The sequence below is a fragment of the Microchirus variegatus genome (genome assembly GCF_963457635.1).
Source record: "Microchirus variegatus genome assembly, chromosome: 16".
NCBI lineage: Eukaryota > Metazoa > Chordata > Actinopteri > Pleuronectiformes > Soleidae > Microchirus > Microchirus variegatus.
This window is the reverse complement of record NC_139817.1, coordinates 18,133,747-18,205,835: the sequence shown is the minus strand read 5'-3', so window position 1 is coordinate 18,205,835 and position 72,089 is coordinate 18,133,747.

Here is a 72,089-nt window from a genome sequence, read left to right as displayed (position 1 = left end):
ACTCTTGTTGTGTCCTTTAATGTATTCACCGTATCGGTGAAGTCATGATTATCAAATCTTGAATAAAAACAGTTTAACTCATCAGCCAACTGCTTATCAGAATTAAAACCAGTCAGGGCAATGTTCCTGTCACCTCTATCAGTACACCCAGTCATAAGTTTCATACCATTCCAGGCCTGTTTTAAGTTATTACTGCCAAGCTCAGCTTCAATTTTGTCCTTATACACAAGTTTGGACCTTTTAATTTCAGATCTAATCTCCTTCTTGATTTCTCTAACCTCAGTAACATTACCCTCCTTAAAAGCGTTTTTCCTTTTCTGAAACAAGCCTTTAAGGTCTGACGAGGTCCAAGGTTTATTATTAGGAAAAACCTTCACAACCTTGGTTGGAATGACATTGTCTCTGCAGAAGGAGATGTAGCTGCATACCACATCCGTCAGTTCATCTATATCGTCCGAAGAGTCTGTGAAAACCGACCAGTCGGTGCAATCAAAGCACCCCTGCAGGGCGAGAGAGGACTCCTCGTTCCAGAGCATCACCTGCCTACTGCGCACCTTCTCCCTCCTCAGCACAGTCTTATAGACAGGGTGAAGATGTACCGTATTGTGGTCAGAAGATCCGAGGGGCGGACCCGCCACGGACCTATATGCTCCCTTTATGGAGCCGTAACAGAGGTCCAGCGTTTTCTCATAACGCGTAGGGCAATTGACATACTGATAAAAACTGTTCAGTGTTTTCTTTAAGTTACAGCGATTAAAATCTCCCAAAATTATATTGGGAGCATCAGGAGAATTTGATTGGAGGGACTGAATCACTCTCGAGATGGTATTGGCTGCAACTTCCACGTTTGCCCTGGGATGTATGTAAACAATAGTGACGTAGACACGAGGGAATTCCCTCGGAAGATAAAAGGGTCTCAGAGACACTGACAGGAGCTCAATGTCCGGCAAGCACAACTTCTCACACACGGTGAAGTTGTTACACCATCTTCGGTTAATGTACAGGCACACACCCCCTCCCTGTTTTTTGTGTGTTACCTCGCTGTCCCGGTCCAGTCGAATTGGAGCTCCGAAGCCAGTAAGATCCAGTGAAGCGTCAGAATCCGAGGCGGAAAGCCACGTTTCAGTGAAGCCCAAAAGACAAGCATCCCGATATTCCCGCAGATGAGTGACATGCCCATGTAACCCATCAATTTTATTCCTTAGTGATTGGACGTTAGCGAGAATAATAGAAGGCAGGGGGATGCGGTTGTTATGAAGTTGCCTCCGTAGCCGCTGACGCACTCCGCCTTTCTTCCCTCTTTTCCTTTTGTTGACCACCTTCTGGGAGTTAGTCCTTGCGATCTCAGAATTATTATTCCATATCTCCGGACTGATATTGGAGATCTGAGTTGGGAAAAGTTTAGGATCCAGGGTCTGGTGAATCCATTTTTCATTCAAAAGAAACTCACGTGTGTATCGAATTGTTTGTGAATGCCCGTAACTCCACACAAAGTTCATGGACAAGATCACCAAAAACAGGCGAAATAAAATCTCCATCTCTCCAGACACCAACTCAACAGCAATTGGGACTAAAATCTAGCCCATGTGAGACGAACAGTACATAAAAAACACTCAACCACAGGAACAAAGGATCCTACTGCCGGTCGCCACATGAGCAGCCCCCCAGTGCTAAAGGGGCGCTGATCCCATTGATCTTATTGTGATGTATCAAGGTAAAAAGGTATCTATCTATCTATCTATCTATCTATCTATCTATCTATCTATCTATCTATCTATCTATCTATCTATCTATCTATCTATCTGTCTATCTATCTATCTGGGGTGTGTCCGATAAAGTGTCTATGACAAAATATGTTCTCCAGTTTGAACAGTGCAACAGCAATTGCACAACTGAGGATCGCAGAAGCTAATTTACTGACTCGAACTACATTGGTTTGCCACTTAAATACAATGTTTGTCAGTCTTTGAGTTCTCTATTGTACAAATCCAGAAAAAGTTAATTCAATCCAGTTGTGGTTGCCATCTATTTGATTTTTGTTGATCAAGATAAGGGTCAGCAAAATTTGTTTCATGGAGACTTTGAAAGTTTGCTTTTGAACACTACAGAACAGTACCTTGACAAGTGGTCGACTGGGGGATGCAGCCTTTACCAGTATCTACTGATTGTGATAGTCCTTTTCAAAAATCAGCTGCACTCCATTTGTCAACTTTGTTGATTTCTCTCCAGACTGTCGATGTCTGATTTCCGTTGATACCACATGTCTGGCTGACAAAGAGCTTCTGAAGGCTCTCTCCTTTGGCGTATTCCCCATCTGAATCAAGCTCAAGAGAGGAGGTCTTCAGTTATCTTTCAACAGCAGCTGAAATACTCTGAAATACGCTCTCATTGGGATCAGTTGCCATACACACATTTAAAGAATCCCGAAAGCTGTGGAAGAAAACTTGTTTCCGCTCGGTTTCGAGCCAAGGACCTTTCGCGTGTGAAGCGAACGTGATGACCACTACACTACGGAAACCTTGGGAAAGCACTACGGAAATCATCGTTGGAGACTTTCCCAAACTGAGCTGACGTGTGTTGCCACGCAAGGACATCCCGGAAATAACACATTTCGGTATGATGGTCCCGTGGGCATAGAAGAGGAAAGAGCTCCCCGTCTCCCTGTCTGTCTACTTCAGACATTGCAAGAGGTGCACTCATTCAGAGTGAATGTCTGAGTGAATACCTACCCTAGGGGGTCCTCACTCAGATAATGAAGAAGATCATACATTTCTTCCCGGGAAAGTTACATTCGGAAAGGCCCCATCAGGCCATCTGCAACAGGAACCTTCAGATGAGGCCATAAAAATAAAGAAAGACTATCCACTACAGGACAGGTCTCCCCCGCAAAGTGATGGCCTCAGGAAGACAAATGCTTTTACTGTGGTCTTTCAGCAAGGATGGGATAAGTCAGGCCAAATGACTATGCCAGACTATGGCTCCAGTTTGTAAAATGCAACAGCCAGAGGTTCGGAGAAGCTAATTTACTGACTGGTACAACAATGGTTTGCCACTTCAGTACACATTTTCTCAGTCTTTGAGTTATCTGTTTAACAAATACCGAAAAAGCAGTTTGAATCCAGTTCTGGTTGTCAAAGTCCATCCATCTGATTCTTTGTTGATCAAGGCAAGGGTCAGCAAAAAGTTTCCCCATGCACACTTTAGAAGTACTGCTGTTTCCGCTCGGCTTCGAGCCGAGGACCTTTCGCCTGTCAGGCGAACGTGATGACCACTACACTATGGAAACTTTGATGAAGTAACTGAGATGGGAGATTTTCCCGAAGTACAACGAGCCTGGTAGCAATAAATGTGTGTTTTGACAGGAGGGAGCAAAAGGTCACATTTTCATATGAAGGACCCATGGGCACAGAAAACGAAAGAGTGTCCAGAAAAATGAACGTTTGATTAGATTGTGGCGAATTTAGCTAACATTCACATTGATCTTATTGTGATGTATCAAGGTAAAAAGGTATCTATCTATCTATCTATCTATCTATCTATCTATCTATCTATCTATCTATCTATCTATCTATCTATCTGGGGTGTGTCCGATAAAGTGTCTATGACAAAATATGTTCTCCAGTTTGAACAGTGCAACAGCAATTGCACAACTGAGGATCGCAGAAGCTAATTTACTGACTCGAACTACATTGGTTTGCCACTTAAATACAATGTTTGTCAGTCTTTGAGTTCTCTATTGTACAAATCCAGAAAAAGTTAATTCAATCCAGTTGTGGTTGCCATCTATTTGATTTTTGTTGATCAAGATAAGGGTCAGCAAAATTTGTTTCATGGAGACTTTGAAAGTTTGCTTTTGAACACTACAGAACAGTACCTTGACAAGTGGTCGACTGGGGGATGCAGCCTTTACCAGTATCTACTGATTGTGATAGTCCTTTTCAAAAATCAGCTGCACTCCATTTGTCAACTTTGTTGATTTCTCTCCAGACTGTCGATGTCTGATTTCCGTTGATACCACATGTCTGGCTGACAAAGAGCTTCTGAAGGCTCTCTCCTTTGGCGTATTCCCCATCTGAATCAAACTCAAGAGAGGAGGTCTTCAGTTATCTTTCAACAGCAGCTGAAATACTCTGAAATACGCTCTCATTGGGATCAGTTGCCATACACACATTTAAAGAATCCCGAAAGCTGTGGAAGAAAACTTGTTTCCGCTCGGTTTCGAGCCGAGGACCTTTCGCGTGTGAAGCGAACGTGATGACCACTACACTACGGAAACCTTGGGAAAGCACGACGGAAATCATCGTTGGAGACTTTCCCAAACTGAGCTGACGTGTGTTGCCACGCGAGGACATCCCGGAAATAACACATTTCGGTATGATGGTCCCGTGGGCATAGAAGAGGAAAGAGCTCCCCGTAGGGGAATCGAACCCCTGTCTTCCACGTGACAGGCGGAGATACTGTCCATTATACTAACGAGGATTGCCCTGGCCTAATAGGAGGCATGGCACGGAAATATGGCACACTGTCTGTCTACTTCAGACATTGCAAGAGGTGCACTCATTCAGAGTGAATGTCTGAGTGAATACCTACCCTAGGGGGTCCTCACTCAGATAATGAAGAAGATCATACATTTCTTCCCGGAAAAGTTACATTCGGAAAGGCCCCATCAGGCCATCTGCAACAGGAACCTTCAGATGAGGCCATAAAAATAAAGAAAGACTATCCACTACAGGACAGGTCTCCCCCGCAAAGTGATGGCCTCAGGAAGACAAATGCTTTTACTGTGGTCTTTCAGCAAGGATGGGATAAGTCAGGCCAAATGACTATGCCAGACTATGGCTCCAGTTTGTAAAATGCAACAGCCAGAGGTTCGGAGAAGCTAATTTACTGACTGGTACAACAATGGTTTGCCACTTCAGTACACATTTTCTCAGTCTTTGAGTTATCTGTTTAACAAATACCGAAAAAGCAGTTTGAATCCAGTTCTGGTTGTCAAAGTCCATCCATCTGATTCTTTGTTGATCAAGGCAAGGGTCAGCAAAAAGTTTCCCCATGCACACTTTAGAAGTACTGCTGTTTCCGCTCGGCTTCGAGCCGAGGACCTTTCGCCTGTCAGGCGAACGTGATGACCACTACACTATGGAAACTTTGATGAAGTAACTGAGATGGGAGATTTTCCCGAAGTACAACGAGCCTGGTAGCAATAAATGTGTGTTTTGACAGGAGGGAGCAAAAGGTCACATTTTCATATGAAGGACCCATGGGCACAGAAAACGAAAGAGTGTCCAGAAACATGAACGTTTGATTAGATTGTGGCGAATTTAGCTAACATTCACATTGATCTTATTGTGATGTATCAAGGTAAAAAGGTATCTATCTATCTATCTATCTATCTATCTATCTATCTATCTATCTATCTATCTATCTATCTATCTATCTATCTATCTATCTATCTGGGGTGTGTCCGATAAAGTGTCTATGACAAAATATGTTCTCCAGTTTGAACAGTGCAACAGCAATTGCACAACTGAGGATCGCAGAAGCTAATTTACTGACTCGAACTACATTGGTTTGCCACTTAAATACAATGTTTGTCAGTCTTTGAGTTCTCTATTGTACAAATCCAGAAAAAGTTAATTCAATCCAGTTGTGGTTGCCATCTATTTGATTTTTGTTGATCAAGATAAGGGTCAGCAAAATTTGTTTCATGGAGACTTTGAAAGTTTGCTTTTGAACACTACAGAACAGTACCTTGACAAGTGGTCGACTGGGGGATGCAGCCTTTACCAGTATCTACTGATTGTGATAGTCCTTTTCAAAAATCAGCTGCACTCCATTTGTCAACTTTGTTGATTTCTCTCCAGACTGTCGATGTCTGATTTCCGTTGATACCACATGTCTGGCTGACAAAGAGCTTCTGAAGGCTCTCTCCTTTGGCGTATTCCCCATCTGAATCAAACTCAAGAGAGGAGGTCTTCAGTTATCTTTCAACAGCAGCTGAAATACTCTGAAATACGCTCTCATTGGGATCAGTTGCCATACACACATTTAAAGAATCCCGAAAGCTGTGGAAGAAAACTTGTTTCCGCTCGGTTTCGAGCCGAGGACCTTTCGCGTGTGAAGCGAACTTGATGACCACTACACTACGGAAACCTTGGGAAAGCACTACGGAAATCATCGTTGGAGACTTTCCCAAACTGAGCTGACGTGTGTTGCCACGCGAGGACATCCCGGAAATAACACATTTCGGTATGATGGTCCCGTGGGCATAGAAGAGGAAAGAACTCCCCGTTGGGGAATCGAACCCCGGTCTTCCGCGTGACAGGCGGAGATACTGTCCATTATACTAACGAGGATTGCCCTGGCCTAACAGGAGGCATGGCACCATAATATGGCACACTGTCTGTCTACTTCAGACATTGCAAGAGGTGCACTCATTCAGAGTGAATGTCTGAGTGAATACCTACCCTAGGGGGTCCTCACTCAGATAATGAAGAAGATCATACATTTCTTCCCGGGAAAGTTACATTCGGAAAGGCCCCATCAGGCCATCTGCAACAGGAACCTTCAGATGAGGCCATAAAAATAAAGAAAGACTATCCACTACAGGACAGGTCTCCCCCGCAAAGTGATGGCCTCAGGAAGACAAATGCTTTTACTGTGGTCTTTCAGCAAGGATGGGATAAGTCAGGCCAAATGACTATGCCAGACTATGGCTCCAGTTTGTAAAATGCAACAGCCAGAGGTTCGGAGAAGCTAATTTACTGACTGGTACAACAATGGTTTGCCACTTCAGTACACATTTTCTCAGTCTTTGAGTTATCTGTTTAACAAATACCGAAAAAGCAGTTTGAATCCAGTTCTGGTTGTCAAAGTCCATCCATCTGATTCTTTGTTGATCAAGGCAAGGGTCAGCAAAAAGTTTCCCCATGCACACTTTAGAAGTACTGCTGTTTCCGCTCGGCTTCGAGCCGAGGACCTTTCGCCTGTCAGGCGAACGTGATGACCACTACACTATGGAAACTTTGATGAAGTAACTGAGATGGGAGATTTTCCCGAAGTACAACGAGCCTGGTAGCAATAAATGTGTGTTTTGACAGGAGGGAGCAAAAGGTCACATTTTCATATGAAGGACCCATGGGCACAGAAAATGAAAGAGTGTCCAGAAACATGAACGTTTGATTAGATTGTGGCAAATTTAGCTAACATTCACATTGATCTTATTGTGATGTATCAAGGTAAAAAGGTATCTATCTATCTATCTATCTATCTATCTATCTATCTATCTATCTATCTATCTATCTATCTATCTATCTATCTATCTATCTATCTATCTATCTATCTATCTATCTGGGGTGTGTCCGATAAAGTGTCTATGACAAAATATGTTCTCCAGTTTGAACAGTGCAACAGCAATTGCACAACTGAGGATCGCAGAAGCTAATTTACTGACTCGAACTACATTGGTTTGCCACTTAAATACAATGTTTGTCAGTCTTTGAGTTCTCTATTGTACAAATCCAGAAAAAGTTAATTCAATCCAGTTGTGGTTGCCATCTATTTGATTTTTGTTGATCAAGATAAGGGTCAGCAAAATTTGTTTCATGGAGACTTTGAAAGTTTGCTTTTGAACACTACAGAACAGTACCTTGACAAGTGGTCGACTGGGGGATGCAGCCTTTACCAGTATCTACTGATTGTGATAGTCCTTTTCAAAAATCAGCTGCACTCCATTTGTCAACTTTGTTGATTTCTCTCCAGACTGTCGATGTCTGATTTCCGTTGATACCACATGTCTGGCTGACAAAGAGCTTCTGAAGGCTCTCTCCTTTGGCGTATTCCCCATCTGAATCAAACTCAAGAGAGGAGGTCTTCAGTTATCTTTCAACAGCAGCTGAAATACTCTGAAATACGCTCTCATTGGGATCAGTTGCCATACACACATTTAAAGAATCCCGAAAGCTGTGGAAGAAAACTTGCTTCCGCTCGGTTTCGAGCCGAGGACCTTTCGCGTGTGAAGCGAACGTGATGACCACTACACTACGGAAACCTTGGGAAAGCACTAAGGAAATCATCGTTGGAGACTTTCCCAAACTGAGCTGACGTGTGTTGCCATGCGAGGACATCCCGGAAATAACACATTTCGGTATGATGGTCCCGTGGGCATAGAAGAGGAAAGAGCTCCCCGTTGGGGAATCGAACCCCGGTCTTCCGCGTGACAGGCGGAGATACTGTCCATTATACTAACGAGGATTGCCCTGGCCTAACAGGAGGCATGGCACGGAAATATGGCACACTGTCTGTCTACTTCAGACATTGCAAGAGGTGCACTCATTCAGAGTGAATGTCTGAGTGAATACCTACCCTAGGGGGTCCTCACTCAGATAATGAAGAAGATCATACATTTCTTCCCGGAAAAGTTACATTCGGAAAGGCCCCATCAGGCCATCTGCAACAGGAACCTTCAGATGAGGCCATAAAAATAAAGAAAGACTATCCACTACAGGACAGGTCTCCCCCGCAAAGTGATGGCCTCAGGAAGACAAATGCTTTTACTGTGGTCTTTCAGCAAGGATGGGATAAGTCAGGCCAAATGACTATGCCAGACTATGGCTCCAGTTTGTAAAATGCAACAGCCAGAGGTTCGGAGAAGCTAATTTACTGACTGGTACAACAATGGTTTGCCACTTCAGTACACATTTTCTCAGTCTTTGAGTTATCTGTTTAACAAATACCGAAAAAGCAGTTTGAATCCAGTTCTGGTTGTCAAAGTCCATCCATCTGATTCTTTGTTGATCAAGGCAAGGGTCAGCAAAAAGTTTCCCCATGCACACTTTAGAAGTACTGCTGTTTCCGCTCGGCTTCGAGCCGAGGACCTTTCGCCTGTCAGGCGAACGTGATGACCACTACACTATGGAAACTTTGATGAAGTAACTGAGATGGGAGATTTTCCCGAAGTACAACGAGCCTGGTAGCAATAAATGTGTGTTTTGACAGGAGGGAGCAAAAGGTCACATTTTCATATGAAGGACCCATGGGCACAGAAAACGAAAGAGTGTCCAGAAACATGAACGTTTGATTAGATTGTGGCGAATTTAGCTAACATTCACATTGATCTTATTGTGATGTATCAAGGTAAAAAGGTATCTATCTATCTATCTATCTATCTATCTATCTATCTATCTATCTATCTATCTATCTATCTATCTATCTATCTATCTATCTATCTATCTATCTATCTATCTGGGGTGTGTCCGATAAAGTGTCTATGACAAAATATGTTCTCCAGTTTGAACAGTGCAACAGCAATTGCACAACTGAGGATCGCAGAAGCTAATTTACTGACTCGAACTACATTGGTTTGCCACTTAAATACAATGTTTGTCAGTCTTTGAGTTCTCTATTGTACAAATCCAGAAAAAGTTAATTCAATCCAGTTGTGGTTGCCATCTATTTGATTTTTGTTGATCAAGATAAGGGTCAGCAAAATTTGTTTCATGGAGACTTTGAAAGTTTGCTTTTGAACACTACAGAACAGTACCTTGACAAGTGGTCGACTGGGGGATGCAGCCTTTACCAGTATCTACTGATTGTGATAGTCCTTTTCAAAAATCAGCTGCACTCCATTTGTCAACTTTGTTGATTTCTCTCCAGACTGTCGATGTCTGATTTCCGTTGATACCACATGTCTGGCTGACAAAGAGCTTCTGAAGGCTCTCTCCTTTGGCGTATTCCCCATCTGAATCAAACTCAAGAGAGGAGGTCTTCAGTTATCTTTCAACAGCAGCTGAAATACTCTGAAATACGCTCTCATTGGGATCAGTTGCCATACACACATTTAAAGAATCCCGAAAGCTGTGGAAGAAAACTTGTTTCCGCTCGGTTTCGAGCCGAGGACCTTTCGCGTGTGAAGCGAACTTGATGACCACTACACTACGGAAACCTTGGGAAAGCACTACGGAAATCATCGTTGGAGACTTTCCCAAACTGAGCTGACGTGTGCTGCCACGCGAGGACATCCCGGAAATAACACATTTCGGTATGATGGTCCCGTGGGCATAGAAGAGGAAAGAACTCCCCGTCGGGGAATCGAACCCCGGTCTTCCGCGTGACAGGCGGAGATACTGTCCATTATACTAACGAGGATTGCCCTGGCCTAACAGGAGGCATGGCACGAAAATATGGCACACTGTCTGTCTACTTCAGACATTGCAAGAGGTGCACTCATTCAGAGTGAATGTCTGAGTGAATACCTACCCTAGGGGGTCCTCACTCAGATAATGAAGAAGATCATACATTTCTTCCCGGGAAAGTTACATTCGGAAAGGCCCCATCAGGCCATCTGCAACAGGAACCTTCAGATGAGGCCATAAAAATAAAGAAAGACTATCCACTACAGGACAGGTCTCCCCCGCAAAGTGATGGCCTCAGGAAGACAAATGCTTTTACTGTGGTCTTTCAGCAAGGATGGGATAAGTCAGGCCAAATGACTATGCCAGACTATGGCTCCAGTTTGTAAAATGCAACAGCCAGAGGTTCGGAGAAGCTAATTTACTGACTGGTACAACAATGGTTTGCCACTTCAGTACACATTTTCTCAGTCTTTGAGTTATCTGTTTAACAAATACCGAAAAAGCAGTTTGAATCCAGTTCTGGTTGTCAAAGTCCATCCATCTGATTCTTTGTTGATCAAGGCAAGGGTCAGCAAAAAGTTTCCCCATGCACACTTTAGAAGTACTGCTGTTTCCGCTCGGCTTCGAGCCGAGGACCTTTCGCCTGTCAGGCGAACGTGATGACCACTACACTATGGAAACTTTGATGAAGTAACTGAGATGGGAGATTTTCCCGAAGTACAACGAGCCTGGTAGCAATAAATGTGTGTTTTGACAGGAGGGAGCAAAAGGTCACATTTTCATATGAAGGACCCATGGGCACAGAAAACGAAAGAGTGTCCAGAAACATGAACGTTTGATTAGATTGTGGCAAATTTAGCTAACATTCACATTGATCTTATTGTGATGTATCAAGGTAAAAAGGTATCTATCTATCTATCTATCTATCTATCTATCTATCTATCTATCTATCTATCTATCTATCTATCTATCTATCTGGGGTGTGTCCGATAAAGTGTCTATGACAAAATATGTTCTCCAGTTTGAACAGTGCAACAGCAATTGCACAACTGAGGATCGCAGAAGCTAATTTACTGACTCGAACTACATTGGTTTGCCACTTAAATACAATGTTTGTCAGTCTTTGAGTTCTCTATTGTACAAATCCAGAAAAAGTTAATTCAATCCAGTTGTGGTTGCCATCTATTTGATTTTTGTTGATCAAGATAAGGGTCAGCAAAATTTGTTTCATGGAGACTTTGAAAGTTTGCTTTTGAACACTACAGAACAGTACCTTGACAAGTGGTCGACTGGGGGATGCAGCCTTTACCAGTATCTACTGATTGTGATAGTCCTTTTCAAAAATCAGCTGCACTCCATTTGTCAACTTTGTTGATTTCTCTCCAGACTGTCGATGTCTGATTTCCGTTGATACCACATGTCTGGCTGACAAAGAGCTTCTGAAGGCTCTCTCCTTTGGCGTATTCCCCATCTGAATCAAACTCAAGAGAGGAGGTCTTCAGTTATCTTTCAACAGCAGCTGAAATACTCTGAAATACGCTCTCATTGGGATCAGTTGCCATACACACATTTAAAGAATCCCGAAAGCTGTGGAAGAAAACTTGCTTCCGCTCGGTTTCGAGCCGAGGACCTTTCGCGTGTGAAGCGAACGTGATGACCACTACACTACGGAAACCTTGGGAAAGCACTAAGGAAATCATCGTTGGAGACTTTCCCAAACTGAGCTGACATGTGTTGCCACGCGAGGACATCCCGGAAATAACACATTTCGGTATGATGGTCCCGTGGGCATAGAAGAGGAAAGAGCTCCCCGTTGGGGAATCGAACCCCGGTCTTCCGCGTGACAGGCGGAGATACTGTCCATTATACTAACGAGGATTGCCCTGGCCTAACAGGAGGCATGGCACGAAAATATGGCACACTGTCTGTCTACTTCAGACATTGCAAGAGGTGCACTCATTCAGAGTGAATGTCTGAGTGAATACCTACCCTAGGGGGTCCTCACTCAGATAATGAAGAAGATCATACATTTCTTCCCGGGAAAGTTACATTCGGAAAGGCCCCATCAGGCCATCTGCAACAGGAACCTTCAGATGAGGCCATAAAAATAAAGAAAGACTATCCACTACAGGACAGGTCTCCCCCGCAAAGTGATGGCCTCAGGAAGACAAATGCTTTTACTGTGGTCTTTCAGCAAGGATGGGATAAGTCAGGCCAAATGACTATGCCAGACTATGGCTCCAGTTTGTAAAATGCAACAGCCAGAGGTTCGGAGAAGCTAATTTACTGACTGGTACAACAATGGTTTGCCACTTCAGTACACATTTTCTCAGTCTTTGAGTTATCTGTTTAACAAATACCGAAAAAGCAGTTTGAATCCAGTTCTGGTTGTCAAAGTCCATCCATCTGATTCTTTGTTGATCAAGGCAAGGGTCAGCAAAAAGTTTCCCCATGCACACTTTAGAAGTACTGCTGTTTCCGCTCGGCTTCGAGCCGAGGACCTTTCGCCTGTCAGGCGAACGTGATGACCACTACACTATGGAAACTTTGATGAAGTAACTGAGATGGGAGATTTTCCCGAAGTACAACGAGCCTGGTAGCAATAAATGTGTGTTTTGACAGGAGGGAGCAAAAGGTCACATTTTCATATGAAGGACCCATGGGCACAGAAAACGAAAGAGTGTCCAGAAACATGAACGTTTGATTAGATTGTGGCAAATTTAGCTAACATTCACATTGATCTTATTGTGATGTATCAAGGTAAAAAGGTATCTATCTATCTATCTATCTATCTATCTATCTATCTATCTATCTATCTATCTATCTATCTATCTATCTATCTGGGGTGTGTCCGATAAAGTGTCTATGACAAAATATGTTCTCCAGTTTGAACAGTGCAACAGCAATTGCACAACTGAGGATCGCAGAAGCTAATTTACTGACTCGAACTACATTGGTTTGCCACTTAAATACAATGTTTGTCAGTCTTTGAGTTCTCTATTGTACAAATCCAGAAAAAGTTAATTCAATCCAGTTGTGGTTGCCATCTATTTGATTTTTGTTGATCAAGATAAGGGTCAGCAAAATTTGTTTCATGGAGACTTTGAAAGTTTGCTTTTGAACACTACAGAACAGTACCTTGACAAGTGGTCGACTGGGGGATGCAGCCTTTACCAGTATCTACTGATTGTGATAGTCCTTTTCAAAAATCAGCTGCACTCCATTTGTCAACTTTGTTGATTTCTCTCCAGACTGTCGATGTCTGATTTCCGTTGATACCACATGTCTGGCTGACAAAGAGCTTCTGAAGGCTCTCTCCTTTGGCGTATTCCCCATCTGAATCAAACTCAAGAGAGGAGGTCTTCAGTTATCTTTCAACAGCAGCTGAAATACTCTGAAATACGCTCTCATTGGGATCAGTTGCCATACACACATTTAAAGAATCCCGAAAGCTGTGGAAGAAAACTTGTTTCCGCTCGGTTTCGAGCCGAGGACCTTTCGCGTGTGAAGCTAACGTGATGACCACTACACTACCGAAACCTTGGGAAAGCACTACGGAAATCATCATTGGAGACTTTCCCAAACTGAGCTGACGTGTGTTGCCACGCGAGGACATCCCGGAAATAACACATTTCGGTGATGCTCCCGTGGGCATAGAAGAGGAAAGAGCTCCCCGTCGGGGAATCGAACCCCGGTCTTCGTGACAGGCGGAGATACTGTCCATTATACTAACGAGGATTGCCCTGGCCTAACAGGAGGCATGACACGAAAATATGGCACACTGTCTGTCTACTTCAGACATTGCAAGAGGTGCACTCATTCAGAGTGAATGTCTGAGTGAATACCTACCCTAGGGGTTCCTCACTCAGATAATGAAGAAGATCATACATTTCTTCCCGGGAAAGTTACATTCGGAAAGGCCCCATCAGGCCATCTGCAACAGGAACCTTCAGATGAGGCCATAAAAATAAAGAAAGACTATCCACTACAGGACAGGTCTCCCCCGCAAAGTGATGGCCTCAGGAAGACAAATGCTTTTACTGTGGTCTTTCAGCAAGGATGGGATAAGTCAGGCCAAATGACTATGCCAGACTATGGCTCCAGTTTGTAAAATGCAACAGCCAGAGGTTCGGAGAAGCTAATTTACTGACTGGTACAACAATGGTTTGCCACTTCAGTACACATTTTCTCAGTCTTTGAGTTATCTGTTTAACAAATACCGAAAAAAGCAGTTTGAATCCAGTTCTGGTTGTCAAAGTCCATCCATCTGATTCTTTGTTGATCAAGGCAAGGGTCAGCAAAAAGTTTCCCCATGCACACTTTAGAAGTACTGCTGTTTCCGCTCGGCTTCGAGCCGAGGGCCTTTCGCCTGTCAGGCGAACGTGATGACCACTACACTATGGAAACTTTGATGAAGTAACTGAGATGGGAGATTTTCCCGAAGTACAACGAGCCTGGTAGCAATAAATGTGTGTTTTGACAGGAGGGAGCAAAAGGTCACATTTTCATATGAAGGACCCATGGGCACAGAAAACGAAAGAGTGTCCAGAAACATGAACGTTTGATTAGATTGTGGCGAATTTAGCTAACATTCACATTGATCTTATTGTGATGTATCAAGGTAAAAAGGTATCTATCTATCTATCTATCTATCTATCTATCTATCTATCTATCTATCTATCTATCTATCTATCTATCTATCTATCTATCTATCTATCTATCTATCTGGGGTGTGTCCGATAAAGTGTCTATGACAAAATATGTTCTCCAGTTTGAACAGTGCAACAGCAATTGCACAACTGAGGATCGCAGAAGCTAATTTACTGACTCGAACTACATTGGTTTGCCACTTAAATACAATGTTTGTCAGTCTTTGAGTTCTCTATTGTACAAATCCAGAAAAAGTTAATTCAATCCAGTTGTGGTTGCCATCTATTTGATTTTTGTTGATCAAGATAAGGGTCAGCAAAATTTGTTTCATGGAGACTTTGAAAGTTTGCTTTTGAACACTACAGAACAGTACCTTGACAAGTGGTCGACTGGGGGATGCAGCCTTTACCAGTATCTACTGATTGTGATAGTCCTTTTCAAAAATCAGCTGCACTCCATTTGTCAACTTTGTTGATTTCTCTCCAGACTGTCGATGTCTGATTTCCGTTGATACCACATGTCTGGCTGACAAAGAGCTTCTGAAGGCTCTCTCCTTTGGCGTATTCCCCATCTGAATCAAACTCAAGAGAGGAGGTCTTCAGTTATCTTTCAACAGCAGCTGAAATACTCTGAAATTCGCTCTCATTGGGATCAGTTGCCATACACACATTTAAAGAATCCCGAAAGCTGTGGAAGAAAACTTGTTTCCGCTCGGTTTCGAGCCGAGGACCTTTCGCGTGTGAAGCAAACGTGATGACCACTACACTACGGAAACCTTGGGAAAGCACTACGGAAATCATCGTTGGAGACTTTCCCAAACTGAGCTGACGTGTGTTGCCACGCCAGGACATCCCGGAAATAACACATTTCGGTGATGCTCCCGTGGGCATAGAAGAGGAAAGAGCTCCCCGTCGGGGAATCGAACCCCGGTCTTCGTGACAGGCGGAGATACTGTCCATTATACTAACGAGGATTGCCCTGGCCTAACAGGAGGCATGACACGAAAATATGGCACACTGTCTGTCTACTTCAGACATTGCAAGAGGTGCACTCATTCAGAGTGAATGTCTGAGTGAATACCTACCCTAGGGGGTCCTCACTCAGATAATGAAGAAGATCATACATTTCTTCCCGGGAAAGTTACATTCGGAAAGGCCCCATCAGGCCATCTGCAACAGGAACCTTCAGATGAGGCCATAAAAATAAAGAAAGACTATCCACTACAGGACAGGTCTCCCCCGCAAAGTGATGGCCTCAGGAAGACAAATGCTTTTACTGTGGTCTTTCAGCAAGGATGGGATAAGTCAGGCCAAATGACTATGCCAGACTATGGCTCCAGTTTGTAAAATGCAACAGCCAGAGGTTCGGAGAAGCTAATTTACTGACTGGTACAACAATGGTTTGCCACTTCAGTACACATTTTCTCAGTCTTTGAGTTATCTGTTTAACAAATACCGAAAAAGCAGTTTGAATCCAGTTCTGGTTGTCAAAGTCCATCCATCTGATTCTTTGTTGATCAAGGCAAGGGTCAGCAAAAAGTTTCCCCATGCACACTTTAGAAGTACTACTGTTTCCGCTCGGCTTCGAGCCGAGGACCTTTCGCCTGTCAGGCGAACGTGATGACCACTACACTATGGAAACTTGGATGAAGTAACTGAGATGGGAGATTTTCCCGAAGTACAACGAGCCTGGTAGCAATAAATGTGTGTTTTGACAGGAGGGAGCAAAAGGTCACATTTTCATATGAAGGACCCATGGGCACAGAAAACGAAAGAGTGTCCAGAAACATGAACGTTTGATTAGATTGTGGCGAATTTAGCTAACATTCACATTGATCTTATTGTGATGTATCAAGGTAAAAAGGTATCTATCTATCTATCTATCTATCTATCTATCTATCTATCTATCTATCTATCTATCTATCTATCTATCTATCTGGGGTGTGTCCGATAAAGTGTCTATGACAAAATATGTTCTCCAGTTTGAACAGTGCAACAGCAATTGCACAACTGAGGATCGCAGAAGCTAATTTACTGACTCGAACTACATTGGTTTGCCACTTAAATACAATGTTTGCCAGTCTTTGAGTTCTCTATTGTACAAATCCAGAAAAAGTTAATTCAATCCAGTTGTGGTTGCCATCTATTTGATTTTTGTTGATCAAGATAAGGGTCAGCAAAATTTGTTTCATGGAGACTTTGAAAGTTTGCTTTTGAACACTACAGAACAGTACCTTGACAAGTGGTCGACTGGGGGATGCAGCCTTTACCAGTATCTACTGATTGTGATAGTCCTTTTCAAAAATCAGCTGCACTCCATTTGTCAACTTTGTTGATTTCTCTCCAGACTGTCGATGTCTGATTTCCGTTGATACCACATGTCTGGCTGACAAAGAGCTTCTGAAGGCTCTCTCCTTTGGCGTATTCCCCATCTGAATCAAACTCAAGAGAGGAGGTCTTCAGTTATCTTTCAACAGCAGCTGAAATACTCTGAAATACGCTCTCATTGGGATCAGTTGCCATACACACATTTAAAGAATCCCGAAAGCTGTGGAAGAAAACTTGTTTCCGCTCGGTTTCGAGCCGAGGACCTTTCGTGTGTGAAGCGAACGTGATGACCACTACACTACGGAAACCTTGGGAAAGCACTACGGAAATCATCGTTGGAGACTTTCCCAAACTGAGCTGACGTGTGTTGCCACGCGAGGACATCCCGGAAAAAACACATTTCGGTGATGCTCCCGTGGGCATAGAAGAGGAAAGAGCTCCCCGTCGGGGAATCAACCCCGGTCTTCCGCGTGACAGGCGGAGATACTGTCCATTATACTAACGAGGATTGCCCTGGCCTAACAGGAGGCATGGCACGGAAATATGGCACACTGTCTGTCTACTTCAGACATTGCAAGAGGTGCACTCATTCAGAGTGAATGTCTGAGTGAATACCTACCCTAGGGGGTCCTCACTCAGATAATGAAGAAGATCATACATTTCTTCCCGGGAAAGTTACATTCGGAAAGGCCCCATCAGGCCATCTGCAACAGGAACCTTCAGATGAGGCCATAAAAATAAAGAAAGACTATCCACTACAGGACAGGTCTCCCCCGCAAAGTGATGGCCTCAGGAAGACAAATGCTTTTACTGTGGTCTTTCAGCAAGGATGGGATAAGTCAGGCCAAATGACTATGCCAGACTATGGCTCCAGTTTGTAAAATGCAACAGCCAGAGGTTCGGAGAAGCTAATTTACTGACTGGTACAACAATGGTTTGCCACTTCAGTACACATTTTCTCAGTCTTTGAGTTATCTGTTTAACAAATACCGAAAAAGCAGTTTGAATCCAGTTCTGGTTGTCAAAGTCCATCCATCTGATTCTTTGTTGATCAAGGCAAGGGTCAGCAAAAAGTTTCCCCATGCACACTTTAGAAGTACTGCTGTTTCCGCTCGGCTTCGAGCCGAGGACCTTTCGCCTGTCAGGCGAACGTGATGACCACTACACTATGGAAACTTTGATGAGGTAACTGAGATGGGAGATTTTCCCGAAGTACAACAAGCCTGGTAGCAATAAATGTGTGTTTTGACAGGAGGCAGCAAAAGGTCACATTTTCATATGAAGGACCCATGGGCACAGAAAACGAAAGAGTGTCCAGAAACATGAACGTTTGATTAGATTGTGGCGAATTTAGCTAACATTCACATTGATCTTATTGTGATGTATCAAGGTAAAAAGGTATCTATCTATCTATCTATCTATCTATCTATCTATCTATCTATCTATCTATCTATCTATCTATCTATCTATCTGGGGTGTGTCCGATAAAGTGTCTATGACAAAATATGTTCTCCAGTTTGAACAGTGCAACAGCAATTGCACAACTGAGGATCGCAGAAGCTAATTTACTGACTCGAACTACATTGGTTTGCCACTTAAATACAATGTTTGTCAGTCTTTGAGTTCTCTATTGTACAAATCCAGAAAAAGTTAATTCAATCCAGTTGTGGTTGCCATCTATTTGATTTTTGTTGATCAAGATAAGGGTCAGCAAAATTTGTTTCATGGAGACTTTGAAAGTTTGCTTTTGAACACTACAGAACAGTACCTTGACAAGTGGTCGACTGGGGGATGCAGCCTTTACCAGTATCTACTGATTGTGATAGTCCTTTTCAAAAATCAGCTGCACTCCATTTGTCAACTTTGTTGATTTCTCTCCAGACTGTCGATGTCTGATTTCCGTTGATACCACATGTCTGGCTGACAAAGAGCTTCTGTAGGATCTCTCCTTTGGCGTATTTCCCATCTGAATCAAACTCAAGAGAGGAGGTCTTCAGTTATCTTTCAACAGCAGCTGAAATACTCTGAAATACGCTCTCATTGGGATCAGTTGCCATACACACATTTAAAGAATCCCGAAAGCTGTGGAAGAAAACTTCTTTCCGCTCGGTTTCGAGCCGAGGACCTTTCGCGTGTGAAGCGAACGTGATGACCACTACACGACGGAAACCTTGGGAAAGCACTACGGAAATCATCGTTGGAGACTTTCCCAAACTGAGCTGACGTGTGTTGCCACGCGAGGACATCCCGGAAATAACACTTTTCGGTATGATGGTCCCGTGGGCATAGAAGAGGAAAGAGCTCCCCGTCGGGGAATCAACCCCGGTCTTCCGCGTGACAGGCGGAGATACTGTCCATTATACTAACGAGGATTGCCCTGGCCTAACAGGAGGCATGGCACCAAAATATGGCACACTGTCTGTCTACTTCAGACATTGCAAGAGGTGCACTCATTCAGAGTGAATGTCTGAGTGAATACCTACCCTAGGGGGTCCTCACTCAGATAATGAAGAAGATCATACATTTCTTCCCGGGAAAGTTACATTCGGAAAGGCCCCATCAGGCCATCTGCAACAGGAACCTTCAGATGAGGCCATAAAAATAAAGAAAGACTATCCACTACAGGACAGGTCTCCCCCGCAAAGTGATGGCCTCAGGAAGACAAATGCTTTTACTGTGGTCTTTCAGCAAGGATGGGATAAGTCAGGCCAAATGACTATGCCAGACTATGGCTCCAGTTTGTAAAATGCAACAGCCAGAGGTTCGGAGAAGCTAATTTACTGACTGGTACAACAATGGTTTGCCACTTCAGTACACATTTTCTCAGTCTTTGAGTTATCTGTTTAACAAATACCGAAAAAGCAGTTTGAATCCAGTTCTGGTTGTCAAAGTCCATCCATCTGATTCTTTGTTGATCAAGGCAAGGGTCAGCAAAAAGTTTCCCCATGCACACTTTAGAAGTACTGCTGTTTCCACTCGGCTTCGAGCCGAGGACCTTTAGCCTGTCAGGCGAACGTGATGACCACTACACTATGGAAACTTTGATGAAGTAACTGAGATGGGAGATTTTCCCGAAGTACAACGAGCCTGGTAGCAATAAATGTGTGTTTTGACAGGAGGGAGCAAAAGGTCACATTTTCATATGAAGGACCCATGGGCACAGAAAACGAAAGAGTGTCCAGAAACATGAACGTTTGATTAGATTGTGGCGAATTTAGCTAACATTCACATTGATCTTATTGTGATGTATCAAGGTAAAAAGGTATCTATCTATCTATCTATCTATCTATCTATCTATCTATCTATCTATCTATCTATCTGTCTATCTATCTGTCTATCTATCTGTCTATCTATCTATCTGGGGTGTGTCCGATAAAGTGTCTATGACAAAATATGTTCTCCAGTTTGAACAGTGCAACAGCAATTGCACAACTGAGGATCGCAGAAGCTAATTTACTGACTCGAACTACATTGGTTTGCCACTTAAATACAATGTTTGTCAGTCTTTGAGTTCTCTATTGTACAAATCCAGAAAAAGTTAATTCAATCCAGTTGTGGTTGCCATCTATTTGATTTTTGTTGATCAAGATAAGGGTCAGCAAAATTTGTTTCATGGAGACTTTGAAAGTTTGCTTTTGAACACTACAGAACAGTACCTTGACAAGTGGTCGACTGGGGGATGCAGCCTTTACCAGTATCTACTGATTGTGATAGTCCTTTTCAAAAATCAGCTGCACTCCATTTGTCAACTTTGTTGATTTCTCTCCAGACTGTCGATGTCTGATTTCCGTTGATACCACATGTCTGGCTGACAAAGAGCTTCTGAAGGCTCTCTCCTTTGGCGTATTCCCCATCTGAATCAAACTCAAGAGAGGAGGTCTTCAGTTATCTTTCAACAGCAGCTGAAATACTCTGAAATACGCTCTCATTGGGATCAGTTGCCATACACACATTTAAAGAATCCCGAAAGCTGTGGAAGAAAACTTGTTTCCGCTCGGTTTCGAGCCGAGGACCTTTCGCGTGTGAAGCGAACGTGATGACCACTACACTACGGAAACCTTGGGAAAGCACTACGGAAATCATCGTTGGAGACTTTCCCAAACTGAGCTGACGTGTGTTGCCACGCGAGGACATCCCGGAAATAACACATTTCGGTATGATGGTCCCGTGGGCATAGAAGAGGAAAGAGCTCCCCGTCGGGGAATCAACCCCGGTCTTCCGCGTGACAGGCGGAGATACTGTCCATTATACTAACGAGGATTGCCCTGGCCTAACAGGAGGCATGGCACCAAAATATGGCACACTGTCTGTCTACTTCAGACATTGCAAGAGGTGCACTCATTCAGAGTGAATGTCTGAGTGAATACCTACCCTAGGGGGTCCTCACTCAGATAATGAAGAAGATCATACATTTCTTCCCGGGAAAGTTACATTCGGAAAGGCCCCATCAGGCCATCTGCAACAGGAACCTTCAGATGAGGCCATAAAAATAAAGAAAGACTATCCACTACAGGACAGGTCTCCCCCGCAAAGTGATGGCCTCAGGAAGACAAATGCTTTTACTGTGGTCTTTCAGCAAGGATGGGATAAGTCAGGCTAAAATGACTATGCCAGACTATGGCTCCAGTTTGTAAAATGCAACAGCCAGAGGTTCGGAGAAGCTAATTTACTGACTGGTACAACAATGGTTTGCCACTTCAGTACACATTTTCTCAGTCTTTGAGTTATCTGTTTAACAAATACCGAAAAAGCAGTTTGAATCCAGTTCTGGTTGTCAAAGTCCATCCATCTGATTCTTTGTTGATCAAGGCAAGGGTCAGCAAAAAGTTTCCCCATGCACACTTTAGAAGTACTGCTGTTTCCACTCGGCTTCGAGCCGAGGACCTTTCGCCTGTCAGGCGAACGTGATGACCACTACACTATGGAAACTTTGATGAAGTAACTGAGATGGGAGATTTTCCCGAAGTACAACGAGCCTGGTAGCAATAAATGTGTGTTTTGACAGGAGGGAGCAAAAGGTCACATTTTCATATGAAGGACCCATGGGCACAGAAAACGAAAGAGTGTCCAGAAACATGAACGTTTGATTAGATTGTGGCGAATTTAGCTAACATTCACATTGATCTTATTGTGATGTATCAAGGTAAAAAGGTATCTATCTATCTATCTATCTATCTATCTATCTATCTATCTATCTATCTATCTATCTATCTGTCTATCTATCTATCTGGGGTGTGTCCGATAAAGTGTCTATGACAAAATATGTTCTCCAGTTTGAACAGTGCAACAGCAATTGCACAACTGAGGATCGCAGAAGCTAATTTACTGACTCGAACTACATTGGTTTGCCACTTAAATACAATGTTTGTCAGTCTTTGAGTTCTCTATTGTACAAATCCAGAAAAAGTTAATTCAATCCAGTTGTGGTTGCCATCTATTTGATTTTTGTTGATCAAGATAAGGGTCAGCAAAATTTGTTTCATGGAGACTTTGAAAGTTTGCTTTTGAACACTACAGAACAGTACCTTGACAAGTGGTCGACTGGGGGATGCAGCCTTTACCAGTATCTACTGATTGTGATAGTCCTTTTCAAAAATCAGCTGCACTCCATTTGTCAACTTTGTTGATTTCTCTCCAGACTGTCGATGTCTGATTTCCGTTGATACCACATGTCTGGCTGACAAAGAGCTTCTGAAGGCTCTCTCCTTTGGCGTATTCCCCATCTGAATCAAACTCAAGAGAGGAGGTCTTCAGTTATCTTTCAACAGCAGCTGAAATACTCTGAAATACGCTCTCATTGGGATCAGTTGCCATACACACATTTAAAGAATCCCGAAAGCTGTGGAAGAAAACTTGTTTCCGCTCGGTTTCGAGCCGAGGACCTTTCGCGTGTGAAGCGAACGTGATGACCACTACACTACGGAAACCTTGGGAAAGCACTACGGAAATCATCGTTGGAGACTTTCCCAAACTGAGCTGACGTGTGTTGCCACGCGTGGACATCCCGGAAATAACACATTTCGGTATGATGGTCCCGTGGGCATAGAAGAGGAAAGAGCTCCCCGTCGGGGAATCAACCCCGGTCTTCCGCGTGACAGGCGGAGATACTGTCCATTATACTAACGAGGATTGCCCTGGCCTAACAGGAGGCATGGCACGGAAATATGGCACACTGTCTGTCTACTTCAGACATTGCAAGAGGTGCACTCATTCAGAGTGAATGTCTGAGTGAATACCTACCCTAGGGGGTCCTCACTCAGATAATGAAGAAGATCATACATTTCTTCCCGGGAAAGTTACATTCGGAAAGGCCCCATCAGGCCATCTGCAACAGGAACCTTCAGATGAGGCCATAAAAATAAAGAAAGACTATCCACTACAGGACAGGTCTCCCCCGCAAAGTGATGGCCTCAGGAAGACAAATGCTTTTACTGTGGTCTTTCAGCAAGGATGGGATAAGTCAGGCCAAATGACTATGCCAGACTATGGCTCCAGTTTGTAAAATGCAACAGCCAGAGGTTCGGAGAAGCTAATTTACTGACTGGTACAACAATGGTTTGCCACTTCAGTACACATTTTCTCAGTCTTTGAGTTATCTGTTTAACAAATACCGAAAAAGCAGTTTGAATCCAGTTCTGGTTGTCAAAGTCCATCCATCTGATTCTTTGTTGATCAAGGCAAGGGTCAGCAAAAAGTTTCCCCATGCACACTTTAGAAGTACTGCTGTTTCCGCTCGGCTTCGAGCCGAGGACCTTTCGCCTGTCAGGCGAACGTGATGACCACTACACTATGGAAACTTTGATGAAGTAACTGAGATGGGAGACTTTCCCGAAGTACAACGAGCCTGGTAGCAATAAATGTGTGTTTTGACAGGAGGGAGCAAAAGGTCACATTTTCATATGAAGGACCCATGGGCACAGAAAACGAAAGAGTGTCCAGAAACATGAACGTTTGATTAGATTGTGGCGAATTTAGCTAACATTCACATTGATCTTATTGTGATGTATCAAGGTAAAAAGGTATCTATCTATCTATCTATCTATCTATCTATCTATCTATCTATCTATCTATCTATCTATCTATCTATCTATCTATCTATCTATCTATCTATCTATCTATCTATCTATCTATCTATCTGGGGTGTGTCCGATAAAGTGTCTATGACAATATGTTCTCCAGTTTGAACAGTGCAACAGCAATTGCACAACTGAGGATCGCAGAAGCTAATTTACTGACTCGAACTACATTGGTTTGCCACTTAAATACAATGTTTGTCAGTCTTTGAGTTCTCTATTGTACAAATCCAGAAAAAGTTAATTCAATCCAGTTGTGGTTGCCATCTATTTGATTTTTGTTGATCAAGATAAGGGTCAGCAAAATTTGTTTCATGGAGACTTTGAAAGTTTGCTTTTGAACACTACAGAACAGTACCTTGACAAGTGGTCGACTGGGGGATGCAGCCTTTACCAGTATCTACTGATTGTGATAGTCCTTTTCAAAAATCAGCTGCACTCCATTTGTCAACTTTGTTGATTTCTCTCCAGACTGTCGATGTCTGATTTCCGTTGATACCACATGTCTGGCTGACAAAGAGCTTCTGTAGGATCTCTCCTTTGGCGTATTTCCCATCTGAATCAAACTCAAGAGAGGAGGTCTTCAGTTATCTTTCAACAGCAGCTGAAATACTCTGAAATACGCTCTCATTGGGATCAGTTGCCATACACACATTTAAAGAATCCCGAAAGCTGTGGAAGAAAACTTGTTTCCGCTCGGTTTCGAGCCGAGGACCTTTCGCGTGTGAAGCGAACGTGATGACCACTACAAGACGGAAACCTTGGGAAAGCACTACGGAAATCATCGTTGGAGACTTTCCCAAACTGAGCTGACGTGTGTTGCCACGCGAGGACATCCCGGAAATAACACATTTCGGTATGATGGTCCCGTGGGCATAGAAGAGGAAAGAGCTCCCCGTCGGGGAATCGAACCCCGGTCTTCCGCGTGACAGGCGGAGATACTGTCCATTATACTAACGAGGATTGCCCTGGCCTAACAGGAGGCATGGCACCAAAATATGGCACACTGTCTGTCTACTTCAGACATTGCAAGAGGTGCACTCATTCAGAGTGAATGTCTGAGTGAATACCTACCCTAGGGGGTCCTCACTCAGATAATGAAGAAGATCATACATTTCTTCCCGGGAAAGTTACATTCGGAAAGGCCCCATCAGGCCATCTGCAACAGGAACCTTCAGATGAGGCCATAAAAATAAAGAAAGACTATCCACTACAGGACAGGTCTCCCCCGCAAAGTGATGGCCTCAGGAAGACAAATGCTTTTACTGTGGTCTTTCAGCAAGGATGGGATAAGTCAGGCCAAATGACTATGCCAGACTATGGCTCCAGTTTGTAAAATGCAACAGCCAGAGGTTCGGAGAAGCTAATTTACTGACTGGTACAACAATGGTTTGCCACTTCAGTACACATTTTCTCAGTCTTTGAGTTATCTGTTTAACAAATACCGAAAAAGCAGTTTGAATCCAGTTCTGGTTGTCAAAGTCCATCCATCTGATTCTTTGTTGATCAAGGCAAGGGTCAGCAAAAAGTTTCCCCATGCACACTTTAGAAGTACTGCTGTTTCCGCTCGTCTAGCCAAGGACCTTTCGCCTGTCAGGCGAACGTGATGACCACTACACTATGGAAACTTTGATGAAGTAACTGAGATGGGAGATTTTCCTGAAGTACAACGAGCCTGGTAGCAATAAATGTGTGTTTTGACAGGAGGGAGCAAAAGGTCACATTTTCATATGAAGGACCCATGGGCACAGAAAATGAAAGAGTGTCCAGAAACATGAACGTTTGATTAGATTGTGGCGAATTTAGCTAACATTCACATTGATCTTATTGTGATGTATCAAGGTAAAAAGGTATCTATCTATCTATCTATCTATCTATCTATCTATCTATCTATCTATCTATCTATCTATCTATCTGGGGTGTGTCCGATAAAGTGTCTATGACAAAATATGTTCTCCAGTTTGAACAGTGCAACAGCAATTGCACAACTGAGGATCGCAGAAGCTAATTTACTGACTCGAACTACATTGGTTTGCCACTTAAATACAATGTTTGTCAGTCTTTGAGTTCTCTATTGTACAAATCCAGAAAAAGTTAATTCAATCCAGTTGTGGTTGCCATCTATTTGATTTTTGTTGATCAAGATAAGGGTCAGCAAAATTTGTTTCATGGAGACTTTGAAAGTTTGCTTTTGAACACTACAGAACAGTACCTTGACAAGTGGTCGACTGGGGGATGCAGCCTTTACCAGTATCTACTGATTGTGATAGTCCTTTTCAAAAATCAGCTGCACTCCATTTGTCAACTTTGTTGATTTCTCTCCAGACTGTCGATGTCTGATTTCCGTTGATACCACATGTCTGGCTGACAAAGAGCTTCTGAAGGCTCTCTCCTTTGGCGTATTCCCCATCTGAATCAAACTCAAGAGAGGAGGTCTTCAGTTATCTTTCAACAGCAGCTGAAATACTCTGAAATACGCTCTCATTGGGATCAGTTGCCATACACACATTTAAAGAATCCCGAAAGCTGTGGAAGAAAACTTGTTTCCGCTCGGTTTCGAGCCGAGGACCTTTCGCGTGTGAAGCGAACGTGATGACCACTACACTACGGAAACCTTGGGAAAGCACTACGGAAATCATCGTTGGAGACTTTCCCAAACTGAGCTGACGTGTGTTGCCACGCGAGGACATCCCGGAAATAACACATTTCGGTATGATGGTCCCGTGGGCATAGAAGAGGAAAGAGCTCCCCGTCGGGGAATCGAAACCCGGTCTTCCGCGTGACAGGCGGAGATACTGTCCATTATACTAACGAGGATTGCCCTGGCCTAACAGGAGGCATGGCATGAAAATATGGCACACTGTCTGTCTACTTCAGACATTGCAAGAGGTGCACTCATTCAGAGTGAATGTCTGAGTGAATACCTACCCTAGGGGGTCCTCACTCAGATAATGAAGAAGATCATACATTTCTTCCCGGGAAAGTTACATTCGGAAAGGCCCCATCAGGCCATCTGCAACAGGAACCTTCAGATGAGGCCATAAAAATAAAGAAAGACTATCCACTACAGGACAGGTCTCCCCCGCAGAGTGATGGCCTCAGGAAGACAAATGCTTTTACTGTGGTCTTTCAGCAAGGATGGGATAAGTCAGGCCAAATGACTATGCCAGACTATGGCTCCAGTTTGTAAAATGCAACAGCCAGAGGTTCGGAGAAGCTAATTTACTGACTGGTACAACAATGGTTTGCCACTTCAGTACACATTTTCTCAGTCTTTGAGTTATCTGTTTAACAAATACCGAAAAAGCAGTTTGAATCCAGTTCTGGTTGTCAAAGTCCATCCATCTGATTCTTTGTTGATCAAGGCAAGGGTCAGCAAAAAGTTTCCCCATGCACACTTTAGAAGTACTGCTGTTTCCGCTCGGCTTCGAGCCGAGGACCTTTCGCCTGTCAGGCGAACGTGATGACCACTACACTATGGAAACTTTGATGAAGTAACTGAGATGGGAGATTTTCCCGAAGTACAACGAGCCTGGTAGCAATAAATGTGTGTTTTGACAGGAGGGAGCAAAAGGTCACATTTTCATATGAAGGACCCATGGGCACAGAAAACGAAAGAGTGTCCAGAAACATGAACGTTTGATTAGATTGTGGTGAATTTAGCTAACATTCACATTGATCTTATTGTGATGTATCAAGGTAAAAAGGTATCTATCTATCTATCTATCTATCTATCTATCTATCTATCTATCTATCTATCTATATATCTATATATCTATCTATCTATCTATCTGGGGTGTGTCCGATAAAGTGTCTATGACAAAATATGTTCTCCAGTTTGAACAGTGCAACAGCAATTGCACAACTGAGGATCGCAGAAGCTAATTTACTGACTCGAACTACATTGGTTTGCCACTTAAATACAATGTTTGTCAGTCTTTGAGTTCTCTATTGTACAAATCCAGAAAAAGTTAATTCAATCCAGTTGTGGTTGCCATCTATTTGATTTTTGTTGATCAAGATAAGGGTCAGCAAAATTTGTTTCATGGAGACTTTGAAAGTTTGCTTTTGAACACTACAGAACAGTACCTTGACAAGTGGTCGACTGGGGGATGCAGCCTTTACCAGTATCTACTGATTGTGATAGTCCTTTTCAAAAATCAGCTGCACTCCATTTGTCAACTTTGTTGATTTCTCTCCAGACTGTCGATGTCTGATTTCCGTTGATACCACATGTCTGGCTGACAAAGAGCTTCTGAAGGCTCTCTCCTTTGGCGTATTCCCCATCTGAATCAAACTCAAGAGAGGAGGTCTTCAGTTATCTTTCAACAGCAGCTGAAATACTCTGAAATACGCTCTCATTGGGATCAGTTGCCATACACACATTTAAAGAATCCCGAAAGCTGTGGAAGAAAACTTGTTTCCGCTCGGTTTCGAGCCGAGGACCTTTCGCGTGTGAAGCGAACGTGATGACCACTACACTACGGAAACCTTGGGAAAGCACTACGGAAATCATCGTTGGAGACTTTCCCAAACTGAGCTGACGTGTGTTGCCACGCGAGGACATCCCGGAAATAACACATTTCGGTATGATGGTCCCGTGGGCATAGAAGAGGAAAGAGCTCCCCGTCGGGGAATCGAAACCCGGTCTTCCGCGTGACAGGCGGAGATACTGTCCATTATACTAACGAGGATTGCCCTGGCCTAACAGGAGGCATGGCACGAAAATATGGCACACTGTCTGTCTACTTCAGACATTGCAAGAGGTGCACTCATTCAGAGTGAATGTCTGAGTGAATACCTACCCTAGGGGGTCCTCACTCAGATAATGAAGAAGATCATACATTTCTTCCCGGGAAAGTTACATTCGGAAAGGCCCCATCAGGCCATCTGCAACAGGAACCTTCAGATGAGGCCATAAAAATAAAGAAAGACTATCCACTACAGGACAGGTCTCCCCCGCAGAGTGATGGCCTCAGGAAGACAAATGCTTTTACTGTGGTCTTTCAGCAAGGATGGGATAAGTCAGGCCAAATGACTATGCCAGACTATGGCTCCAGTTTGTAAAATGCAACAGCCAGAGGTTCGGAGAAGCTAATTTACTGACTGGTACAACAATGGTTTGCCACTTCAGTACACATTTTCTCAGTCTTTGAGTTATCTGTTTAACAAATACCGAAAAAGCAGTTTGAATCCAGTTCTGGTTGTCAAAGTCCATCCATCTGATTCTTTGTTGATCAAGGCAAGGGTCAGCAAAAAGTTTCCCCATGCACACTTTAGAAGTACTGCTGTTTCCGCTCGGCTTCGAGCCGAGGACCTTTCGCCTGTCAGGCGAACGTGATGACCACTACACTATGGAAACTTTGATGAAGTAACTGAGATGGGAGATTTTCCCGAAGTACAACGAGCCTGGTAGCAATAAATGTGTGTTTTGACAGGAGGGAGCAAAAGGTCACATTTTCATATGAAGGACCCATGGGCACAGAAAACGAAAGAGTGTCCAGAAAAATGAACGTTTGATTAGATTGTGGCGAATTTAGCTAACATTCACATTGATCTTATTGTGATGTATCAAGGTAAAAAGGTATCTATCTATCTATCTATCTATCTATCTATCTATCTATCTATCTATCTATCTATCTATCTATCTGGGGTGTGTCCGATAAAGTGTCTATGACAAAATATGTTCTCCAGTTTGAACAGTGCAACAGCAATTGCACAACTGAGGATCGCAGAAGCTAATTTACTGACTCGAACTACATTGGTTTGCCACTTAAATACAATGTTTGTCAGTCTTTGAGTTCTCTATTGTACAAATCCAGAAAAAGTTAATTCAATCCAGTTGTGGTTGCCATCTATTTGATTTTTGTTGATCAAGATAAGGGTCAGCAAAATTTGTTTCATGGAGACTTTGAAAGTTTGCTTTTGAACACTACAGAACAGTACCTTGACAAGTGGTCGACTGGGGGATGCAGCCTTTACCAGTATCTACTGATTGTGATAGTCCTTTTCAAAAATCAGCTGCACTCCATTTGTCAACTTTGTTGATTTCTCTCCAGACTGTCGATGTCTGATTTCCGTTGATACCACATGTCTGGCTGACAAAGAGCTTCTGAAGGCTCTCTCCTTTGGCGTATTCCCCATCTGAATCAAACTCAAGAGAGGAGGTCTTCAGTTATCTTTCAACAGCAGCTGAAATACTCTGAAATACGCTCTCATTGGGATCAGTTGCCATACACACATTTAAAGAATCCCGAAAGCTGTGGAAGAAAACTTGTTTCCGCTCGGTTTCGAGCCAAGGACCTTTCGCGTGTGAAGCGAACGTGATGACCACTACACTACGGAAACCTTGGGAAAGCACTACGGAAATCATCGTTGGAGACTTTCCCAAACTGAGCTGACGTGTGTTGCCACGCGAGGACATCCCGGAAATAACACATTTCGGTGATGCTCCCGTGGGCATAGAAGAGGAAAGAGCTCCCCGTCGGGGAATCGAACCCCGGTCTTCCACGTGACAGGCTAAGATACTGTCCATTATACTAACGAGGATTGCCCTGGCCTAATAGGAGGCATGGCAAGAAAATATGCCACACTGTCTGTCTACTTCAGACATTGCAAGAGGTGCACTCATTCAGAGTGAATGTCTGAGTGAATACCTACCCTAGGGGGTCCTCACTCAGATAATGAAGAAGATCATACATTTCTTCCCGGGAAAGTTACATTCGGAAAGGCCCCATCAGGCCATCTGCAACAGGAACCTTCAGATGAGGCCATAAAAATAAAGAAAGACTATCCACTACAGGACAGGTCTCCCCCGCAAAGTGATGGCCTCAGGAAGACAAATGCTTTTACTGTGGTCTTTCAGCAAGGATGGGATAAGTCAGGCCAAATGACTATGCCAGACTATGGCTCCAGTTTGTAAAATGCAACAGCCAGAGGTTCGGAGAAGCTAATTTACTGACTGGTACAACAATGGTTTGCCACTTCAGTACACATTTTCTCAGTATTTGAGTTATCTGTTTAACAAATACCGAAAAAGCAGTTTGAATCCAGTTCTGGTTGTCAAAGTCCATCCATCTGATTCTTTGTTGATCAAGGCAAGGGTCAGCAAAAAGTTTCCCCATGCACACTTTAGAAGTACTGCTGTTTCCGCTCGGCTTCGAGCCGAGGACCTTTCGCCTGTCAGGCGAACGTGATGACCACTATACTATGGAAACTTTGATGAAGTAACTGAGATGGGAGATTTTCCCGAAGTACAACGAGCCTGGTAGCAATAAATGTGTGTTTTGACAGGAGGGAGCAAAAGGTCACATTTTCATATGAAGGACCCATGGGCACAGAAAACGAAAGAGTGTCCAGAAACATGAACGTTTGATTAGATTGTGGTGAATTTAGCTAACATTCACATTGATCTTATTGTGATGTATCAAGGTAAAAAGGTATCTATCTATCTATCTATCTATCTATCTATCTATCTATCTATCTATCTATCTATCTATCTATCTATCTATCTATCTATCTATCTGGGGTGTGTCCGATAAAGTGTCTATGACAAAATATGTTCTCCAGTTTGAACAGTGCAACAGCAATTGCACAACTGAGGATCGCAGAAGCTAATTTACTGACTCGAACTACATTGGTTTGCCACTTAAATACAATGTTTGTCAGTCTTTGAGTTCTCTATTGTACAAATCCAGAAAAAGTTAATTCAATCCAGTTGTGGTTGCCATCTATTTGATTTTTGTTGATCAAGATAAGGGTCAGCAAAATTTGTTTCATGGAGACTTTGAAAGTTTGCTTTTGAACACTACAGAACAGTACCTTGACAAGTGGTCGACTGGGGGATGCAGCCTTTACCAGTATCTACTGATTGTGATAGTCCTTTTCAAAAATCAGCTGCACTCCATTTGTCAACTTTGTTGATTTCTCTCCAGACTGTCGATGTCTGATTTCCGTTGATACCACATGTCTGGCTGACAAAGAGCTTCTGAAGGCTCTCTCCTTTGGCGTATTCCCCATCTGAATCAAACTCAAGAGAGGAGGTCTTCAGTTATCTTTCAACAGCAGCTGAAATACTCTGAAATACACTCTCATTGGGATCAGTTGCCATACACACATTTAAAGAATCCCGAAAGCTGTGGAAGAAAACTTGTTTCCGCTCGGTTTCGAGCCGAGGACCTTTCGCGTGTGAAGCGAACGTGATGACCACTAGACTACGGAAACCTTGGGAAAGCACTACGGAAATCATCGTTGGAGACTTTCCCAAACTGAGCTGACGTGTGTTGCCACGCGAGGACATCCCGGAAATAACACATTTCGGTATGATGCTCCCGTGGGCATAGAAGAGGAAAGAGCTCCCCGTCGGGGAATCGAACCCCCGTGTTCCACGTGACAGGCGGAGATACTGTCCATTATACTAACGAGGATTGCCCTGGCCTAACAGGAGGCATGGCACGAAAATATGGCACACTGTCTGTCTACTTCAGACATTGCAAGAGGTGCACTCATTCAGACTGAATGTCTGAGTGAATACCTACCCTAGGGGGTCCTCACTCAGATAATGAAGAAGATCATACATTTCTTCCCGGGAAAGTTACATTCGGAAAGGCCCCATCAGGCCATCTGCAACAGGAACCTTCAGATGAGGCCATAAAAATAAAGAAAGACTATCCACTACAGGACAGGTCTCCCCCGCAAAGTGATGGCCTCAGGAAGACAAATGCTTTTACTGTGGTCTTTCAGCAAGGATGGGATAAGTCAGGCCAAATGACTATGCCAGACTATGGCTCCAGTTTGTAAAATGCAACAGCCAGAGGTTCGGAGAAGCTAATTTACTGACTGGTACAACAATGGTTTGCCACTTCAGTACACATTTTCTCAGTCTTTGAGTTATCTGTTTAACAAATACCGAAAAAGCAGTTTGAATCCAGTTCTGGTTGTCAAAGTCCATCCATCTGATTCTTTGTTGATCAAGGCAAGGGTCAGCAAAAAGTTTCCCCATGCACACTTTAGAAGTACTGCTGTTTCCTCTCGGCTTCGAGCCGAGGACCTTTCGCCTGTCAGGCGAACGTGATGACCACTACACTATGGAAACTTTGATGAAGTAACTGAGATGGGAGATTTTCCCGAAGTACAACGAGCCTGGTAGCAATAAATGTGTGTTTTGACAGGAGGGAGCAAAAGGTCACATTTTCATATGAAGGACCCATGGGCACAGAAAACGAAAGAGTGTCCAGAAACATGAACGTTTGATTAGATTGTGGCGAATTTAGCTAACATTCACATTGATCTTATTGTGATGTATCAAGGTAAAAAGGTATCTATCTATCTATCTATCTATCTATCTATCTATCTATCTATCTATCTATCTATCTATCTATCTATCTATCTGGGGTGTGTCCGATAAAGTGTCTATGACAAAATATGTTCTCCAGTTTGAACAGTGCAACAGCAATTGCACAACTGAGGATCGCAGTAGCTAATTTACTGACTCGAACTACATTGGTTTGCCACTTAAATACAATGTTTGTCAGTCTTTGAGTTCTCTATTGTACAAATCCAGAAAAAGTTAATTCAATCCAGTTGTGGTTGCCATCTATTTGATTTTTGTTGATCAAGATAAGGGTCAGCAAAATTTGTTTCATGGAGACTTTGAAAGTTTGCTTTTGAACACTACAGAACAGTACCTTGACAAGTGGTCGACTGGGGGATGCAGCCTTTACCAGTATCTACTGATTGTGATAGTCCTTTTCAAAAATCAGCTGCACTCCATTTGTCAACTTTGTTGATTTCTCTCCAGACTGTCGATGTCTGATTTCCGTTGATACCACATGTCTGGCTGACAAAGAGCTTCTGAAGGCTCTCTCCTTTGGCGTATTCCCCATCTGAATCAAACTCAAGAGAGGAGGTCTTCAGTTATCTTTCAACAGCAGCTGAAATACTCTGAAATACACTCTCATTGGGATCAGTTGCCATACACACATTTAAAGAATCCCGAAAGCTGTGGAAGAAAACTTCTTTCCGCTCGGTTTCGAGCCGAGGACCTTTCGCGTGTGAAGCGAACGTGATGACCACTACACTACGGAAACCTTGGGAAAGCACTACGGAAATCATCGTTGGAGACTTTCCCAAACTGAGCTGACGTGTGTTGCCACGCGAGGACATCCCGGAAATAACACATTTCGGTATGATGCTCCCGTGGGCATAGAAGAGGAAAGAGCTCCCCGTCGGGGAATCGAACCCCCGTGTTCCACGTGACAGGCGGAGATACTGTCCATTATACTAACGAGGATTGCCCTGGCCTAACAGGAGGCATGGCACGAAAATATGGCACACTGTCTGTCTACTTCAGACATTGCAAGAGGTGCACTCATTCAGAGTGAATGTCTGAGTGAATACCTACCCTAGGGGGTCCTCACTCAGATAATGAAGAAGATCATACATTTCTTCCCGGGAAAGTTACATTCGGAAAGGCCCCATCAGGCCATCTGCAACAGGAACCTTCAGATGAGGCCATAAAAATAAAGAAAGACTATCCACTACAGGACAGGTCTCCCCCGCAAAGTGATGGCCTCAGGAAGACAAATGCTTTTACTGTGGTCTTTCAGCAAGGATGGGATAAGTCAGGCCAAATGACTATGCCAGACTATGGCTCCAGTTTGTAAAATGCAACAGCCAGAGGTTCGGAGAAGCTAATTTACTGACTGGTACAACAATGGTTTGCCACTTCAGTACACATTTTCTCAGTCTTTGAGTTATCTGTTTAACAAATACCGAAAAAGCAGTTTGAATCCAGTTCTGGTTGTCAAAGTCCATCCATCTGATTCTTTGTTGATCAAGGCAAGGGTCAGCAAAAAGTTTCCCCATGCACACTTTAGAAGTACTGCTGTTTCCGCTCGGCTTCGAGCCGAGGACCTTTCGCCTGTCAGGCGAACGTGATGACCACTACACTATGGAAACTTTGATGAAGTAACTGAGATGGGAGATTTTCCCGAAGTACAACGAGCCTGGTAGCAATAAATGTGTGTTTTGACAGGAGGGAGCAAAAGGTCACATTTTCATATGAAGGACCCATGGGCACAGAAAACGAAAGAGTGTCCAGAAAAATGAACGTTTGATTAGATTGTGGCGAATTTAGCTAACATTCACATTAAGGTATCTATCTATCTATCTATCTATCTATCTATCTATCTATCTATCTATCTATCTATCTATCTATCTATCTGGGGTGTGTCCGATAAAGTGTCTATGACAAAATATGTTCTCCAGTTTGAACAGTGCAACAGCAATTGCACAACTGAGGATCGCAGAAGCTAATTTACTGACTCGAACTACATTGGTTTGCCACTTAAATACAATGTTTGTCAGTCTTTGAGTTCTCTATTGTACAAATCCAGAAAAAGTTAATTCAATCCAGTTGTGGTTGCCATCTATTTGATTTTTGTTGATCAAGATAAGGGTCAGCAAAATTTGTTTCATGGAGACTTTGAAAGTTTGCTTTTGAACACTACAGAACAGTACCTTGACAAGTGGTCGACTGGGGGATGCAGCCTTTACCAGTATCTACTGATTGTGAAAGTCCTTTTCAAAATTCAGCTGCACTCCATTTGTCAACTTTGTTGATTTCTCTCCAGACTGTCGATGTCTGATTTCCGTTGATACCACATGTCTGGCTGACAAAGAGCTTCTGAAGGCTCTCTCCTTTGGCGTATTCCCCATCTGAATCAAACTCAAGAGAGGAGGTCTTCAGTTATCTTTCAACAGCAGCTGAAATACTCTGAAATACGCTCTCATTGGGATCAGTTGCCATACACACATTTAAAGAATCCCGAAAGCTGTGGAAGAAAACTTGTTTCCGCTCGGTTTCGAGCCGAGGACCTTTCGCGTGTGAAGCGAACGTGATGACCACTACACTACGGAAACCTTGGGAAAGCACTACGGAAATCATCGTTGGAGACTTTCCCAAACTGAGCTGACGTGTGTTGCCACGCGAGGACATCCCGGAAATAACACATTTCGGTATGATGGTCCCGTGGGCATAGAAGAGGAAAGAGCTCCCCGTCGGGGAATCGAACCTCGGTCTACCGCGTGACAGGCGGAGATACTGTCCATTATACTAACGAGGATTGCCCTGGCCTAACAGGAGGCATGGCACGAAAATATGGCACACTGTCTGTCTACTTCAGACATTGCAAGAGGTGCACTCATTCAGAGTGAATGTCTGAGTGAATACCTACCCTAGGGGGTCCTCACTCAGATAATGAAGAAGATCATACATTTCTTCCCGGGAAAGTTACATTCGGAAAGGCCCCATCAGGCCATCTGCAACAGGAACCTTCAGATGAGGCCATAAAAATAAAGAAAGACTATCCACTACAGGACAGGTCTCCCCCGCAAAGTGATGGCCTCAGGAAGACAAATGCTTTTACTGTGGTCTTTCAGCAAGGATGGGATAAGTCAGGCCAAATGACTATGCCAGACTATGGCTCCAGTTTGTAAAATGCAACAGCCAGAGGTTCGGAGAAGCTAATTTACTGACTGGTACAACAATGGTTTGCCACTTCAGTACACATTTTCTCAGTCTTTGAGTTATCTGTTTAACAAATACCGAAAAAGCAGTTTGAATCCAGTTCTGGTTGTCAAAGTCCATCCATCTGATTCTTTGTTGATCAAGGCAAGGGTCAGCAAAAAGTTTCCCCATGCACACTTTAGAAGTACTGCTGTTTCCGCTCGGCTTCGAGCCGAGGACCTTTCGCCTGTCAGGCGAACGTGATGACCACTACACTATGGAAACTTTGATGAAGTAACTGAGATGGGAGATTTTCCCGAAGTACAACGAGCCTGGTAGCAATAAATGTGTGTTTTGACAGGAGGGAGCAAAAGGTCACATTTTCATATGAAGGACCCATGGGCACAGAAAACGAAAGAGTGTCCAGAAACATGAACGTTTGATTAGATTGTGGCGAATTTAGCTAACATTCACATTGATCTTATTGTGATGTATCAAGGTAAAAAGGTATCTATCTATCTATCTATCTATCTATCTATCTATCTATCTATCTATCTATCTATCTATCTATCTGGGGTGTGTCCGATAAAGTGTCTATGACAAAATATGTTCTCCAGTTTGAACAGTGCAACAGCAATTGCACAACTGAGGATCGCAGAAGCTAATTTACTGACTCGAACTACATTGGTTTGCCACTTAAATACAATGTTTGTCAGTCTTTGAGTTCTCTATTGTACAAATCCAGAAAAAGTTAATTCAATCCAGTTGTGGTTGCCATCTATTTGATTTTTGTTGATCAAGATAAGGGTCAGCAAAATTTGTTTCATGGAGACTTTGAAAGTTTGCTTTTGAACACTACAGAACAGTACCTTGACAAGTGGTCGACTGGGGGATGCAGCCTTTACCAGTATCTACTGATTGTGATAGTCCTTTTCAAAAATCAGCTGCACTCCATTTGTCAACTTTGTTGATTTCTCTCCAGACTGTCGATGTCTGATTTCCGTTGATACCACATGTCTGGCTGACAAAGAGCTTCTGAAGGCTCTCTCCTTTGGCGTATTCCCCATCTGAATCAAACTCAAGAGAGGAGGTCTTCAGTTATCTTTCAACAGCAGCTGAAATACTCTGAAATACACTCTCATTGGGATCAGTTGCCATACACACATTTAAAGAATCCCGAAAGCTGTGGAAGAAAACTCGTTTCCGCTCGGTTTCGAGCCGAAGACCTTTCGCGTGTGAAGCAAACGTGATGACCACTACACTACGGAAACCTTGGGAAAGCACTACGGAAATCATCGTTGGAGACTTTCCCAAACTGAGCTGACGTGTGTTGCCACGCGAGGACATCCCGGAAATAACACATTTCGGTGATGCTCCCGTGGGCATAGAAGAGGAAAGAGCTCCCCGTCGGGGAATCGAACCCCGGTCTTCCGCGTGACAGGCAGAGATACTGTCCATTATACTAACGAGGATTGCCCTGGCCTAACAGGAGGCATGGCACCAAAATATGGCACACTGTCTGTCTACTTCAGACATTGCAAGAGGTGCACTCATTCAGAGTGAATGTCTGAGTGAATACCTACCCTAGGGGGTCCTCACTCAGATAATGAAGAAGATCATACATTTCTTCCCGGGAAAGTTACATTCGGAAAGGCCCCATCAGGCCATGTGCAACAGGAACCTTCAGATGAGGCCATAAAAATAAAGAAAGACTATCCACTACAGGACAGGTCTCCCCCGCAAAGTGATGGCCTCAGGAAGACAAATGCTTTTACTGTGGTCTTTCAGCAAGGATGGGATAAGTCAGGCCAAATGACTATGCCAGACTATGGCTCCAGTTTGTAAAATGCAACAGCCAGAGGTTCGGAGAAGCTAATTTACTGACTGGTACAACAATGGTTTGCCACTTCAGTACACATTTTCTCAGTCTTTGAGTTATCTGTTTAACAAATACCGAAAAAGCAGTTTGAATCCAGTTCTGGTTGTCAAAGTCCATCCATCTGATTCTTTGTTGATCAAGGCAAGGGTCAGCAAAAAGTTTCCCCATGCACACTTTAGAAGTACTGCTGTTTCCGCTCGGCTTCGAGCCGAGGACCTTTCGCCTGTCAGGCGAACGTGATGACCACTATACTATGGAAACTTTGATGAAGTAACTGAGATGGGAGATTTTCCCGAAGTACAACGAGCCTGGTAGCAATAAATGTGTGTTTTGACAGGAGGGAGCAAAAGGTCACATTTTCATATGAAGGACCCATGGGCACAGAAAACGAAAGAGTGTCCAGAAACATGAACGTTTGATTAGATTGTGGCGAATTTAGCTAACATTCACATTGATCTTATTGTGATGTATCAAGGTAAAAAGGTATCTATCTATCTATCTATCTATCTATCTATCTATCTATCTATCTATCTATCTATCTATCTGGGGTGTGTCCGATAAAGTGTCTATGACAAAATATGTTCTCCAGTTTGAACAGTGCAACAGCAATTGCACAACTGAGGATCGCAGAAGCTAATTTACTGACTCGAACTACATTGGTTTGCCACTTAAATACAATGTTTGTCAGTCTTTGAGTTCTCTATTGTACAAATCCAGAAAAAGTTAATTCAATCCAGTTGTGGTTGCCATCTATTTGATTTTTGTTGATCAAGATAAGGGTCAGCAAAATTTGTTTCATGGAGACTTTGAAAGTTTGCTTTTGAACACTACAGAACAGTACCTTGACAAGTGGTCGACTGGGGGATGCAGCCTTTACCAGTATCTACTGATTGTGAAAGTCCTTTTCAAAATTCAGCTGCACTCCATTTGTCAACTTTGTTGATTTCTCTCCAGACTGTCGATGTCTGATTTCCGTTGATACCACATGTCTGGCTGACAAAGAGCTTCTGAAGGCTCTCTCCTTTGGCGTATTCCCCATCTGAATCAAACTCAAGAGAGGAGGTCTTCAGTTATCTTTCAACAGCAGCTGAAATACTCTGAAATACGCTCTCATTGGGATCAGTTGCCATACACACATTTAAAGAATCCCGAAAGCTGTGGAAGAAAACTTGTTTCCGCTCGGTTTCGAGCCGAGGACCTTTCGCGTGTGAAGCGAACGTGATGACCACTACACTACGGAAACCTTGGGAAAGCACTACGGAAATCATCGTTGGAGACTTTCCCAAACTGAGCTGACGTGTGTTGCCACGCGAGGACATCCCGGAAATAACACATTTCGGTATGATGGTCCCGTGGGCATAGAAGAGGAAAGAGCTCCCCGTCGGGGAATCGAACCCCGGTCTTCCGCGTGACAGGCGGAGATACTGTCCATTATACTAACGAGGATTGCCCTGGCCTAACAGGAGGCATGGCACGAAAATATGGCACACTGTCTGTCTACTTCAGACATTGCAAGAGGTGCACTCATTCAGAGTGAATGTCTGAGTGAATACCTACCCTAGGGGGTCCTCACTCAGATAATGAAGAAGATCATACATTTCTTCCCGGGAAAGTTACATTCGGAAAGGCCCCATCAGGCCATCTGCAACAGGAACCTTCAGATGAGGCCATAAAAATAAAGAAAGACTATCCACTACAGGACAGGTCTCCCCCGCAAAGTGATGGCCTCAGGAAGACAAATGCTTTTACTGTGGTCTTTCAGCAAGGATGGGATAAGTCAGGCCAAATGACTATGCCAGACTATGGCTCCAGTTTGTAAAATGCAACAGCCAGAGGTTCGGAGAAGCTAATTTACTGACTGGTACAACAATGGTTTGCCACTTCAGTACACATTTTCTCAGTCTTTGAGTTATCTGTTTAACAAATACCGAAAAAGCAGTTTGAATCCAGTTCTGGTTGTCAAAGTCCATCCATCTGATTCTTTGTTGATCAAGGCAAGGGTCAGCAAAAAGCTTCCCCATGCACACTTTAGAAGTACTGCTGTTTCCGCTCGGCTTCGAGCCGAGGACCTTTCGCCTGTCAGGCGAACGTGATGACCACTACACTATGGAAACTTTGATGAAGTAACTGAGATGGGAGATTTTCCCGAAGTACAACGAGCCTGGTAGCAATAAATGTGTGTTTTGACAGGAGGAAGCAAAAGGTCACATTTTCATATGAAGGACCCATGGGCACAGAAAACGAAAGAGTGTCCAGAAAAATGAACGTTTGATTAGATTGTGGCGAATTTAGCTAACATTCACATTGATCTTATTGTGATGTATCAAGGTAAAAAGGTATCTATCTATCTATCTATCTATCTATCTATCTATCTATCTATCTATCTATCTATCTATCTGGGGTGTGTCCGATAAAGTGTCTATGACAAAATATGTTCTCCAGTTTGAACAGTGCAACAGCAATTGCACAACTGAGGATCGCAGAAGCTAATTTACTGACTCGAACTACATTGGTTTGCCACTTAAATACAATGTTTGTCAGTCTTTGAGTTCTCTATTGTACAAATCCAGAAAAAGTTAATTCAATCCAGTTGTGGTTGCCATCTATTTGATTTTTGTTGATCAAGATAAGGGTCAGCAAAATGTGTTTCATGGAGACTTTGAAAGTTTGCTTTTGAACACTACAGAACAGTACCTTGACAAGTGGTCGACTGGGGGATGCAGCCTTTACCAGTATCTACTGATTGTGAAAGTCCTTTTCAAAATTCAGCTGCACTCCATTTGTCAACTTTGTTGATTTCTCTCCAGACTGTCGATGTCTGATTTCCGTTGATACCACATGTCTGGCTGACAAAGAGCTTCTGAAGGCTCTCTCCTTTGGCGTATTCCCCATCTGAATCAAACTCAAGAGAGGAGGTCTTCAGTTATCTTTCAACAGCAGCTGAAATACTCTGAAATACGCTCTCATTGGGATCAGTTGCCATACACACATTTAAAGAATCCCGAAAGCTGTGGAAGAAAACTTGTTTCCGCTCGGTTTCGAGCCGAGGACCTTTCGCGTGTGAAGCGAACGTGATGACCACTACACTACGGAAACCTTGGGAAAGCACTACGGAAATCATCGTTGGAGACTTTCCCAAACTGAGCTGACGTGTGTTGCCACGCGAGGACATCCCGGAAATAACACATTTCGGTATGATGGTCCCGTGGGCATAGAAGAGGAAAGAGCTTCCCGTCGGGGAATCGAACCCCGGTCTTCCGCGTGACAGGCGGAGATACTGTCCATTATACTAACGAGGATTGCCCTGGCCTAACAGGAGGCATGGCACGAAAATATGGCACACTGTCTGTCTACTTCAGACATTGCAAGAGGTGCACTCATTCAGAGTGAATGTCTGAGTGAATACCTACCCTAGGGGGTCCTCACTCAGATAATGAAGAAGATCATACATTTCTTCCCGGGAAAGTTACATTCGGAAAGGCCCCATCAGGCCATCTGCAACAGGAACCTTCAGATGAGGCCATAAAAATAAAGAAAGACTATCCACTACAGGACAGGTCTCCCCCGCAAAGTGATGGCCTCAGGAAGACAAATGCTTTTACTGTGGTCTTTCAGCAAGGATGGGATAAGTCAGGCCAAATGACTATGCCAGACTATGGCTCCAGTTTGTAAAATGCAACAGCCAGAGGTTCGGAGAAGCTAATTTACTGACTGGTACAACAATGGTTTGCCACTTCAGTACACATTTTCTCAGTCTTTGAGTTATCTGTTTAACAAATACCGAAAAAGCAGTTTGAATCCAGTTCTGGTTGTCAAAGTCCATCCATCTGATTCTTTGTTGATCAAGGCAAGGGTCAGCAAAAAGTTTCCCCATGCACACTTTAGAAGTACTGCTGTTTCCGCTCGGCTTCGAGCCGAGGACCTTTCGCCTGTCAGGCGAACGTGATGACCACTACACTATGGAAACTTTGATGAAGTAACTGAGATGGGAGATTTTCCCGAAGTACAACGAGCCTGGTAGCAATAAATGTGTGTTTTGACAGGAGGGAGCAAAAGGTCACATTTTCATATGAAGGACCCATGGGCACAGAAAACGAAAGAGTGTCCAGAAAAATGAACGTTTGATTAGATTGTGGCGAATTTAGCTAACATTCACATTGATCTTATTGTGATGTATCAAGGTAAAAAGGTATCTATCTATCTATCTATCTATCTATCTATCTATCTATCTATCTATCTATCTATCTATCTATCTATCTGGGGTGTGTCCGATAAAGTGTCTATGACAAAATATGTTCTCCAGTTTGAACAGTGCAACAGCAATTGCACAACTGAGGATCGCAGAAGCTAATTTACTGACTCGAACTACATTGGTTTGCCACTTAAATACAATGTTTGTCAGTCTTTGAGTTCTCTATTGTACAAATCCAGAAAAAGTTAATTCAATCCAGTTGTGGTTGCCATCTATTTGATTTTTGTTGATCAAGATAAGGGTCAGCAAAATTTGTTTCATGGAGACTTTGAAAGTTTGCTTTTGAACACTACAGAACAGTACCTTGACAAGTGGTCGACTGGGGGATGCAGCCTTTACCAGTATCTACTGATTGTGATAGTCCTTTTCAAAAATCAGCTGCACTCCATTTGTCAACTTTGTTGATTTCTCTCCAGACTGTCGATGTCTGATTTCCGTTGATACCACATGTCTGGCTGACAAAGAGCTTCTGAAGGCTCTCTCCTTTGGCGTATTCCCCATCTGAATCAAACTCAAGAGAGGAGGTCTTCAGTTATCTTTCAACAGCAGCTGAAATACTCTGAAATACACTCTCATTGGGATCAGTTGCCATACACACATTTAAAGAATCCCGAAAGCTGTGGAAGAAAACTTGTTTCCGCTCGGTTTCGAGCCGAAGACCTTTCGCGTGTGAAGCGAACGTGATGACCACTACACTACGGAAACCTTGGGAAAGCACTACGGAAATCATCGTTGGAGACTTTCCCAAACTGAGCTGACGTGTGTTGCCACGCGAGGACATCCCGGAAATAACACATTTCGGTGATCCTCCCGTGGGCATAGAAGAGGAAAGAGCTCCCCGTCGGGGAATCGAACCCCGGTCTTCCAGGCCTGTGACAGGCTTCCAGGCCTGTGACAGGCGGAGATACTGTCCATTATACTAACGAGGATTGCCCTGGCCTAACAGGAGGCATGGCACGGAAATATGGCACACTGTCTGTCTACTTCAGACATTGCAAGAGGTGCACTCATTCAGAGTGAATGTCTGAGTGAATACCTACCCTAGGGGGTCCTCACTCAGATAATGAAGAAGATCATACATTTCTTCCCGGGAAAGTTACATTCGGAAAGGCCCCATCAGGCCATGTGCAACAGGAACCTTCAGATGAGGCCATAAAAATAAAGAAAGACTATCCACTACAGGACAGGTCTCCCCCGCAAAGTGATGGCCTCAGGAAGACAAATGCTTTTACTGTGGTCTTTCAGCAAGGATGGGATAAGTCAGGCCAAATGACTATGCCAGACTATGGCTCCAGTTTGTAAAATGCAACAGCCAGAGGTTCGGAGAAGCTAATTTACTGACTGGTACAACAATGGTTTGCCACTTCAGTACACATTTTCTCAGTCTTTGAGTTATCTGTTTAACAAATACCGAAAAAGCAGTTTGAATCCAGTTCTGGTTGTCAAAGTCCATCCATCTGATTCTTTGTTGATCAAGGCAAGGGTCAGCAAAAAGTTTCCCCATGCACACTTTAGAAGTACTGCTGTTTCCGCTCGGCTTCGAGCCGAGGACCTTTCGCCTGTCAGGCGAACGTGATGACCACTATACTATGGAAACTTTGATGAAGTAACTGAGATGGGAGATTTTCCCGAAGTACAACGAGCCTGGTAGCAATAAATGTGTGTTTTGACAGGAGGGAGCAAAAGGTCACATTTTCATATGAAGGACCCATGGGCACAGAAAACGAAAGAGTGTCCAGAAACATGAACGTTTGATTAGATTGTGGCGAATTTAGCTAACATTCACATTGATCTTATTGTGATGTATCAAGGTAAAAAGGTATCTATCTATCTATCTATCTATCTATCTATCTATCTATCTATCTATCTATCTATCTATCTATCTATCTATCTATCTATCTATCTATCTATCTGGGGTGTGTCCGATAAAGTGTCTATGACAAAATATGTTCTCCAGTTTGAACAGTGCAACAGCAATTGCACAACTGAGGATCGCAGAAGCTAATTTACTGACTCGAACTACATTGGTTTGCCACTTAAATACAATGTTTGTCAGTCTTTGAGTTCTCTATTGTACAAATCCAGAAAAAGTTAATTCAATCCAGTTGTGGTTGCCATCTATTTGATTTTTGTTGATCAAGATAAGGGTCAGCAAAATTTGTTTCATGGAGACTTTGAAAGTTTGCTTTTGAACACTACAGAACAGTACCTTGACAAGTGGTCGACTGGGGGATGCAGCCTTTACCAGTATCTACTGATTGTGAAAGTCCTTTTCAAAATTCAGCTGCACTCCATTTGTCAACTTTGTTGATTTCTCTCCAGACTGTCGATGTCTGATTTCCGTTGATACCACATGTCTGGCTGACAAAGAGCTTCTGAAGGCTCTCTCCTTTGGCGTATTCCCCATCTGAATCAAACTCAAGAGAGGAGGTCTTCAGTTATCTTTCAACAGCAGCTGAAATACTCTGAAATACGCTCTCATTGGGATCAGTTGCCATACACACATTTAAAGAATCCCAAAAGCTGTGGAAGAAAACTTGTTTCCGCTCGGTTTCGAGCCGAGGACCTTTCGAGTGTGAAGCGAACGTGATGACCACTACACTACGGAAACCTTGGGAAAGCACTACGGAAATCATCGTTGGAGACTTTCCCAAACTGAGCTGACGTGTGTTGCCACGCGAGGACATCCCGGAAATAACACATTTCGGTATGATGGTCCCGTGGGCATAGAAGAGGAAAGAGCTCCCCGTCGGGGAATCGAACCCCGGTCTTCCGCGTGACAGGCGGAGATACTGTCCATTATACTAACGAGGATTGCCCTGGCCTAACAGGAGGCATGGCACCAAAATATGGCACACTGTCTGTCTACTTCAGACATTGCAAGAGGTGCACTCATTCAGAGTGAATGTCTGAGTGAATACCTACCCTAGGGGGTCCTCACTCAGATAATGAAGAAGATCATACATTTCTTCCCGGGAAAGTTACATTCGGAAAGGCCCCATCAGGCCATCTGCAACAGGAACCTTCAGATGAGGCCATAAAAATAAAGAAAGACTATCCACTACAGGACAGGTCTCCCCCGCAAAGTGATGGCCTCAGGAAGACAAATGCTTTTACTGTGGTCTTTCAGCAAGGATGGGATAAGTCAGGCCAAATGACTATGCCAGACTATGGCTCCAGTTTGTAAAATGCAACAGCCAGAGGTTCGGAGAAGCTAATTTACTGACTGGTACAACAATGGTTTGCCACTTCAGTACACATTTTCTCAGTCTTTGAGTTATCTGTTTAACAAATACCGAAAAAGCAGTTTGAATCCAGTTCTGGTTGTCAAAGTCCATCCATCTGATTCTTTGTTGATCAAGGCAAGGGTCAGCAAAAAGTTTCCCCATGCACACTTTAGAAGTACTGCTGTTTCCGCTCGGCTTCGAGCCGAGGACCTTTCGCCTGTCAGGCGAACGTGATGACCACTACACTATGGAAACTTTGATGAAATAACTGAGATGGGAGATTTTCCCGAAGTACAACGAGCCTGGTAGCAATAAATGTGTGTTTTGACAGGAGGGAGCAAAAGGTCACATTTTCATATGAAGGACCCATGGGCACAGAAAACGAAAGAGTGTCCAGAAAAATGAACGTTTGATTAGATTGTGGCGAATTTAGCTAACATTCACATTGATCTTATTGTGATGTATCAAGGTAAAAAGGTATCTATCTATCTATCTATCTATCTATCTATCTATCTATCTATCTATCTATCTATCTATCTATCTATCTATCTATCTGGGGTGTGTCCGATAAAGTGTCTATGACAAAATATGTTCTCCAGTTTGAACAGTGCAACAGCAATTGCACAACTGAGGATCGCAGAAGCTAATTTACTGACTCGAACTACATTGGTTTGCCACTTAAATACAATGTTTGTCAGTCTTTGAGTTCTCTATTGTACAAATCCAGAAAAAGTTAATTCAATCCAGTTGTGGTTGCCATCTATTTGATTTTTGTTGATCAAGATAAGGGTCAGCAAAATTTGTTTCATGGAGACTTTGAAAGTTTGCTTTTGAACACTACAGAACAGTACCTTGACAAGTGGTCGACTGGGGGATGCAGCCTTTACCAGTATCTACTGATTGTGATAGTCCTTTTCAAAAATCAGCTGCCCTCCATTTGTCAACTTTGTTGATTTCTCTCCAGACTGTCGATGTCTGATTTCCGTTGATACCACATGTCTGGCTGACAAAGAGCTTCTGAAGGCTCTCTCCTTTGGCGTATTCCCCATCTGAATCAAACTCAAGAGAGGAGGTCTTCAGTTATCTTTCAACAGCAGCTGAAATACTCTGAAATACGCTCTCATTGGGATCAGTTGCCATACACACATTTAAAGAATCCCGAAAGCTGTGGAAGAAAACTTGTTTCCGCTCGGTTTCGAGCCGAGGACCTTTCGCGTGTGAAGCGAACGTGATGACCACTACACTACGGAAACCTTGGGAAAGCACTACGGAAATCATCGTTGGAGACTTTCCCAAACTGAGCTGACGTGTGTTGCCACGCGAGGACATCCCGGAAATAACACATTTCGGTATGATGGTCCCGTGGGCATAGAAGAGGAAAGAGCTCCCCGTCGGGGAATCGAACCCCGGTCTTCCGCGTGACAGGCGGAGATACTGTCCATTATACTAACGAGGATTGCCCTGGCCTAACAGGAGGCATGGCACGAAAATATGGCACACTGTCTGTCTACTTCAGACATTGCAAGAGGTGCACTCATTCAGAGTGAATGTCTGAGTGAATACCTACCCTAGGGGGTCCTCACTCAGATAATGAAGAAGATCATACATTTCTTCCCGGGAAAGTTACATTCGGAAAGGCCCCATCAGGCCATCTGCAACAGGAACCTTCAGATGAGGCCATAAAAATAAAGAAAGACTATCCACTACAGGACAGGTCTCCCCCGCAAAGTGATGGCCTCAGGAAGACAAATGCTTTTACTGTGGTCTTTCAGCAAGGATGGGATAAGTCAGGCCAAATGACTATGCCAGACTATGGCTCCAGTTTGTAAAATGCAACAGCCAGAGGTTCGGAGAAGCTAATTTACTGACTGGTACAACAATGGTTTGCCACTTCAGTACACATTTTCTCAGTCTTTGAGTTATCTGTTTAACAAATACCGAAAAAGCAGTTTGAATCCAGTTCTGGTTGTCAAAGTCCATCCATCTGATTCTTTGTTGATCAAGGCAAGGGTCAGCAAAAAGTTTCCCCATGCACACTTTAGAAGTACTGCTGTTTCCGCTCGGCTTCGAGCCGAGGACCTTTCGCCTGTCAGGCGAACGTGATGACCACTATACTATGGAAACTTTGATGAAGTAACTGAGATGGGAGATTTTCCCGAAGTACAACGAGCCTGGTAGCAATAAATGTGTGTTTTGACAGGAGGGAGCAAAAGGTCACATTTTCATATGAAGGACCCATGGGCACAGAAAACGAAAGAGTGTCCAGAAACATGAACGTTTGATTAGATTGTGGCGAATTTAGCTAACATTCACATTGATCTTATTGTGATGTATCAAGGTAAAAAGGTATCTATCTATCTATCTATCTATCTATCTATCTATCTATCTATCTATCTATCTATCTATCTATCTATCTATCTATCTATCTATCTATCTATCTGGGGTGTGTCCGATAAAGTGTCTATGACAAAATATGTTCTCCAGTTTGAACAGTGCAACAGCAATTGCACAACTGAGGATCGCAGAAGCTAATTTACTGACTCGAACTACATTGGTTTGCCACTTAAATACAATGTTTGTCAGTCTTTGAGTTCTCTATTGTACAAATCCAGAAAAAGTTAATTCAATCCAGTTGTGGTTGCCATCTATTTGATTTTTGTTGATCAAGATAAGGGTCAGCAAAATTTGTTTCATGGAGACTTTGAAAGTTTGCTTTTGAACACTACAGAACAGTACCTTGACAAGTGGTCGACTGGGGGATGCAGCCTTTACCAGTATCTACTGATTGTGATAGTCCTTTTCAAAAATCAGCTGCACTCCATTTGTCAACTTTGTTGATTTCTCTCCAGACTGTCGATGTCTGATTTCCGTTGATACCACATGTCTGGCTGACAAAGAGCTTCTGAAGGCTCTCTCCTTTGGCGTATTCCCCATCTGAATCAAACTCAAGAGAGGAGGTCTTCAGTTATCTTTCAACAGCAGCTGAAATACTCTGAAATACACTCTCATTGGGATCAGTTGCCATACACACATTTAAAGAATCCCGAAAGCTGTGGAAGAAAACTTGTTTCCGCTCGGTTTCGAGCCGAAGACCTTTCGCGTGTGAAGCGAACGTGATGACCACTACACTACGGAAACCTTGGGAAAGCACTACGGAAATCATCGTTGGAGACTTTCCCAAACTGAGCTGACGTGTGTTGCCACGCGAGGACATCCCGGAAATAACACATTTCGGTGATGCTCCCGTGGGCATAGAAGAGGAAAGAGCTCCCCGTCGGGGAATCGAACCCCGGTCTTCCGCGTGACAGGCGGAGATACTGTCCATTATACTAACGAGGATTGCCCTGGCCTAACAGGAGGCATGGCACGAAAATATGGCACACTGTCTGTCTACTTCAGACATTGCAAGAGGTGCACTCATTCAGAGTGAATGTCTGAGTGAATACCTACCCTAGGGGGTCCTCACTCAGATAATGAAGAAGATCATACATTTCTTCCCGGGAAAGTTACATTCGGAAAGGCCCCATCAGGCCATCTGCAACAGGAACCTTCAGATGAGGCCATAAAAATAAAGAAAGACTATCCACTACAGGACAGGTCTCCCCCGCAAAGTGATGGCCTCAGGAAGACAAATGCTTTTACTGTGGTCTTTCAGCAAGGATGGGATAAGTCAGGCAAAATGACTATGCCAGACTATGGCTCCAGTTTGTAAAATGCAACAGCCAGAGGTTCGGAGAAGCTAATTTACTGACTGGTACAACAATGGTTTGCCACTTCAGTACACATTTTCTCAGTCTTTGAGTTATCTGTTTAACAAATACCGAAAAAGCAGTTTGAATCCAGTTCTGGTTGTCAAAGTCCATCCATCTGATTCTTTGTTGATCAAGGCAAGGGTCAGCAAAAAGTTTCCCCATGCACACTTTAGAAGTACTGCTGTTTCCGCTCGGCTTCGAGCCGAGGACCTTTCGCCTGTCAGGCGAACGTGATGACCACTATACTATGGAAACTTTGATGAAGTAACTGATATGGGAGATTTTCCCGAAGTACAACGAGCCTGGTAGCAATAAATGTGTGTTTTGACAGGAGGGAGCAAAAGGTCACATTTTCATATGAAGGACCCATGGGCACAGAAAACGAAAGAGTGTCCAGAAACATGAACGTTTGATTAGATTGTGGCGAATTTAGCTAACATTCACATTGATCTTATTGTGATGTATCAAGGTAAAAAGGTATCTATCTATCTATCTATCTATCTATCTATCTATCTATCTATCTATCTATCTATCTATCTATCTATCTATCTATCTGGGGTGTGTCCGATAAAGTGTCTATGACAAAATATGTTCTCCAGTTTGAACAGTGCAACAGCAATTGCACAACTGAGGATCGCAGAAGCTAATTTACTGACTCGAACTACATTGGTTTGCCACTTAAATACAATGTTTGTCAGTCTTTGAGTTCTCTATTGTACAAATCCAGAAAAAGTTAATTCAATCCAGTTGTGGTTGCCATCTATTTGATTTTTGTTGATCAAGATAAGGGTCAGCAAAATTTGTTTCATGGAGACTTTGAAAGTTTGCTTTTGAACACTACAGAACAGTACCTTGACAAGTGGTCGACTGGGGGATGCAGCCTTTACCAGTATCTACTGATTGTGATAGTCCTTTTCAAAAATCAGCTGCACTCCATTTGTCAACTTTGTTGATTTCTCTCCAGACTGTCGATGTCTGATTTCCGTTGATACCACATGTCTGGCTGACAAAGAGCTTCTGTAGGATCTCTCCTTTGGCGTATTTCCCATCTGAATCAAACTCAAGAGAGGAGGTCTTCAGTTATCTTTCAACAGCAGCTGAAATACTCTGAAATACGCTCTCATTGGGATCAGTTGCCATACACACATTTAAAGAATCCCGAAAGCTGTGGAAGAAAACTTCTTTCCGCTCGGTTTCGAGCCGAGGACCTTTCGCGTGTGAAGCGAACGTGATGACCACTACACGACGGAAACCTTGGGAAAGCACTACGGAAATCATCGTTGGAGACTTTCCCAAACTGAGCTGACGTGTGTTGCCACGCGAGGACATCCCGGAAATAACACATTTCGGTATGATGGTCCCGTGGGCATAGAAGAGGAAAGAGCTCCCCGTCGGGGAATCAACCCCGGTCTTCCGCGTGACAGGCGGAGATACTGTCCATTATACTAACGAGGATTGCCCTGGCCTAACAGGAGGCATGGCACGAAAATATGGCACACTGTCTGTCTACTTCAGACATTGCAAGAGGTGCACTCATTCAGAGTGAATGTCTGAGTGAATACCTACCCTAGGGGGTCCTCACTCAGATAATGAAGAAGATCATACATTTCTTCCCGGGAAAGTTACATTCGGAAAGGCCCCATCAGGCCATCTGCAACAGGAACCTTCAGATGAGGCCATAAAAATAAAGAAAGACTATCCACTACAGGACAGGTCTCCCCCGCAAAGTGATGGCCTCAGGAAGACAAATGCTTTTACTGTGGTCTTTCAGCAAGGATGGGATAAGTCAGGCAAAATGACTATGCCAGACTATGGCTCCAGTTTGTAAAATGCAACAGCCAGAGGTTCGGAGAAGCTAATTTACTGACTGGTACAACAATGGTTTGCCACTTCAGTACACATTTTCTCAGTCTTTGAGTTATCTGTTTAACAAATACCGAAAAAGCAGTTTGAATCCAGTTCTGGTTGTCAAAGTCCATCCATCTGATTCTTTGTTGATCAAGGCAAGGGTCAGCAAAAAGTTTCCCCATGCACACTTTAGAAGTACTGCTGTTTCCGCTCGGCTTCGAGCCGAGGACCTTTCGCCTGTCAGGCGAACGTGATGACCACTATACTATGGAAACTTTGATGAAGTAACTGATATGGGAGATTTTCCCGAAGTACAACGAGCCTGGTAGCAATAAATGTGTGTTTTGACAGGAGGGAGCAAAAGGTCACATTTTCATATGAAGGACCCATGGGCACAGAAAACGAAAGAGTGTCCAGAAACATGAACGTTTGATTAGATTGTGGCGAATTTAGCTAACATTCACATTGATCTTATTGTGATGTATCAAGGTAAAAAGGTATCTATCTATCTATCTATCTATCTATCTATCTATCTATCTATCTATCTATCTATCTATCTATCTATCTATCTGGGGTGTGTCCGATAAAGTGTCTATGACAAAATATGTTCTCCAGTTTGAACAGTGCAACAGCAATTGCACAACTGAGGATCGCAGAAGCTAATTTACTGACTCGAACTACATTGGTTTGCCACTTAAATACAATGTTTGTCAGTCTTTGAGTTCTCTATTGTACAAATCCAGAAAAAGTTAATTCAATCCAGTTGTGGTTGCCATCTATTTGATTTTTGTTGATCAAGATAAGATTCAGCAAAATTTGTTTCATGGAGACTTTGAAAGTTTGCTTTTTACACTACAGAACAGTACCTTGACAAGTGGTCGACTGGGGGATGCAGCCTTTACCAGTATCTACTGATTGTGAAAGTCCTTTTCAAAATTCAGCTGCACTCCATTTGTCAACTTTGTTGATTTCTCTCCAGACTGTCGATGTCTGATTTCCGTTGATACCACATGTCTGGCTGACAAAGAGCTTCTGAAGGCTCTCTCCTTTGGCGTATTCCCCATCTGAATCAAACTCAAGAGAGGAGGTCTTCAGTTATCTTTCAACAGCAGCTGAAATACTCTGAAATACGCTCTCATTGGGATCAGTTGCCATACACACATTTAAAGAATCCCGAAAGCTGTGGAAGAAAACTTCTTTCCGCTCGGTTTCGAGCCGAGGACCTTTCGCGTGTGAAGCGAAGGTGATGACCACTACACTACGGAAACCTTGGGAAAGCACTACGGAAATCATCGTTGGAGACTTTCCCAAACTGAGCTGACGTGTGTTGCCACGCGAGGACATCCCGGAAATAACACATTTCGGTATGATGGTCCCGTGGGCATAGAAGAGGAAAGAGCTCCCCGTCGGGGAATCAACCCCGGTCTTCCGCGTGACAGGCGGAGATACTGTCCATTATACTAACGAGGATTGCCCTGGCCTAACAGGAGGCATGGCACGAAAATATGGCACACTGTCTGTCTACTTCAGACATTGCAAGAGGTGCACTCATTCAGAGTGAATGTCTGAGTGAATACCTACCCTAGGGGGTCCTCACTCAGATAATGAAGAAGATCATACATTTCTTCCCGGGAAAGTTACATTCGGAAAGGCCCCATCAGGCCATCTGCAACAGGAACCTTCAGATGAGGCCATAAAAATAAAGAAAGACTATCCACTACAGGACAGGTCTCCCCCGCAAAGTGATGGCCTCAGGAAGACAAATGCTTTTACTGTGGTCTTTCAGCAAGGATGGGATAAGTCAGGCAAAATGACTATGCCAGACTATGGCTCCAGTTTGTAAAATGCAACAGCCAGAGGTTCGGAGAAGCTAATTTACTGACTGGTACAACAATGGTTTGCCACTTCAGTACACATTTTCTCAGTCTTTGAGTTATCTGTTTAACAAATACCGAAAAAGCAGTTTGAATCCAGTTCTGGTTGTCAAAGTCCATCCATCTGATTCTTTGTTGATCAAGGCAAGGGTCAGCAAAAAGTTTCCCCATGCACACTTTAGAAGTACTGCTGTTTCCGCTCGGCTTCGAGCCGAGGACCTTTCGCCTGTCAGGCGAACGTGATGACCACTATACTATGGAAACTTTGATGAAGTAACTGATATGGGAGATTTTCCCGAAGTACAACGAGCCTGGTAGCAATAAATGTGTGTTTTGACAGGAGGGAGCAAAAGGTCACATTTTCATATGAAGGACCCATGGGCACAGAAAACGAAAGAGTGTCCAGAAACATGAACGTTTGATTAGATTGTGGCGAATTTAGCTAACATTCACATTGATCTTATTGTGATGTATCAAGGTAAAAAGGTATCTATCTATCTATCTATCTATCTATCTATCTATCTATCTATCTATCTATCTATCTATCTATCTATCTATCTGGGGTGTGTCCGATAAAGTGTCTATGACAAAATATGTTCTCCAGTTTGAACAGTGCAACAGCAATTGCACAACTGAGGATCGCAGAAGCTAATTTACTGACTCGAACTACATTGGTTTGCCACTTAAATACAATGTTTGTCAGTCTTTGAGTTCTCTATTGTACATATCCAGAAAAAGTTAATTCAATCCAGTTGTGGTTGCCATCTATTTGATTTTTGTTGATCAAGATAAGGGTCAGCAAAATTTGTTTCATGGAGACTTTGAAAGTTTGCTTTTGAACACTACAGAACAGTACCTTGACAAGTGGTCGACTGGGGGATGCAGCCTTTACCAGTATCTACTGATTGTGAAAGTCCTTTTCAAAATTCAGCTGCACTCCATTTGTCAACTTTGTTGATTTCTCTCCAGACTGTCGATGTCTGATTTCCGTTGATACCACATGTCTGGCTGACAAAGAGCTTCTGTAGGATCTCTCCTTTGGCGTATTTCCCATCTGAATCAAACTCAAGAGAGGAGGTCTTCAGTTATCTTTCAACAGCAGCTGAAATACTCTGAAATACGCTCTCATTGGGATCAGTTGCCATACACACATTTAAAGAATCCCGAAAGCTGTGGAAGAAAACTTCTTTCCGCTCGGTTTCGAGCCGAGGACCTTTCGCGTGTGAAGCGAACGTGATGACCACTACACGACGGAAACCTTGGGAAAGCACTACGGAAATCATCGTTGGAGACTTTCCCAAACTGAGCTGACGTGTGTTGCCACGCGAGGACATCCCGGAAATAACACATTTCGGTATGATGGTCCCGTGGGCATAGAAGAGGAAAGAGCTCCCCGTCGGGGAATCAACCCCGGTCTTCCGCGTGACAGGCGGAGATACTGTCCATTATACTAACGAGGATTGCCCTGGCCTAACAGGAGGCATGGCACGAAAATATGGCACACTGTCTGTCTACTTCAGACGTTGCAAGAGGTGCACTCATTCAGAGTGAATGTCTGAGTGAATACCTACCCTAGGGGGTCCTCACTCAGATAATGAAGAAGATCATACATTTCTTCCCGGGAAAGTTACATTCGGAAAGGCCCCATCAGGCCATCTGCAACAGGAACCTTCAGATGAGGCCATAAAAATAAAGAAAGACTATCCACTACAGGACAGGTCTCCCCCGCAAAGTGATGGCCTCAGGAAGACAAATGCTTTTACTGTGGTCTTTCAGCAAGGATGGGATAAGTCAGGCAAAATGACTATGCCAGACTATGGCTCCAGTTTGTAAAATGCAACAGCCAGAGGTTCGGAGAAGCTAATTTACTGACTGGTACAACAATGGTTTGCCACTTCAGTACACATTTTCTCAGTCTTTGAGTTATCTGTTTAACAAATACCGAAAAAGCAGTTTGAATCCAGTTCTGGTTGTCAAAGTCCATCCATCTGATTCTTTGTTGATCAAGGCAAGGGTCAGCAAAAAGTTTCCCCATGCACACTTTAGAAGTACTGCTGTTTCCGCTCGGCTTCGAGCCGAGGACCTTTCGCCTGTCAGGCGAACGTGATGACCACTATACTATGGAAACTTTGATGAAGTAACTGATATGGGAGATTTTCCCGAAGTACAACGAGCCTGGTAGCAATAAATGTGTGTTTTGACAGGAGGGAGCAAAAGGTCACATTTTCATATGAAGGACCCATGGGCACAGAAAACGAAAGAGTGTCCAGAAACATGAACGTTTGATTAGATTGTGGCGAATTTAGCTAACATTCACATTGATCTTATTGTGATGTATCAAGGTAAAAAGGTATCTATCTATCTATCTATCTATCTATCTATCTATCTATCTATCTATCTATCTATCTATCTATCTATCTATCTATCTATCTATCTATCTATCTGGGGTGTGTCCGATAAAGTGTCTATGACAAAATATGTTCTCCAGTTTGAACAGTGCAACAGCAATTGCACAACTGAGGATCGCAGAAGCTAATTTACTGACTCGAACTACATTGGTTTGCCACTTAAATACAATGTTTGTCAGTCTTTGAGTTCTCTATTGTACAAATCCAGAAAAAGTTAATTCAATCCAGTTGTGGTTGCCATCTATTTGATTTTTGTTGATCAAGATAAGGGTCAGCAAAATTTGTTTCATGGAGACTTTGAAAGTTTGCTTTTGAACACTACAGAACAGTACCTTGACAAGTGGTCCACTGGGGGATGCAGCCTTTACCAGTATCTACTGATTGTGATAGTCCTTTTCAAAAATCAGCTGTACTCCATTTGTCAACTTTGTTGATTTCTCTCCAGACTGTCGATGTCTGATTTCCGTTGATACCACATGTCTGGCTGACAAAGAGCTTCTGAAGGCTCTCTCCTTTGGCGTATTCCCCATCTGAATCAAACTCAAGAGAGGAGGTCTTCAGTTATCTTTCAACAGCAGCTGAAATACTCTGAAATACACTCTCATTGGGATCAGTTGCCATACACACATTTAAAGAATCCCGAAAGCTGTGGAAGAAAACTTGTTTCTGCTCGGTTTCGAGCCGAGGACCTTTCGCGTGTAAAGCGAACGTGATGACCACTACACTACGGAAACCTTGGGAAAGCACTACGGAAATCATCGTTGGAGACTTTCCCAAACTGAGCTGACGTGTGTTGCCACGCGAGGACATCCCGGAAATAACACATTTCGGTATGATGGTCCCGTGGGCATAGAAGAGGAAAGAGCTCCCCGTCGGGGAATCGAACCCCGGTATTCCACGTGACAGGCGGAGATACTGTCCATTATACTAACGAGGATTGCCCTGGCCTAACAGGAGGCATGGCACGAAAATATGGCACACTGTCTGTCTACTTCAGACATTGCAAGAGGTGCACTCATTCAGAGTGAATGTCTGAGTGAATACCTACCCTAGGGGGTCCTCACTCAGATAATGAAGAAGATCATACATTTCTTCCCGGGAAAGTTACATTCGGAAAGGCCCCATCAGGCCATCTGCAACAGGAACCTTCAGATGAGGCCATAAAAATAAAGAAAGACTATCCACTACAGGACAGGTCTCCCCCGCAAAGTGATGGCCTCAGGAAGACAAATGCTTTTACTGTGGTCTTTCAGCAAGGATGGGATAAGTCAGGCCAAATGACTATGCCAGACTATGGCTCCAGTTTGTAAAATGCAACAGCCAGAGGTTCGGAGAAGCTAATTTACTGACTGGTACAACAATGGTTTGCCACTTCAGTACACATTTTCTCAGTCTTTGAGTTATCTGTTTAACAAATACCGAAAAAGCAGTTTGAATCCAGTTCTGGTTGTCAAAGTCCATCCATCTGATTCTTTGTTGATCAAGGCAAGGGTCAGCAAAAAGTTTCCCCATGCACACTTTAGAAGTACTGCTGTTTCCGCTCGGCTTCGAGCCGAGGACCTTTCGCCTGTCAGGCGAACGTGATGACCACTATACTATGGAAACTTTGATGAAGTAACTGAGATGGGAGATTTTCCCGAAGTACAACGAGCCTGGTAGCAATAAATGTGTGTTTTGACAGGAGGGAGCAAAAGGTCACATTTTCATATGAAGGACCCATGGGCACAGAAAACGAAAGAGTGTCCAGAAAAATGAACGTTTGATTAGATTGTGGCGAATTTAGCTAACATTCACATTGATCTTATTGTGATGTATCAAGGTAAAAAGGTATCTATCTATCTATCTATCTATCTATCTATCTATCTATCTATCTATCTATCTATCTATCTATCTATCTATCTATCTATCTATCTGGGGTGTGTCCGATAAAGTGTCTATGACAAAATATGTTCTCCAGTTTGAACAGTGCAACAGCAATTGCACAACTGAGGATCGCAGAAGCTAATTTACTGACTCGAACTACATTGGTTTGCCACTTAAATACAATGTTTGTCAGTCTTTGAGTTCTCTATTGTACAAATCCAGAAAAAGTTAATTCAATCCAGTTGTGGTTGCCATCTATTTGATTTTTGTTGATCAAGATAAGGGTCAGCAAAATTTGTTTCATGGAGACTTTGAAAGTTTGCTTTTGAACACTACAGAACAGTACCTTGACAAGTGGTCGACTGGGGGATGCAGCCTTTACCAGTATCTACTGATTGTGATAGTCCTTTTCAAAAATCAGCTGTACTCCATTTGTCAACTTTGTTGATTTCTCTCCAGACTGTCGATGTCTGATTTCCGTTGATACCACATGTCTGGCTGACAAAGAGCTTCTGAAGGCTCTCTCCTTTGGCGTATTCCCCATCTGAATCAAACTCAAGAGAGGAGGTCTTCAGTTATCTTTCAACAGCAGCTGAAATACTCTGAAATACACTCTCATTGGGATCAGTTGCCATACACACATTTAAAGAATCCCGAAAGCTGTGGAAGAAAACTTGTTTCTGCTCGGTTTCGAGCCGAGGACCTTTCGCGTGTAAAGCGAACGTGATGACCACTACACTACGGAAACCTTGGGAAAGCACTACGGAAATCATCGTTGGAGACTTTCCCAAACTGAGCTGACGTGTGTTGCCACGCGAGGACATCCCGGAAATAACACATTTCGGTATGATGGTCCCGTGGGCATAGAAGAGGAAAGAGCTCCCCGTCGGGGAATCGAACCCCGGTCTTCCGCGTGACAGGCGGAGATACTGTCCATTATACTAACGAGGATTGCCCTGGCCTAACAGGAGGCATGGCACGAAAATATGGCACACTGTCTGTCTACTTCAGACATTGCAAGAGGTGCACTCATTCAGAGTGAATGTCTGAGTGAATACCTACCCTAGGGGGTCCTCACTCAGATAATGAAGAAGATCATACATTTCTTCCCGGGAAAGTTACATTCGGAAAGGCCCCATCAGGCCATCTGCAACAGGAACCTTCAGATGAGGCCATAAAAATAAAGAAAGACTATCCACTACAGGACAGGTCTCCCCCGCAAAGTGATGGCCTCAGGAAGACAAATGCTTTTACTGTGGTCTTTCAGCAAGGATGGGATAAGTCAGGCCAAATGACTATGCCAGACTATGGCTCCAGTTTGTAAAATGCAACAGCCAGAGGTTCGGAGAAGCTAATTTACTGACTGGTACAACAATGGTTTGCCACTTCAGTACACATTTTCTCAGTCTTTGAGTTATCTGTTTAACAAATACCGAAAAAGCAGTTTGAATCCAGTTCTGGTTGTCAAAGTCCATCCATCTGATTCTTTGTTGATCAAGGCAAGGGTCAGCAAAAAGTTTCCCCATGCACACTTTAGAAGTACTGCTGTTTCCGCTCGGCTTCGAGCCGAGGACCTTTCGCCTGTCAGGCGAACGTGATGACCACTATACTATGGAAACTTTGATGAAGTAACTGAGATGGGAGATTTTCCCGAAGTACAACGAGCCTGGTAGCAATAAATGTGTGTTTTGACAGGAGGGAGCAAAAGGTCACATTTTCATATGAAGGACCCATGGGCACAGAAAACAAAGAGTGTCCAGAAACATGAACGTTTGATTAGATTGTGGCGAATTTAGCTAACATTCACATTGATCTTATTGTGATGTATCAAGGTAAAAAGGTATCTATCTATCTATCTATCTATCTATCTATCTATCTATCTATCTATCTATCTATCTATCTATCTATCTATCTATCTATCTATCTATCTGGGGTGTGTCCGATAAAGTGTCTATGACAAAATATGTTCTCCAGTTTGAACAGTGCAACAGCAATTGCACAACTGAGGATCGCAGAAGCTAATTTACTGACTCGAACTACATTGGTTTGCCACTTAAATACAATGTTTGTCAGTCTTTGAGTTCTCTATTGTACAAATCCAGAAAAAGTTAATTCAATCCAGTTGTGGTTGCCATCTATTTGATTTTTGTTGATCAAGATAAGGGTCAGCAAAATTTGTTTCATGGAGACTTTGAAAGTTTGCTTTTGAACACTACAGAACAGTACCTTGACAAGTGGTCGACTGGGGGATGCAGCCTTTACCAGTATCTACTGATTGTGAAAGTCCTTTTCAAAATTCAGCTGCACTCCATTTGTCAACTTTGTTGATTTCTCTCCAGACTGTCGATGTCTGATTTCCGTTGATACCACATGTCTGGCTGACAAAGAGCTTCTGAAGGCTCTCTCCTTTGGCGTATTCCCCATCTGAATCAAACTCAAGAGAGGAGGTCTTCAGTTATCTTTCAACAGCAGCTGAAATACTCTGAAATACGCTCTCATTGGGATCAGTTGCCATACACACATTTAAAGAATCCCGAAAGCTGTGGAAGAAAACTTGTTTCCGCTCGGTTTCGAGCCGAGGACCTTTCGCGTGTGAAGCGAACGTGATGACCACTACACTACGGAAACCTTGGGAAAGCACTACGGAAATCATCGTTGGAGACTTTCCCAAACTGAGCTGACGTGTGTTGCCACGCGAGGACATCCCGGAAATAACACATTTCGGTATGATGGTCCCGTGGGCATAGAAGAGGAAAGAGCTCCCCGTCGGGGAATCGAACCTCGGTCTACCGCGTGACAGGCGGAGATACTGTCCATTATACTAACGAGGATTGCCCTGGCCTAACAGGAGGCATGGCACGAAAATATGGCACACTGTCTGTCTACTTCAGACATTGCAAGAGGTGCACTCATTCAGAGTGAATGTCTGAGTGAATACCTACCCTAGGGGGTCCTCACTCAGATAATGAAGAAGATCATACATTTCTTCCCGGGAAAGTTACATTCGGAAAGGCCCCATCAGGCCATCTGCAACAGGAACCTTCAGATGAGGCCATAAAAATAAAGAAAGACTATCCACTACAGGACAGGTCTCCCCCGCAAAGTGATGGCCTCAGGAAGACAAATGCTTTTACTGTGGTCTTTCAGCAAGGATGGGATAAGTCAGGCCAAATGACTATGCCAGACTATGGCTCCAGTTTGTAAAATGCAACAGCCAGAGGTTCGGAGAAGCTAATTTACTGACTGGTACAACAATGGTTTGCCACTTCAGTACACATTTTCTCAGTCTTTGAGTTATCTGTTTAACAAATACCGAAAAAGCAGTTTGAATCCAGTTCTGGTTGTCAAAGTCCATCCATCTGATTCTTTGTTGATCAAGGCAAGGGTCAGCAAAAAGTTTCCCCATGCACACTTTAGAAGTACTGCTGTTTCCGCTCGGCTTCGAGCCGAGGACCTTTCGCCTGTCAGGCGAACGTGATGACCACTATACTATGGAAACTTTGATGAAGTAACTGAGATGGGAGATTTTCCCGAAGTACAACGAGCCTGGTAGCAATAAATGTGTGTTTTGACAGGAGGGAGCAAAAGGTCACATTTTCATATGAAGGACCCATGGGCACAGAAAACGAAAGAGTGTCCAGAAACATGAACGTTTGATTAGATTGTGGCGAATTTAGCTAACATTCACATTGATCTTATTGTGATGTATCAAGGTAAAAAGGTATCTATCTATCTATCTATCTATCTATCTATCTATCTATCTATCTATCTATCTATCTATCTATCTATCTATCTATCTATCTATCTATCTATCTATCTGGGGTGTGTCCGATAAAGTGTCTATGACAAAATATGTTCTCCAGTTTGAACAGTGCAACAGCAATTGCACAACTGAGGATCGCAGAAGCTAATTTACTGACTCGAACTACATTGGTTTGCCACTTAAATACAATGTTTGTCAGTCTTTGAGTTCTCTATTGTACAAATCCAGAAAAAGTTAATTCAATCCAGTTGTGGTTGCCATCTATTTGATTTTTGTTGATCAAGATAAGGGTCAGCAAAATTTGTTTCATGGAGACTTTGAAAGTTTGCTTTTGAACACTACAGAACAGTACCTTGACAAGTGGTCGACTGGGGGATGCAGCCTTTACCAGTATCTACTGATTGTGAAAGTCCTTTTCAAAATTCAGCTGCACTCCATTTGTCAACTTTGTTGATTTCTCTCCAGACTGTCGATGTCTGATTTCCGTTGATACCACATGTCTGGCTGACAAAGAGCTTCTGAAGGCTCTCTCCTTTGGCGTATTCCCCATCTGAATCAAACTCAAGAGAGGAGGTCTTCAGTTATCTTTCAACAGCAGCTGAAATACTCTGAAATACGCTCTCATTGGGATCAGTTGCCATACACACATTTAAAGAATCCCGAAAGCTGTGGAAGAAAACTTGTTTCCGCTCGGTTTCGAGCCGAGGACCTTTCGCGTGTGAAGCGAACGTGATGACCACTACACTACGGAAACCTTGGGAAAGCACTACGGAAATCATCGTTGGAGACTTTCCCAAACTGAGCTGACGTGTGTTGCCACGCGAGGACATCCCGGAAATAACACATTTCGGTATGATGGTCCCGTGGGCATAGAAGAGGAAAGAGCTCCCCGTCGGGGAATCGAACCCCCGTGTTCCACGTGACAGGCGGAGATACTGTCCATTATACTAACGAGGATTGCCCTGGCCTAACAGGAGGCATGGCACGAAAATATGGCACACTGTCTGTCTACTTCAGACATTGCAAGAGGTGCACTCATTCAGAGTGAATGTCTGAGTGAATACCTACCCTAGGGGGTCCTCACTCAGATAATGAAGAAGATCATACATTTCTTCCCGGGAAAGTTACATTCGGAAAGGCCCCATCAGGCCATCTGCAACAGGAACCTTCAGATGAGGCCATAAAAATAAAGAAAGACTATCCACTACAGGACAGGTCTCCCCCGCAAAGTGATGGCCTCAGGAAGACAAATGCTTTTACTGTGGTCTTTCAGCAAGGATGGGATAAGTCAGGCCAAATGACTATGCCAGACTATGGCTCCAGTTTGTAAAATGCAACAGCCAGAGGTTCGGAGAAGCTAATTTACTGACTGGTACAACAATGGTTTGCCACTTCAGTACACATTTTCTCAGTCTTTGAGTTATCTGTTTAACAAATACCGAAAAAGCAGTTTGAATCCAGTTCTGGTTGTCAAAGTCCATCCATCTGATTCTTTGTTGATCAAGGCAAGGGTCAGCAAAAAGTTTCCCCATGCACACTTTAGAAGTACTGCTGTTTCCGCTCGGCTTCGAGCCGAGGACCTTTCGCCTGTCAGGCGAACGTGATGACCACTACACTATGGAAACTTTGATGAAGTAACTGAGATGGGAGATTTTCCCGAAGTACAACGAGCCTGGTAGCAATAAATGTGTGTTTTGACAGGAGGGAGCAAAAGGTCACATTTTCATATGAAGGACCCATGGGCACAGAAAACGAAAGAGTGTCCAGAAACATGAACGTTTGATTAGATTGTGGCGAATTTAGCTAACATTCACATTGATCTTATTGTGATGTATCAAGGTAAAAAGGTATCTATCTATCTATCTATCTATCTATCTATCTATCTATCTATCTATCTATCTATCTATCTATCTATCTATCTATCTATCTATCTATCTGGGGTGTGTCCGATAAAGTGTCTATGACAAAATATGTTCTCCAGTTTGAACAGTGCAACAGCAATTGCACAACTGAGGATCGCAGAAGCTAATTTACTGACTCGAACTACATTGGTTTGCCACTTAAATACAATGTTTGTCAGTCTTTGAGTTCTCTATTGTACAAATCCAGAAAAAGTTAATTCAATCCAGTTGTGGTTGCCATCTAATTGATTTTTGTTGATCAAGATAAGGGTCAGCAAAATTTGTTTCATGGAGACTTTGAAAGTTTGCTTTTGAACACTACAGAACAGTACCTTGACAAGTGGTCGACTGGGGGATGCAGCCTTTACCAGTATCTACTGATTGTGAAAGTCCTTTTCAAAATTCAGCTGCACTCCATTTGTCAACTTTGTTGATTTCTCTCCAGACTGTCGATGTCTGATTTCCGTTGATACCACATGTCTGGCTGACAAAGAGCTTCTGAAGGCTCTCTCCTTTGGCGTATTCCCCATCTGAATCAAACTCAAGAGAGGAGGTCTTCAGTTATCTTTCAACAGCAGCTGAAATACTCTGAAATACGCTCTCATTGGGATCAGTTGCCATACACACATTTAAAGAATCACGAAAGCTGTGGAAGAAAACTTGTTTCCGCTCGGTTTCGAGCCGAGGACCTTTCGCGTGTGAAGCGAACGTGATGACCACTACACTACGGAAACCTTGGGAAAGCACTACGGAAATCATCGTTGGAGACTTTCCCAAACTGAGCTGACGTGTGTTGCCACGCGAGGACATCCCGGAAATAACACATTTCGGTATGATGGTCCCGTGGGCATGGAAGAGGAAAGAGCTCCCCGTCGGGGAATCGAACCCCCGTGTTCCACGTGACAGGCGGAGATACTGTCCATTATACTAACGAGGATTGCCCTGGCCTAACAGGAGGCATGGCACGAAAATATGGCACACTGTCTGTCTACTTCAGACATTGCAAGAGGTGCACTCATTCAGAGTGAATGTCTGAGTGAATACCTACCCTAGGGGGTCCTCACTCAGATAATGAAGAAGATCATACATTTCTTCCCGGGAAAGTTACATTCGGAAAGGCCCCATCAGGCCATCTGCAACAGGAACCTTCAGATGAGGCCATAAAAATAAAGAAAGACTATCCACTACAGGACAGGTCTCCCCCGCAAAGTGATGGCCTCAGGAAGACAAATGCTTTTACTGTGGTCTTTCAGCAAGGATGGGATAAGTCAGGCCAAATGACTATGCCAGACTATGGCTCCAGTTTGTAAAATGCAACAGCCAGAGGTTCGGAGAAGCTAATTTACTGACTGGTACAACAATGGTTTGCCACTTCAGTACACATTTTCTCAGTCTTTGAGTTATCTGTTTAACAAATACCGAAAAAGCAGTTTGAATCCAGTTCTGGTTGTCAAAGTCCATCCATCTGATTCTTTGTTGATCAAGGCAAGGGTCAGCAAAAAGTTTCCCCATGCACACTTTAGAAGTACTGCTGTTTCCGCTCGGCTTCGAGCCGAGGACCTTTCGCCTGTCAGGCGAACGTGATGACCACTATACTATGGAAACTTTGATGAAGTAACTGAGATGGGAGATTTTCCCGAAGTACAACGAGCCTGGTAGCAATAAATGTGTGTTTTGACAGGAGGGAGCAAAAGGTCACATTTTCATATGAAGGACCCATGGGCACAGAAAACGAAAGAGTGTCCAGAAACATGAACGTTTGATTAGATTGTGGCGAATTTAGCTAACATTCACATTGATCTTATTGTGATGTATCAAGGTAAAAAGGTATCTATCTATCTATCTATCTATCTATCTATCTATCTATCTATCTATCTATCTATCTATCTATCTATCTATCTATCTATCTATCTATCTGGGGTGTGTCCGATAAAGTGTCTATGACAAAATATGTTCTCCAGTTTGAACAGTGCAACAGCAATTGCACAACTGAGGATCGCAGAAGCTAATTTACTGACTCGAACTACATTGGTTTGCCACTTAAATACAATGTTTGTCAGTCTTTGAGTTCTCTATTGTACAAATCCAGAAAAAGTTAATTCAATCCAGTTGTGGTTGCCATCTATTTGATTTTTGTTGATCAAGATAAGGGTCAGCAAAATTTGTTTCATGGAGACTTTGAAAGTTTGCTTTTGAACACTACAGAACAGTACCTTGACAAGTGGTCGACTGGGGGATGCAGCCTTTACCAGTATCTACTGATTGTGAAAGTCCTTTTCAAAATTCAGCTGCACTCCATTTGTCAACTTTGTTGATTTCTCTCCAGACTGTCGATGTCTGATTTCCGTTGATACCACATGTCTGGCTGACAAAGAGCTTCTGAAGGCTCTCTCCTTTGGCGTATTCCCCATCTGAATCAAACTCAAGAGAGGAGGTCTTCAGTTATCTTTCAACAGCAGCTGAAATACTCTGAAATACGCTCTCATTGGGATCAGTTGCCATACACACATTTAAAGAATCCCGAAAGCTGTGGAAGAAAACTTGTTTCCGCTCGGTTTCGAGCCGAGGACCTTTCGCGTGTGAAGCGAACGTGATGACCACTACACTACGGAAACCTTGGGAAAGCACTACGGAAATCATCGTTGGAGACTTTCCCAAACTGAGCTGACGTGTGTTGCCACGCGAGGACATCCCGGAAATAACACATTTCGGTATGATGCTCCCGTGGGCATAGAAGAGGAAAGAGCTCCCCGTCGGGGAATCGAACCCCCGTGTTCCACGTGACAGGCGGAGATACTGTCCATTATACTAACGAGGATTGCCCTGGCCTAACAGGAGGCATGGCACGAAAATATGGCACACTGTCTGTCTACTTCAGACATTGCAAGAGGTGCACTCATTCAGAGTGAATGTCTGAGTGAATACCTACCCTAGGGGGTCCTCACTCAGATAATGAAGAAGATCATACATTTCTTCCCGGGAAAGTTACATTCGGAAAGGCCCCATCAGGCCATCTGCAACAGGAACCTTCAGATGAGGCCATAAAAATAAAGAAAGACTATCCACTACAGGACAGGTCTCCCCCGCAAAGTGATGGCCTCAGGAAGACAAATGCTTTTACTGTGGTCTTTCAGCAAGGATGGGATAAGTCAGGCCAAATGACTATGCCAGACTATGGCTCCAGTTTGTAAAATGCAACAGCCAGAGGTTCGGAGAAGCTAATTTACTGACTGGTACAACAATGGTTTGCCACTTCAGTACACATTTTCTCAGTCTTTGAGTTATCTGTTTAACAAATACCGAAAAAGCAGTTTGAATCCAGTTCTGGTTGTCAAAGTCCATCCATCTGATTCTTTGTTGATCAAGGCAAGGGTCAGCAAAAAGTTTCCCCATGCACACTTTAGAAGTACTGCTGTTTCCGCTCGGCTTCGAGCCGAGGACCTTTCGCCTGTCAGGCGAACGTGATGACCACTATACTATGGAAACTTTGATGAAGTAACTGAGATGGGAGATTTTCCCGAAGTACAACGAGCCTGGTAGCAATAAATGTGTGTTTTGACAGGAGGGAGCAAAAGGTCACATTTTCATATGAAGGACCCATGGGCACAGAAAACGAAAGAGTGTCCAGAAACATGAACGTTTGATTAGATTGTGGCGAATTTAGCTAACATTCACATTGATCTTATTGTGATGTATCAAGGTAAAAAGGTATCTATCTATCTATCTATCTATCTATCTATCTATCTATCTATCTATCTATCTATCTATCTATCTATCTATCTATCTATCTATCTGGGGTGTGTCCGATAAAGTGTCTATGACAAAATATGTTCTCCAGTTTGAACAGTGCAACAGCAATTGCACAACTGAGGATCGCAGAAGCTAATTTACTGACTCGAACTACATTGGTTTGCCACTTAAATACAATGTTTGTCAGTCTTTGAGTTCTCTATTGTACAAATCCAGAAAAAGTTAATTCAATCCAGTTGTGGTTGCCATCTATTTGATTTTTGTTGATCAAGATAAGGGTCAGCAAAATTTGTTTCATGGAGACTTTGAAAGTTTGCTTTTGAACACTACAGAACAGTACCTTGACAAGTGGTCGACTGGGGGATGCAGCCTTTACCAGTATCTACTGATTGTGAAAGTCCTTTTCAAAATTCAGCTGCACTCCATTTGTCAACTTTGTTGATTTCTCTCCAGACTGTCGATGTCTGATTTCCGTTGATACCACATGTCTGGCTGACAAAGAGCTTCTGAAGGCTCTCTCCTTTGGCGTATTCCCCATCTGAATCAAACTCAAGAGAGGAGGTCTTCAGTTATCTTTCAACAGCAGCTGAAATACTCTGAAATACGCTCTCATTGGGATCAGTTGCCATACACACATTTAAAGAATCCCGAAAGCTGTGGAAGAAAACTTGTTTCCGCTCGGTTTCGAGCCGAGGACCTTTCGCGTGTGAAGCGAACGTGATGACCACTACACTACGGAAACCTTGGGAAAGCACTACGGAAATCATCGTTGGAGACTTTCCCAAACTGAGCTGACGTGTGTTGCCACGCGAGGACATCCCGGAAATAACACATTTCGGTATGATGCTCCCGTGGGCATAGAAGAGGAAAGAGCTCCCCGTCGGGGAATCGAACCCCCGTGTTCCACGTGACAGGCGGAGATACTGTCCATTATACTAACGAGGATTGCCCTGGCCTAACAGGAGGCATGGCACGAAAATATGGCACACTGTCTGTCTACTTCAGACATTGCAAGAGGTGCACTCATTCAGAGTGAATGTCTGAGTGAATACCTACCCTAGGGGGTCCTCACTCAGATAATGAAGAAGATCATACATTTCTTCCCGGGAAAGTTACATTCGGAAAGGCCCCATCAGGCCATCTGCAACAGGAACCTTCAGATGAGGCCATAAAAATAAAGAAAGACTATCCACTACAGGACAGGTCTCCCCCGCAAAGTGATGGCCTCAGGAAGACAAATGCTTTTACTGTGGTCTTTCAGCAAGGATGGGATAAGTCAGGCCAAATGACTATGCCAGACTATGGCTCCAGTTTGTAAAATGCAACAGCCAGAGGTTCGGAGAAGCTAATTTACTGACTGGTACAACAATGGTTTGCCACTTCAGTACACATTTTCTCAGTCTTTGAGTTATCTGTTTAACAAATACCGAAAAAGCAGTTTGAATCCAGTTCTGGTTGTCAAAGTCCATCCATCTGATTCTTTGTTGATCAAGGCAAGGGTCAGCAAAAAGTTTCCCCATGCACACTTTAGAAGTACTGCTGTTTCCGCTCGGCTTCGAGCCGAGGACCTTTCGCCTGTCAGGCGAACGTGATGACCACTACACTATGGAAACTTTGATGAAGTAACTGAGATGGGAGATTTTCCCGAAGTACAACGAGCCTGGTAGCAATAAATGTGTGTTTTGACAGGAGGGAGCAAAAGGTCACATTTTCATATGAAGGACCCATGGGCACAGAAAACGAAAGAGTGTCCAGAAACATGAACGTTTGATTAGATTGTGGCGAATTTAGCTAACATTCACATTGATCTTATTGTGATGTATCAAGGTAAAAAGGTATCTATCTATCTATCTATCTATCTATCTATCTATCTATCTATCTATCTATCTATCTATCTATCTATCTATCTATCTATCTATCTATCTATCTATCTGGGGTGTGTCCGATAAAGTGTCTATGACAAAATATGTTCTCCAGTTTGAACAGTGCAACAGCAATTGCACAACTGAGGATCGCAGAAGCTAATTTACTGACTCGAACTACATTGGTTTGCCACTTAAATACAATGTTTGTCAGTCTTTGAGTTCTCTATTGTACAAATCCAGAAAAAGTTAATTCAATCCAGTTGTGGTTGCCATCTATTTGATTTTTGTTGATCAAGATAAGGGTCAGCAAAATTTGTTTCATGGAGACTTTGAAAGTTTGCTTTTGAACACTACAGAACAGTACCTTGACAAGTGGTCGACTGGGGGATGCAGCCTTTACCAGTATCTACTGATTGTGAAAGTCCTTTTCAAAATTCAGCTGCACTCCATTTGTCAACTTTGTTGATTTCTCTCCAGACTGTCGATGTCTGATTTCCGTTGATACCACATGTCTGGCTGACAAAGAGCTTCTGAAGGCTCTCTCCTTTGGCGTATTCCCCATCTGAATCAAACTCAAGAGAGGAGGTCTTCAGTTATCTTTCAACAGCAGCTGAAATACTCTGAAATACGCTCTCATTGGGATCAGTTGCCATACACACATTTAAAGAATCCCGAAAGCTGTGGAAGAAAACTTGTTTCCGCTCGGTTTCGAGCCGAGGACCTTTCGCGTGTGAAGCGAACGTGATGACCACTACACTACGGAAACCTTGGGAAAGCACTACGGAAATCATCGTTGGAGACTTTCCCAAACTGAGCTGACGTGTGTTGCCACGCGAGGACATCCCGGAAATAACACATTTCGGTATGATGGTCCCGTGGGCATGGAAGAGGAAAGAGCTCCCCGTCGGGGAATCGAACCCCCGTGTTCCACGTGACAGGCGGAGATACTGTCCATTATACTAACGAGGATTGCCCTGGCCTAACAGGAGGCATGGCACGAAAATATGGCACACTGTCTGTCTACTTCAGACATTGCAAGAGGTGCACTCATTCAGAGTGAATGTCTGAGTGAATACCTACCCTAGGGGGTCCTCACTCAGATAATGAAGAAGATCATACATTTCTTCCCGGGAAAGTTACATTCGGAAAGGCCCCATCAGGCCATCTGCAACAGGAACCTTCAGATGAGGCCATAAAAATAAAGAAAGACTATCCACTACAGGACAGGTCTCCCCCGCAAAGTGATGGCCTCAGGAAGACAAATGCTTTTACTGTGGTCTTTCAGCAAGGATGGGATAAGTCAGGCCAAATGACTATGCCAGACTATGGCTCCAGTTTGTAAAATGCAACAGCCAGAGGTTCGGAGAAGCTAATTTACTGACTGGTACAACAATGGTTTGCCACTTCAGTACACATTTTCTCAGTCTTTGAGTTATCTGTTTAACAAATACCGAAAAAGCAGTTTGAATCCAGTTCTGGTTGTCAAAGTCCATCCATCTGATTCTTTGTTGATCAAGGCAAGGGTCAGCAAAAAGTTTCCCCATGCACACTTTAGAAGTACTGCTGTTTCCGCTCGGCTTCGAGCCGAGGACCTTTCGCCTGTCAGGCGAACGTGATGACCACTATACTATGGAAACTTTGATGAAGTAACTGAGATGGGAGATTTTCCCGAAGTACAACGAGCCTGGTAGCAATAAATGTGTGTTTTGACAGGAGGGAGCAAAAGGTCACATTTTCATATGAAGGACCCATGGGCACAGAAAACGAAAGAGTGTCCAGAAACATGAACGTTTGATTAGATTGTGGCGAATTTAGCTAACATTCACATTGATCTTATTGTGATGTATCAAGGTAAAAAGGTATCTATCTATCTATCTATCTATCTATCTATCTATCTATCTATCTATCTATCTATCTATCTATCTATCTATCTATCTATCTATCTATCTATCTGGGGTGTGTCCGATAAAGTGTCTATGACAAAATATGTTCTCCAGTTTGAACAGTGCAACAGCAATTGCACAACTGAGGATCGCAGAAGCTAATTTACTGACTCGAACTACATTGGTTTGCCACTTAAATACAATGTTTGTCAGTCTTTGAGTTCTCTATTGTACAAATCCAGAAAAAGTTAATTCAATCCAGTTGTGGTTGCCATCTATTTGATTTTTGTTGATCAAGATAAGGGTCAGCAAAATTTGTTTCATGGAGACTTTGAAAGTTTGCTTTTGAACACTACAGAACAGTACCTTGACAAGTGGTCGACTGGGGGATGCAGCCTTTACCAGTATCTACTGATTGTGAAAGTCCTTTTCAAAATTCAGCTGCACTCCATTTGTCAACTTTGTTGATTTCTCTCCAGACTGTCGATGTCTGATTTCCGTTGATACCACATGTCTGGCTGACAAAGAGCTTCTGAAGGCTCTCTCCTTTGGCGTATTCCCCATCTGAATCAAACTCAAGAGAGGAGGTCTTCAGTTATCTTTCAACAGCAGCTGAAATACTCTGAAATACGCTCTCATTGGGATCAGTTGCCATACACACATTTAAAGAATCCCGAAAGCTGTGGAAGAAAACTTGTTTCCGCTCGGTTTCGAGCCGAGGACCTTTCGCGTGTGAAGCAAACGTGATGACCACTACACTACGGAAACCTTGGGAAAGCACTACGGAAATCATCGTTGGAGACTTTCCCAAACTGAGCTGACGTGTGTTGCCACGCGAGGACATCCCGGAAATAACACATTTCGGTATGATGCTCCCGTGGGCATAGAAGAGGAAAGAGCTCCCCGTCGGGGAATCGAACCCCCGTGTTCCACGTGACAGGCGGAGATACTGTCCATTATACTAACGAGGATTGCCCTGGCCTAACAGGAGGCATGGCACGAAAATATGGCACACTGTCTGTCTACTTCAGACATTGCAAGAGGTGCACTCATTCAGAGTGAATGTCTGAGTGAATACCTACCCTAGGGGGTCCTCACTCAGATAATGAAGAAGATCATACATTTCTTCCCGG